We start from the raw sequence: 69,784 nt of genomic DNA, 5'->3' as shown, positions 1-69,784 counted from the left end.
AGCTTGGGTCAGGGCAGGGGTGGTGGTCCAGAACTTGCAGACCATGCAGTTGGTTGTGTTCGTGCCCAGGCTGGGCTCCTTCTACAGCATCCTGTGGCTGAGTTCTGGGACCCCGTCCTGCCCCCACCCTCCTCAAACCAGAGAAAGGACATGATGCTACAGGTGTGTGCCCTAGTAAGTTGCCAGGTGACGCGTCTGGATCTCCGTGATGGAACGGCCAGAACCGGGCCCACTGGCCATGCTGAGTCAGTCTCCTGTCTTCTGCCCACCCCACTCCAGAGGGTGGGTGACCTACCCCACTCTGGAGCATGAGGCTGTGAAGCTGTCTCTTGGCTGGGCTGCCCCAAGCAGGGTGTGGAGTCCATTGACTCAGCTCCTGAGGCAGGAGGAGAGGTTATCCTGGTCACTCAGCTGCCTCATTAGTCAGGGCACATCTATGCAATTGCTTCTGAAAACAGCTAGTGAGGTATAAGGGGTCTCTGGCCTTAATGTCCAAGGCAGAGGGGTGAGCCATGATGGGAGGGAGGTCTCATCTCCTTGAACTTCTGGTCATAGGGTTTAGGAGATGGAGAAGACAGAAATGACATCTGCTTGGGTGACCAGAGGCCTTGCTTAGGGTGGGGGCTGTGGGTGGGCCCAGGGCTCTCCACAACCCTGCAGACTTGGTGAGTTAATCCCACTCCAGGGCCCTGTTTCCTGGACCCTGCACTGAGGTAGACCAGATGTCCAGAATGTGGCGAGATTTGGCAAGTGATGAAGACCTTCCCTGAGTTTCTTGGGAGAGTGCTTGTATCTGAGATGCTGCTTCTGAGGGCATCCCCTCTGGGGAAACTCTTCTGGACACTTGGAGGTGGGTCCTTATGGGCAAAAACACAAGAGAAAAAAATCTTGATACTTCATTGATTAGGTCAGAAGCTGTACAAGGGCTATTGCTGACTCATTCGATAAATCAACATGTGCAAGAAGTCACCAAAGGGAAAAGAAACTGGGGGTCCCTCCATTGACACCCAAGGATGTGAGGAAAGAAGGGTAAAAACCAGAGAAAAAGGTAACAACTAGCAAAGTTTTAAAAATATGGGATGAGGGAAGGGAACCAACACATGCTGTAAGTTTCAAAAGGCAAATTTCAAGAAAGTAACAAAAGATTCTTGCGTCTGCTGGCTTGTTTGCCCCTCCACCCCTACAGCCCAGAAGAGGCAGTTGGGGGGTTAAAGCTTTGAGAGGTCTCCTAAGTCCCTACGGTCCTGGGAGAGGGACACTGACCAGGCGTGCCCTGGTACTCCACGGGAAGGACACCTCCAGCTGCAGGCGACAGAGGCTTGACCTTCATTGGGACGACCAAGGCCGGCTGGCCTCCTTACAAGTGAGAAGACGGGGTGGGAACTTGCTCAAGGCTGAGGGTATGGGGGCGGGCTATGTCTCTGAGGACATCTTGGCCATTCCCTCAGGACTATGGGGCGGCTGCCATGGCTGGAAGAATGACAGGCCCTCTCCCTAACCCTGTGGCAGGAAGGAAGAGCCGCAGCAAGCCACTCTTCCTGCAGCCTGGCTGTTCACATAGGAAGGGGGCCCTGCTGCTTCCGCACCTCCGCGTTCAGATCGATGCTGCATCCACAGCATCCCGGGACCTGGGAATGCTCTCCTTTGGGAGACTCTGGGGAGGCAGAGTTGTTTCTGAGTGCCTTGTCTTAGCCTCTTCTTTCTGTCTGGACAGACTGGCAGCCATGGGAGCTGCCGGGGAAAGGGTGTGAGCAATGTGGGTGGGTTTTCGGTGACAGGGCAGGAGCCCCTGGGGCTCAGATCCTGGGGCAGAATCCCCCTGACAGTGGGGCATGCCTATCCCTTCAGTACAATGACCTGCACATTTAGCAGGGTCTCAGTGACCATGACACCCCCTTCACAAACCCTCCTTTGCCCTAAGGTTACATACATCAGGCCAAGGCCAATGCTTGGGCAACAGTTGCCAGGGGGGATCCACAGCCCTAGGTGGGGCCAAGGGTGTGGGCACTCACCTTCACCTATAGGACAGGGAGGGGCACCTAATAGGTGGCCCTGTCACTGCTGTGTGCACTTGCTTGCATGGATGTGCTTACACTCATTAGTTTGCAGGAATTTGCATGAATTTCTTTGCATGCCTTAGCTTGTCTTGCCAAGTCTCATGCATGTTTGAGGTAGTTTGACAGCTTTTCTCCTGAGGGCAGTCATGACTTGGATTTTGAGTTTCTTTCCTGCTGTGAACTCCTCCTTCATCTTTCCCACAGACTCCTACCATCATAAATTTCCAGCTAATGGTAAAGGGAAGGGCCAAGAGAAGAGTCAAGCGCCCTTGGAATTCTTGGAAGGCTCCCAGTGACCATGGGTCCTGACTGACCACCCACACCATGCTGGGGAAAGTGGTTGTCCTGTGGATGAGGTCTCAGGATGGACAGAACCAGAAAACATGGCATGCTAAGCTCCCACAAGAGGAAGATCCCCCTTGAAGTTATGGTGATGAGTTGGCTTTCACATCCAATGGTGCCCCCCACCGTCCCCCACCATAACTGATCTGCCACAATCAGCCTACACATGGCCAACTGCTTTTCTGCTGGTGATGCTGCTTCTGCTTGGAGCCACACCAGCTCTCCGTGGCTCTTGAGGTATGTGGCAGGAACTGAGGGCTGAAACTCGGGGTTGAGGACTCAGGAAGAGAAGTGGTGTTGGCCGCACAGAGACAGCCTGAAGGGACAGGGGTGTGGTACGGCTGCGATCAGGGGAGTCCATGGGAGAAGCCTGGACCTGCCTTGGAAGCAAAGCAACACTGGTGAGAGGCATGTGAATGGTTGGGCAAGACATGCCTCAGCAGCCTTATTCCCCATGTGCTGCATAGGACATCACCTTGGTGGGCTCCTGGGTGTGCGTGACGGGACATCACCTTGGCGGGCTCCCGGGTGTGCGTGACAGCACATCACCTTGGCGGGCTCCCGGGTGTGCGTGACAGCACATCACCTTGGCGGGCTCCCGGGTGTGCGTGACAGCACATCACCTTGGCGGGCTCCCGGGTGATGCGTGACGGGACATCACCTTGGCGGGCTCCCGGGTGTGCGTGACGGGACATCACCTTGGCGGGCTCCCAGGTGTGCATGATGGGACATCACCTTGGCGGGCTCCAGGGTTCTCCTGACAGGACAACACCTTGGTAGGCTCTGGGATGTGATCAATAGGATAACACCTTGGCAGTTTCTGGGGTGTGCTCGACAGGACCACAGTGGCAGGTTCATGAGTTATGTCTCAGCTGCTGCCGCCTCGGCAGCCTCCAGGAGCAGCACAGTGGGTGTCCCACTCATGGAGGTGGGGCTGAAACCATAGCTGAGCCCCAGAGTCTGTTTGACTTAGGAAGCAGGGCTGAGATCTCTTCCCGCAGCTGTGTGAGCCATGAATTTATCACCACGGCCGTCTTTGTGAACTCAGCAGCTCTAGGGCATCCAGATGGACAGCAGGTGCTCCAGCAGCTGGGAAGGGCTGTTCTTGGCAGCTGTGGGCTGTGTAGGTGCGTGCGTGCCAGTACTGGGTTGGGTCTGGCTGTGAGCTGCTGCTGTGTTCCTGGAGCCTGCCTTCAGCAGATCTGAGCTGGTGGCCTTGTGCAAACAATGACTGAGGGCCATCAGGGCAGGTTGCCACCATCCCCACTAACGAGGTGGGGCCAGCGGCAATGCCAACAGTAGCGCACTTTGTGAGCTATCACATCGGGTGACGGGTGACGCAGCACTGCACACTCCCGGATGAGCAGCTCCAGAGGAGGAATACTCAGTGGCTTCTCTCCAGTGGGAGTGCTCTGGTCACACCTACCTCCCACCCCAGATCAGAACTGCAGCTCAGAAACAGCTCTCAGGGCCTCTGCTCCGGCAGTGAGGGCACAGACCCTGCCCCAACAGGGCTGTGACACCCGCAGAGCAAAGCGGAAACCTTGCCCAATGCCCAGCGCACACCTCCTATCGAGGGGATGACTGACGGCCAGCACACACTGTGGAAAGAGACAGCAGGCATTCACACTAAAAACAACCTTTGCACCAAACTGTATTAAACCTACGCAGGCTACTCCCTTATGAAATAGCCCACAAAGACCACAGTAGACAACTGTTTCTCCTAAACTCATGGACTGGGAGAAATATGAGTAAAATGAAGATTCAGAGAAACCACCCCCACCTAAAAGACCAAGGGAATTCCCCAGAAGGAACAAATAATGAGACAGAGCTCTTGAGCCGAAGGACGCCAAGTTCAAAAAGGAAATAATGAAAATACTGAAGGAATTACGAAAAGCTATCAACAGAAAGGCAGACTGCTGCTAAAAGGAATCTACAAGGAGGAGCAAGAAAAATTAGAAAATTCCTTTGCTGAGCTGAATCCTGTGCTCAAGGCAATGAGTAGCAGGATGAATCTTGTAGAAGAAAGAATAAGTGACCTGGATGATAGACTAGTGAAAGACATCCAATATAAAGAGCACACAGAAAGACAAAAACAAAAAAACCCTATAAAAGCACTAAGAGGAAAGGCCACCCAAACATAGCAACCCAAACAAGATGAAAAGGCTGAGAAATGCTCAGCAGGCAAAGGAACATGATAAACGCCCACCAAACCAAACAAAAGAGGAGGAGATAGGGAGTCTACCTGAAAAAGAATTCAGAATAATGATAGTAAAAATGATCCAAAATCTTGAAAACAAAATGGAGTTACAGATAAATAGTCTGGAGACAAGGATTGAGAAGATGCAAGAAAAGTTTAACAAGGACCTAGAAGAAATAAAAAAGAGTCAATCAATAATGAATAATGCAATAACTGAGATCAAAAGCACTCTGGAGGGAACCAACAGTAGAATAACTGAGGCAGAAGATAGGATAAGTGAGGTGGAAGATAGAATGGTAGAAATAAATGAAGCAGAGAGGAAAAAAGAAAAAAGAATTAAAAGAAATGAGGACAACCTCAGAGACCTCTGGGACAATGTCAAATGCCCCAACATTCGAATCATAGGAGTCCCAGAAGAAGAAGACAAAAAGAAAGGCCATGAGAAAATACTTGAGGAGATAATAGTTGAAAACTTCTGTAAAATGGGGAAGGAAATAGCCACCAAGTCCAAGAAACCTAGAGAGTCCCAAACAGGATAAACCAAAGGTGAAACACCCCAAGACATATATTAATCAAATTAATGAATATCAAACACAAAGAACAAATATTAAAAGCAGCAAGGGAAAAACAATAAATAACTTACAAGGGGATGCCAATAATAATAGCTGATCTTTCAATAGAAACTCTTCAGGCGAGAAGAGAATGGCAGGACATACTCAAAGTGCTGAAAGAGAAAAACCTACAACCCAGATTTCTGTACCCGGCGAGGATCTCATTCAAATATGAAGGAGAAATCAAAAGCTTTACAGACAAGCAAAAGCTGAGAGAATTCAGCACCACCAAACCAGCTCTTCAACAAATGCTAAAGGATCTTCTCTAGACAGGAAACACAGAAAAGGTTTATAAACTCAAACCAAAACAACAAAGTAAATGGCAATGGGATCATACTTATCAATAATTACCTTAAATGTAAGTGGGTTGAATTCCCCAACCAAAAGACAAAGATTGGCTGAATGGATACAAAAACAAGACCCTTATATATGCTGTCTACAAGAGAACCACCTCAAACCTAGGGACACATACAGACTGAAGGTGAAGGGCTGGAAAAAGATATTTCACACAAATGGAGACCAAAAGAAAGCAGGAGTAGCAATACTCATATCAGATAAAATAGACTTTGAAACAAAGGCTGTGAAAAGAGACAAAGAAGGACACTACATAATGATCAAAGGATCAATCCAAGAAGAAGATGTAGCGATTATAAATATATATGCACCCAACACAGGAGCACCGCAACATGTAAGGCAAATGCTAACAAGTATGAAAGGGAAATTGACAGTAACACAATAATAGTGGCAGACTTTTATACCTAACTCACATACCTATGGATACCTATGGATAGGTCAACTAAACAGAAAATTAGCAAGGAAACACAAATTTGAAAAGATACAGTAGACCAGTTAGACCTAATTGATATCTATAGGACATTTCACCCTAAAACAATGAATTTCACCTTTTCTCAAGTGCACATGGAACCTTCTCCAGGATAGATCACATCCTGGGCCATAAATCTAGCCTTGGTAAATTCAAAAAATTGAAATCATCTCAAGCATCTTTTCTGATCACAATGTGGTAAGATTAGATGTCAACTACAGGGAAAAAACCCACTAAAAATACAAACATATGGAGGCTAAATAACACACTTCTGAATAACCAACAAATCAGAGAAGAAATAAAAAAAGAAATCAAAATATGCATAGAAATGAATGAAAATGAAAACACAACAACCCCAAACCTATGGGATTCAGTAAAAGCAGTGCTAAGGGGAAGGTTCATAGCAATACAAGCCTACCTCAAGAAACAGGAGAGAAATCAAATAAATAACCTAACTCTACACCTAAAGCAACTAGAAAAAGAAGAAATGAAGCACCCCAGGGTTAGTAGAAGGAAAGAAATCATAAAAATTAGGGCAGAAATAAATGCAAAATATACAAATGAAACCTCAGCCAAAATCAACAAAGCTAAAAGCTGGTTCTTTGAGAAGATAAGTAAAATAGACAAACAATTAGCCAGACTCATCAAGGAAAAAAGGGAGAAGAATCAAATCAACAAAATTAGAAATGAAAATGGAGAAATCACAACAGACAACACAGAAATACAAAGGATCATAAGAGACTACTATCAGCAACTATATGCCAATAAAATGGACAACTTGGAAGAAATGGACAAATTCTTAGAAAAGTATAACTTTCCAAAACTGAACCAGGAAGAAATAGAAAATCTTAACAGACCCATCACAAGCACAGAAATTGAAACTGTAATCAGAAATCTTCCAACAAACAAAAACCCAACACCACATGGCTTCACAGCTGAATCCTACCAAAAATTTAGAGAAGAGCTAACACCTATCCTACTCAAATTCTTCCAGAAAATTGCAGAGGAAGGTAAACTTCCAAACTCATTCTATGAGGCCACCATCACCCTAATATCAAAGCCAGACAAAGATGCCACAAAAAAGAAAACTACAGGCCAATATCACTGATGAACATAGATGCAAAAGTCCTGAACAAAATTCTAGCAAACAGAATCCAACAACATATTAAAAATATCCATGTTCAAGTGGGCTTTATCCCAGGGATGAAAGGATTCTTCAGTATTCACAAATCCATCAATGTGATACACCACATTAACAAATTGAAAGATAAAAACCATATGGTTATCTCAATAGATGCAGAGAAGGCCCTTGACAAAATTCAACATCCACTTATGATGAAAACTCTCCAGAAAGCAGGCATAGTAGGAACATACCTCAACATAATAAAAGCCATATATGATAAACCCATAGCAAACATTATCCTCAATGGTGAAAAATTGAAAGCATTTCCTCTAAAATCAGGAACAAGACAAGGATGCCCACTCTCACCACTACTATTCAACATAGATTTTGGAAGTCCTAGCCACAGCAATCAGAGAAGAAAAAGAAATAAAAGGAATCCAGATTGGAAAAGAAGTAAAACTCTCACTGTTTGCAGATGACATGATCCTCTACATAGAAAACCCTAAAGACTCCACAGAAAATTACTAGAGCTAATCAATGAATATAGTAAAGTTTCAGGATATAAAATTAACACACAGAAATCCCTTACATTCTTATACACTAACAATGAGAAAACAGAAAGAGAAATTAAGGAAACAATTCCATTCACCATTGCAATGAAAAGAATAAAATACTTAGGAATAAATCTACCTAAAAAAACAAAAGACCTATATATAGAAAACTGTAAAACACTAGTGAAAGAAATCAAAGAGGACACAAACAGATGGAGAAATATACCACGTTCATGGGTCAGAAGAATCAATATAGTGAAAATGAGTATAATACCCAAAGCAATCTATAGATTCAATGCAATCCCTATCAAGCTACCAACAGTATTTTTCAGATTAACTAGAACAAATAATTTCACAATTTGTATGGAAATACAAAAAACACCTCAAATAGCCAAAGCAATCTTGAGAAAGAAGAATGGAACTGGAGGAATCAACCTGCCTGACTTCAGGCTCTACTACAAAGCCACAGTCTTCAAGACAGTATGGTACTGGCACAAAGACAGAAATAAAGATCAATGGAAAAAAATATAAAGTCCAGAGATAAATCCATGCACCTATGGACAACTTATCTTTGACAAAGGAGGCAAGAATATACAGTGTAGAAAAGAAAATCTCTTTAACAAGTGGTACTCGGAAAACTGGTCAACCACTTGTAAAATGAAACTAGAACACTTTCTAACACCATACACAAAAATAAACTCAAAATGGATTAGAGATCTAAATGTAAGACCAGAAACTATAAAATTCCTAGAGGAAAGTATAGGCAAAACACTCTCTGACATAAATTGCAGCAGGATCCTCTATCACCCACATCCCAGAGTAATGGAAGTGAAAGCAAAAAAGAACAAATGGGACCTAATTAAACTTAAAAGCTTTTGCACAATGAAGGAAACTATAAGCAAGGTGAAAAGACAGCCTTCAGAATGGGAGAAAATAATAGCAAATGAAGCAACTGACAAAGAATTAATCTCAAAAATATACAAGCAACTCCTATAGCTCAATTCCAGAAAAATAAGTGACACACTCAAAAAATGGGCCAAAGAACTAAACAGACATTTCTCCAAAGAAGACATACAGATGGCTAACAAACACACGAAAAGATGCTCAACATCACTCATTATCAGGGAAATGCAAATCAAAACCACAATGAGGTACCATTACACTCCAGTCAGGATGGCTGCTATCCAAAAGTCTACAAGCAGTAAATGCTGGAGAGGGTGTGGAGAAAAGGGAACCCTCTTACACTATTGGTGGGAATGCAAACTAGTATAGCCGCTATGGAAAACAGTGTGGAGATTCCTTAAAAAACTGGAAATAGAACTGCCATACGACTCAGCAATCCCACTGCTGGGCATAACCACTGAGGAAACTAGAATTGAAAGAGACACGTGTACCCCAATGTTCATCGCAGCACTGTTTACAATAGCCAGGATATGGAAGCAACCTAGATGTCTATCGGCAGATGAATGGATAAGAAAGCTGTGGAATATATACACAATGGAATATTACTCAGCTATTAAAAAGAATGCATTTGCATCAGTTCTAATGAGGTGGATGAAGCTGGAGCCTATTATACAGAGTGAAGGAAGTCAGAAAGAAAAACACAAATAGGGTATATTAATGCATATATATATGGAATTTACAAAGATGGTAACAATGACCCTATATGAAAGTCAGTAAAGAGACACAGATGTAAAGAACAGACTTTTGGACTCTGTGGGAGAAGGTGAGGGTGGGATGATTTGAGAGAATAGCATTGAAACGTGTATATTATCATGTGTGAAAAAGATTGCCAGTCCAGGTTTGATGTATGAGACAGGGTGCTCAGGGCTGGTGCACTGGGATGACCCTGAGGGATGGGATGGGGAGGGAGGTGGGAGGGAGGGTCAGGATGGGGAACACATGTACACCCATGGCTGATTCATGTGAATGTATGGCAAAACCCACCACAATATTGTAAAGTAATTAGCCTCCAATTAAAATAAATTAAAAAGAAAACAATAAGAGACCTGTGGGATAATATAAACTGTGCAAACCTATGCATAATAGGGAATCCACAAGGAGAAGAAAGAGGAAAAAAGATTGAAATGTATTTGAAGAAAGTATGGTTGAAAATTTCTCAAACCTAAAGAAGGAAACAGCTATCCAGATACAACGGGGCACAGAGGGTTCCAAACAATATGAACTTGAACAGACCAACACCAAGACATATTATAATAAAAAGGGCAAAAGTTAAAGATTCAGAGAGGATTCTAAGGCAGCAAGAGGAAAAGAAAGAACCTCTGTAATGCCATCAGCCTATTTGTCTACCAAAACTCCATAGGACAGAAGGCAAGATATATTCAAAGTCCTGAAAGGAAAAAATCGACAGCCTAGGATACTTTACCCAGCAAGATTATCATTCAGAAAGGAGAGATAAAGAATCTCTCATACAAGCAAAGACTTAAAGAATACAGCAATACTAAACCTATCTTTAAAGAAATATTAAAGGTCTTCTCTAAATAGAAAATAAGAAAGAAGCTATAAGAATGAGAAAATCACAACTGGGAAGTAAATCACTTAAATAAACCAGTATACATATTTAAAAAATAAAATAAGATTGTGAAAAGTAGTAATAACCACAATCATCAGAAAAAGGATAAAAATGAAGATGTAAAAAAGGATATGAAAGTCATCAAATATGGAAAAGGAGAGTAAGAAAATATAAATACTTTTTAGGATGTGATTGAGCCTAAATAACTATCAGTTTAAAGCAAATAGATATAGGAAGGGTTAACATACTTGACATAGGAAGGGCTTTCCTGATGGCTCAGAAGGTAAAGCATCTGCCTACAATGTGGGAGACCTGGGTTTGATCCCTGGGTCTGAAAGACCCCTCTGGAGAAGGAAATGGCAACCCACTCCAGTACTCTCGCCTGGAAAATTCTGTGGTCAGAGGAGCCTGGAAGGCTACAGTCCATGGGGTCTCAAAAAGCTGGATACGACTGAGCGACTTCACTTCACTCACTAACTTATACTTAATGTGGCAACCACAAATCAAAAAAATACAATAGATTAACAAAATCCCAAAAGATAATATAACAATAGCATAAAATAAAAGGAAAATTTCAAAGCACAAGAGGAAAAGAAAAAAGAAAAAAAAAAGAACAAAGAAAATATATAAAATTGATTAGAAAATGAGGTTTAAAATGGTAATAAATACATATCTTTCATAATTATCTTAAATATCAATGGTCTAAATGCTCCAACCAGAAATATTAGAATGCATACTAGATAAAAAAACAAGAGCTGACAATGTGCTGCCTGAGAGACTGACCTTAGGACAAAGGACATACATAGATTCAAATTGAGGGAATGGAAAATATATTCCACTCAAATGTAAATGACCAGAAAGCAGAAATCACAGTATTCATATCATACAAAATAGACTTTAAAGCTTAGACCATAAAGAAAGATAAAAAGGACACTATATACTGATAAAATAATCAATACAAGAGGATTTTACACTCATCAACACATATGCACCTAATACAGGAACACCCAAATACATAAAACAAATACTAACAGACATAAAGGAGAAATTGATGGGAATAAAATAATAGGAGACTTTAACACTCCACTGACACCAATGGACAGATCTTCCAAAGAATCAATAAGGCAACAGAGATACTAAACGATACAAAATAGAACAGTAAGACTTGACTGATATGTTCATGATATTGCATCCAAAAAACCAGAATATACATTCTTTTCAAGCACACAAGGAACATTCTCTAGAAGACAAACTAGGGGACAGACAAGCCTCAACATATTTATGAGTGCAGAAATTTCCCTGAGCACCTTTTCTGACCATACAGCATGGAACTAGCAATCAACCACAGAAAAGGAAATGAGAAAAAACAACTACATGCAGACTAAACCAATGAGTCAACGAGGAAATCAAAGAGGAAATTTAAAATACCTTGAGCCAAAAGACAATGAAAACACATACAAAGTCTATGGGATACAGCAAAAGCAGTTTTTAGAGGGAAGTTCTTTTTTTTTTCTCTCTCTCTTTTTTCTTTTTTTTCCATTTATTTTTATTAGTTGGAGGCTAATTACTTCACAACATTGCAGTGGTTTTTGTCATACATTGAAATGAATTAGCCATGGATTTACATGTATTCCCCATCCCAGTCCCCCCTCCCACCTCCCTCTCCACCCGATCCCTCTGGGTCTTCCCAGTGCACCAGGCCCCGAGCACTTGTCTCATGCATCCAACCTGGGCTGGTGATCTGTTTCACCCTAGATAATATACATGTTTCGATGCTGTTCTCTTGAAACATCCCACCCTCGCCTTCTCCCAGAGTCCACAAGTCTGTTCTATACATCTGAGTCTCTTTTTCTGTTTTGCATATAGGGTTATCGTTACCATCTTTCTAAATTCCATATATATGTGTTAGTATACTGTAATGGTCTTTACCTTTCTGGCTTACTTTGCTCTGTATAATGGGCTCCAGTTTCATCCATCTCATTAGAACTGATTCAAATGAATTCTTTTTAATGGCTGAGTAATATTCCATGGTGTATATGTACCACAGCTTCCTCATCCATTCATCTGCTGATGGGCATCTAGGTTGCTTCCATGTCCTGGCTATTATAAACAGTGCTGTGATGAACATTGGGGTGCACATGTCTTTCAGATCTGGTTTCCTCGGTGTGTATGCCCAGGAGTGGGATTGCTGGGTCATATGGCAGTTCTATTTCCAGCTTTTTAAGAAATCTCCACACTGTTTTCCATAGTGGCTGTACTAATTTGCATTCCCACCAACAGTGTAAGAGGGTTCCCTTTTCTCCCACACCCTCTCCAGCATTTACTGCTTGTAGACTTTTGGATAGCAGCCATCCTGACTGGAGTGTAATGGTACCTCATTGTGGTTTTGATTTGCATTTCTCTGATAATGAGTGATGTTGAGCATCTTTTCATGTGTTTGTTAGCCATCTGTATGTCTTTCTTGGAGAAATGTCTGTTTAGTTATTTGGCCCATTTTTTGATTGGGTCATTTATTTTTCTGGAGTTGAGCTGCAGGAGTTGCTTGTATATTTTTGAGATTAATCCTTTGTCTGTTGCTTCGTTTGCTATTATTTTCTCCCAATCTGAGGGCTGTCTTTTCACCTTGCTTATAGTTTCCTTTGTTGTGCAAAAGCTTTTAAGTTTCATTAGGTCCCATTTGTTTATTTTTGCTTTTATTTCTGAAATTCTGGGATGTGGGTCATAGAGGATCCTGCTGTGATTTATGTCGGAGAGTGTTTTGCCTATGTTCTCCTCTAGGAGTTTGATAGTTTCTGGTCTTACATTTAGATCTTTAATCCATTTGGAGTTTATTTTTGTGTATGGTGTTAGAAAGTGTTCTAGTTTCATTCTTTTACAGGTGGTTGACCAGTTTTCCCAGCACCACTTGTTAAAGAGGTTATCTTTTTTCCATTGTATATCCTTGCCTCCTTTGTCGAAGATAAGGTGACCATAGGTTCGTGGATTTATCTCTGGGCTTTCTATTCTGTTCCATTGATCTATATTTCTGTCTTTGTGCCAGTACCATACTGTCTTGATGACTGTGGCTTTGTAGTAGAGTCTGAAGTCAGGCAGATTGATTCCTCCAGTTCCATTCTTCTTTCTCAGGATTACTTTGGCTATTCGAGGTTTTTTGTATTTCCATACAAATTGTGAAATTATTTGTTCTAGTTCTGTGAAAAATACCGTTGGTAGTTTGATAGGGATTGCATTGAATCTATAGATTGCTTTGGGTAGTATAGCCATTTTGACAATATTGATTCTTCCAATCCATGAACACGGTATATTTCTCCATCTGTTTGTGTCCTCTTTGATTTCTTTCATCAGTGTTTTATAGTTTTCTATGTATAGGTCTTTTGTTTCTTTAGGTAGATATACTCCTAAGTATTTTATTCTTTTTGTTGCAATGGTGAATGGTATTGCTTCCTTAATTTCTCTTTCTGTTTTCTCATTGTTAGTGTATAGGAATGCAAGAGATTTCTGTGTGTTAATTTTATATCCTGCAACTTTACTGTATTCATTGATTAGCTCTAGTAATTTTCTGGTAGAGTCTTTAGGGTTTTCTATGTAGAGGATCATGTCATCTGAGAACAGAGAGTTTCACTTCTTCTTTTCCTATCTGGATTCCTTTTACTTCTTTTTCTTCCCTGATTGCTGTGGCCAAAACTTCCAGAACTATGTTGAATAGTAGCAGTGAGAGTGGGCACCCTTGTCTTGTTCCTGATTTCAGGGGAAATGCTTTCAATTTTTCACCATTGAGGGTGATGCTTGCTGTGGGTTTGTCATATATAGCTTTTATTGTGTTTAGGTATGTTCCTTCTATTCCTGCTTTCTGGAGAGTTTTAATCATAAATGGATGTTGAATTTTGTCAAAGGCTTTTTCTGCATCTATTGAGATAATCATATGGTTTTTATCTTTCAATTTGTTAATGTGGTGTATTACATTGATTGATTTGTGGATATTAAAGAATCCTTGCATTCCTGGGATAAAGCCCACTTGGTCATGGTGTATGATTTTTTTAATATGTTGTTGGATTCTGTTTGCTAGAATTTTGTTAAGGATTTTTGCATCTATGTTCATCAGTGATATTGGCCTGTAGTTTTCTTTTTTTGTGGCATCTTTGTCTGGTTTTGGAATTAGGGTGATGGTGGCCTCATAGAATGAGTTTGGAAGTTTACCTTCTTCTGCAATTTTCTGGAAGAGTTTGAGTAAGATAGGTGTTAGCTCTTCTCTAAATTTTTGGTAGAATTCAGCTGTGAAGCCATCTGGTCCTGGGCTTTTGTTTGTTGGAAGATTTCTGATTACAGTTTTGATTTCCATGTGCTTGTGATGGGTCTGTTAAGATTTTCTATTTCTTCCTGGTTCAGTTTTGGAAAGTTATACTTCTCTAAAAACTTGTCCATTTCTTCCAAGTTGTCCATTTTATTGGCCTAGAGATGCTGGTAGTAGTCTCTTATGATCCTTTGTATTTCAGTGTTGTCTGTTGTAATCTCTCCATTTTCATTTCTAATTTTGTTAATTTGGTTCCTCTCCCTTTGTTTCTTAATGAGTCTTGCTAATGGTTTGTCAATTTTGTTTATTTTTTCAAAAAACCAGCTTTTAGCTTTGTTGATTTTTGCTATGATCTCTTTAGTTTCTTTTGCATTTATTTCTGCCCTAATTTTTAAGATTTCTTTCCTTCTACTAACCCTGGGGTTCTTCATTTCTTCCTTTTCTATAGAGGGAAGTTCATAGTGATATAGGCCTTCATAGAAAAACAAGAAAAATCTCAAATAAGATCTAACAGCAGCAGAAGCATTAATAAGAAGTGGTAAGAACAAACAGAACTATATAAAAATGCTCAGTGACATGGATAACCAAGATGGTGTGGTCACTCACCTAGAGCCAGATATCCTGGAATGTGAAGTCAAGTGGGCCTTAGGAAGAATTATGAGGAACAAATCTAGTAGAGGTGACAGAATTCTAGCCCAGCTTTTTAAGATTTTAAAAAATGATTCTGTTAAGGTGCTGTGTTCAATATGTCAGCCAATTTGGGAAACTCAGCAGTGATCACAGGACTGGAAATGGTGTTTCCATTCCAATACCTAAGGAGGGCAATGCCAAAGAATGTTCAAACTACTGTACAATTGCACTCATTTCACATGCTAGCAAGGTAATGCTCAAAATCCTTCAAGCTAGACTTCAACAGTATGTGAACTGAGAACTTCCAGATGTACAAGCTGGATTTAGAAAAGGCAGAGGAACCAGAGATTAAATCACCAACATTTGATCAGTTATGGAGGAAGCAAGAGAGTTCCAGAAAAACATCTACTTCTGCTTCATTGATGATGCTACAACTTTTGACTATGTGGATCACAGCAAACATGGAAAATTCTTAAAGAGATAGGAGAACCAGACCACCTTACCTGTCTCCTGAGAAATCTTTATGCATGTCAAGAAGCCACAGTTAGAACATGACATGGAAAAACAGACTGATTCCAAATTGGGAAAGGAGTACAACAGGGCTGTATATTGTCACCTGCTTATTTAAATTCTATGCAGAGTACATCATGTGAAATGCTGGACTGGATGAATCACAAGCTGGAATCAATATTTCTGGCCAAATATCAACCTCAGATACGCAGATGATACCACATTAATGGCAGAAAGTGAGGCAGAACTAGAGTCTCTTCATGATGGTGAAAAAGGAGAATGAAAAAGCTGCTTGAAATCCAACATTCAAAAAACTAAGATCATGGCATTTGGTAGGATCACTTCATGGCAAATAGAAGGGAAAAAGTGGAAACAGTGACAGATTTTATTTTCCTGGGCTCCAAAATCACTGCAGACAGTGACTGCAGCCATGAAATTAAAAGACACTTGCTCCTTGGAAGGAAAGCTATGACAGACTTAGCATATTAAAAAGCAGACACCACTTTGCCAAAAGTTCCATGTAGTCAAAGCTATGAATTTTCCTGTAGTCATGTACAGATGTGAGAGTTGGATTACAAAAAAGGCTGAGTGTTGAAGAACTGATGCTTTTGAACTATGGAGCTGGACAAGACTCTTGAGAGTCCCTTGGACTGCAAGGAAATCAAACCTGTCTTCATAAAGGAGATCAACCCAGATTATTCATTAGAAGGACTGATGCTGAAGCTCCCCTACTTTGTGCCCCTAATGCCGAGAGTTGGCGTATTCAGAAAGACTCAGATGCTGGGAAAGACAGAAGGCGAAAAGCAAAAGGGGCATAAGAGGGTGAGATGGTTAGAGAGCGTCACTGACTCAATGGACTTGAATTTGACTTGGGTTTGGGAGATAGTGAAGGACAGGGGAGCTTGGTGGGCTACAGTCCACAGGGTCACAAAGAGCTGGACACAACTTAGCAACTGAAGAATATTATACATATTGAATATGAAACATATGTGTATATATGCACATATATTCAATAGGAATAATATAGACTATTGAAGATGATATATTTTCTTATAACCCTCTCTCTCTCTCTCTCTCTCTATATATATATATATATATATATATATGCTTCTGCTAAGTTACTTCAGTCATGTCCGACTCTGTGACCCCATGGACTGCAGCACGCCAGGCTTCCCTGTCCATCACCGTCTCCTGGAGTTTGCTGAAACTCATGTCCATTGAGTCGGTGATGCCATCCAACCATCTCATCCTCTGTCGTCCCTTCTCCTCCTGCCTTCAATCTTTCCCAGCATCCAGGTCTTTTCCAATGAGTCAGTTCTTCACATCAGGAGGACAAAGTATTAGAGCTTCAGCATCAGTCCTTCAGATTTCCCTGAGGATGGGCTGGTTGGATCTCCTTGCAGTCTGAGGGATTCCGAGAGTCTTCTCAACACCGTAGCTGAAGAGCATCGATTCTTCACCAGGACCAAGGATGTGTCTGAATTCTGCTCTGTTGTCCTCAGCTGGTGGGCAAAGGGGCTACTCATCCGAGACACTGCATCTGCGTCCCGGGATGGGCAGAGAGTGAACCGCACTCGGGAAGCCCTGCCCTTGGACCCCAGGGCATCTCACGGTGAAGACCAGGGTCACGTGGATGCCCCTGGGGGCAGAGGGGTCCGGGCGGCACTGGGAAGGACAAAGGGAGGATGGGTGTCGGGTGGACATGAGGATGGTCAGCCCCAGAGACGAAGGACAGGAGCTGTGTGTGGAGGGGTCCCGTGTGGGCTGTGCTGGGCAGAAGGGGGCTTGGGGCTCGGGTGTGGAGTGTCGGGTTGACCTAGTTGGGTGAGGAGGCCCCAGGGCTGGAGGGCAGAGTGGGGAGCAGCAGGGCAGGGGGTCAGGGAGGGAAAAGTGAGGGGGTGGGGTGGGGAGGGTAAAGGTGCAGGGTTGGGGGTGAGGGGGCTGTAGGGACGGGCCTGGAGAGGGGAGTGGGCGGATGAGGGTCCACGCTGCAGAGTGCGATCCCGGAGGCGGGGCCGTGGGTGTGGCGGCGTTCAGTGCTTGGCCTGGGCCAGGCTGGAGGGAGAGGAGGCCGGGGCCTGTGACCAGCCAGGATTGAGGGTGTGCATGCTGGTGACTGACAGTGAGGGGAGCAGCGGCTCTCGGGGTCCAGGGAGGGCACTCCCAGTGGTCCGTGTTGGTCTCCAGGCGAATGGCGGTGTGACCAGGGAGGGGGCTGTCAGGGCTCTCCTGTGGGGGCTGAGGGCTTCTGGGGGCGGGGGAGCCTCCTGGTGGGCGGCGGCAGGGGGGGGTGGTGCCTACTGCCCCCTCCGTCCCAGGGCACTCACTGTCCCTGCACTCTGGGGTCCCCAGCATTTTGGGCCAGCAGCTCAGGGTCTCCTGTGTGCCTCCTGCCCTGACCGTTGCACTGCTTTCTGCATTTCAGTGAGACTCTGGGGGACCCTGTGGACTAGAGCTTTGCGCGTGGATCACAGGGACCTGGAGCGGGTGTGGGGGGCCTTTGCATGACCCTCAGGCCCTCCCCACTGTGCAGGGTCAGGAGCACTGAGAGCTTTGGGGCCAGGGAGCCCCTGCCTGCGGAGCCCTTCCTGGCTGAGCGCGGGGTCTCAGAGCCCTGAGCCTCCAGTCCTTGAGCTGGTTCCCCATCCTCCCCAGGCTGCTGCAGGCAGAGCCCCGGGGTGTCCTTCTGCACCCCTGTGTCCTGTCACCGAGTCCTAGATGCTCCTTCCCTCCCCACTGTAGCTGAAAGTGCCGCCTCCTCCAGGAAGTCACCCTGACCGACTCCAGACCAGACTGAGCAGGGAGACCTGGCCCCCCTATCATGCTCTGCATCTTTGCTCATGTACTGCAGCGAGGCCTGTGCCTGACTGCGGCCCCCGCCCAGGCCCCGTGCAGGGACCCAGGATGGTGAGTGAGGGAAGGAGTGGCGGGCACCCTGCCTCTGGGCAGGGCAGGCCGGCTCTCTGCTAGAAGTCTCTGCAGACCTCCAGGCCTGTGTGGGGGGTGGGGCAAGGCAGGAAGCCAGGCAGGAAGGGGCCTTGCAGTCAGTCTCAGTGAGCAGCTGTCACCGGAGCTGGCCTGGGGCTTCAGGGCTTTCCTGTCTGGGGGCGGCGGGGGCGGGGGCGTTGCCGCACAGAGAAGAGGCTGCCGGGCGCCCGGGTGCGTCAAGCCGCTGCCCCACGGAGACCAGCGCTGGCTCTGAGGTCTGGCGCGCGGCCCGCACCCAGGAAAGGAGCTCGGTGAGTGCCGCCCTGAACCTCTGCCCCGAGCGGGGTCCAGACCCTCTTGCAGACAGGCTCGGGGTGACAGGCAGGCAAGTGCAGGCTGTGGACCCACCTGAATGTAGAGCCCACGGGGGCCTCGGGCTTCTGGGGGTCTGCTGTGGGCCGGGCCACCACGGCTGCCTGGGGTGGCCGAGACACCAGAGCTGGGGCTGAGGCGTGAGCACCGGGAGGGGCCATGGTGTGGGGCTTCCGAGGAAGACCTGTGTGAATGACTGTCCCCCAGGAGGAGACGGCTCTGGGGCTCCCGCGTGGCTGGGAGGAGGGCCTGGGGCCTCTTTGGTGGTGGTCTTCCCGGGACCACCTCCTGAAAAGGGGCCTGAGTGCTGCCACAATCCTGCCCCCCGTGGAGGCCTCCAGGTCCACTCCCCATGAGCCAGGACTGCGGCCAGCCCCAGGCAGCAGGCAGGGCTTGGGGTCTGTGGTCCTGGTGGATACATGCGGACAGTGCAGCTCTGAGCCTCCTGGGTGTCGGTGCGGGGTCTGCAGGGGCTGGACATGTCCCTGGGCAGCTCGGGGCACTGGGGTCAGCTCTGGCTGGTGACTCCGGAGACACGCAGGAGGGTGGGGACACAGTCGGGACGCATGACTCGCCCAGCTCCAGGACCTGGAGACCAGGCACCGCTGGGCGCTGCTGGCTCACCCCAGGTCTGAGGGTGGTGCAGGGCGGGCTGCACTCTGCTCTCTGACCTCAGGCCCGGGGTCGGGTCCCTAGGGGGCCGGTTGGGCTGCATCGCCTCTTTCAGTGTCACTCTGCTGAGCTCTGCAGTGACCCAGGACTGCCCTGAATCCCCATTGCCCTCCCCGGCCCAGGGCTGCTGTCATGAGGTTGGGCGGCCGGTCAGGACAGGACCCAGGAGTGTGGGCCTTTGAGTCTGAGCCTGGCCCACTGCCCGCCCGCGGCCGGTGCTATGAGTGGCTGAGACCATGGGCGTCTCAGCAGAGGCCCAGCCTGCCTCAGGCCTGCAGAAGCTCCTCCAGGTTCAGGGGGCGGGAAGCTGCTGGGGGTCTCATTGTCTGGGTCTCAGCAGCCCAGCTCCTGGCCCAGGACCCTTCATCAGGCTATTGCTGCCCAGAGAAAGCAGGCTGAGGGCGTGCAGGGTGCAGTCCGATGGTCAGGAGGGCAGGGCCGTACCCCAAACACAGCCTACAGCATCCCTGGTTGCGGGCCCTCGCATTCAGGGGTTTCTGTCCCGGAGAGTGTCACTGTGGTACAACCGTAACTGTCATAACACCACCATGACACAGCCAGCATCAGAAACCCTGCTGCTGGCCTTCAGCGCCCCCGTGGTCTTGTCTGGTGGGCGTGGAGCCCTCGGGAGCTGTCAGCTGGTCCAGATCTGGACGGGCCCCGTGGCAGGGAGGGTCTGAGGGCCCAGTCCAGAGCCCACGCTGTGGCCATGGAGGGCCCTCACCAGGTGCAAGGCTGTGGGCATCCTGGACCGAGCAGCTCTCAGCCCAGGTCTGATGTCCTGTCGGCCGCACTCCGAGCCCCTCAGGCTCCGGGCCCCCTTGGAGTTGGGCGCCATCCTGGCGCAGGGGTCCGCCCCCAGCTAGGGTCACCCTGCCGGCTAAGAGCTCCTGAGGGCAGGGGTGCAGTGGGCTCGTGTGGGGCTCTGGCTGTGGCTGGGCCACTGAGTGGTTGTCCCCTCCACGGGAGACCCCAGGCGCTGTCTCCCTCCATCCTGCTCCTCGGGGAGCAGGCGGCTAGTGGGAGGAAGGAATCCACTGCTAAACTCCCCTGCCCAGCCTAGCTGACCCAGCCACCCCATCCGTCCAGGTGCAGCGTGGGAGCTGGACAGGGCAGGGCTGTGCCCTGGAGTCGCGGAGGGGCCCGCAGCCATGGGGGTGACCCCCACTGCAGTCTCAGGGCGAGGCCCCCTCTGCTAAATTCTCTGTGACTGCCCCACCCCGAGGGTGCCCTGAGCACAGGCGAGGATGCGGAGGCAGTGAGGGTGGAGGGGAGGGGGCCAGGGCCCATCCCTGGAGGGATGTACACAGCGGCCCACCTGCCTGCCTTGTGCCTGGCCTCCTCACTCTCTGGCTGGGCAGGCCTGGCCCGAGCTTCTGGTGCCCACCGTGGATGGTGCCAATGGAGCCCCCTGGGGAGGGCGGATGCGAGAATGAGGGGCCTCCTTGTGCACGTCCCTGGAGCCCAGCCTAGGGGTCCCCATCCCCGGAACCCAGCCTAGGGCTCCTTGCTCAGGGTCCTGCGCGTGGGATGGCCGCCTGCTGACCAGCACCCTCGGGCACTGGACCCTGGCTCTGTGTGGGCTCAGGCGCTGGCCCCCGACCAGGGCCTGTGGGTGCCAGGCTGACCCTCCTGGGTTACTCGGGCTTGGCCCCAGCTCTGCCCCTAGGCCACGAAGGTCCCTGCAGGTCCCCACAGCTCGTGTGACTTCAGTCCTGGGGTTCTCCCAGCTTGCAGGGGCCCATCTCATCAGGCCCGAATGCCACAGGTTAGCGGCCTTGAGGGCTCCAGTCTCTAGGAGCAAGCTGCCAATCCTGGGGTCAGAGTGTGAGGCCCCGAGGGTGTGGGGGTGGCCACCACTTGGTCCTGTTGCCGTCTGGGCAGTCGCCATGGTTGCCATCCACGAAGGCCGGGTCAGAGGGAGGTCCTTCCTCAGGACAAAGAGGGGCCAGGTGTCTGGACACACTAGAGGTCACTGGGGGTTCAGAGGAGGCAGGAGCTGCTCTGAGACCAGGCGTGTGCCCAGTTGCAGACATAGGCATTGGAGACTGCAGTGTGTAGTCCACGGGAGGGGCTGGGAGGGCAGAGGTGTAGCACAGGATGTCTGGGTAGGCTCCAGATGGACCCCAGGAGGGAGCTGGGTCAACAGACACTTGTCAGGGTGGCCATGGAGGAACAGACTCTGCTGCCCCAGGTCCAGGGGCTGGGTGGAGAGACCCCATGACTCGCCCAGCTCCAGGACCTGGAGACCAGGCACCGCTGGGCGCCGCTGGCTCACCCCAGGTCTGAGGGCGGTGCGGGGCGGGTTGCACTCTGCTCTCTGACCTCAGGCCCGGGGTAAGGTCCCTAGGGGGCCGATTTGGCTACATCGCCTCTTTCAGTGTCGCTCTGTTCAGCTCCGCGGTGACCCAGGACTGCCCTGAATCCCTGTTATTCCCCCAGCCCGGAGCTGCTGTGACGAGGTTGGGCGGCCGGTCAGGACAGGACCCGGGAGTGTGGGCCTTTGACTCTGAGCTTGGCCCACTGCCCGCCCGTGGCCGGTGCTATGAGTGGCTGAGACCATGGTCGTCCCAGCAGAAGCCCAGCCTGCCTCAGGCCTGCAGAAGCTCCTCCAGGGTCAGGGGGCGGGAAGCTGCTGGGGGTCTCATTGTCCGGGTCTCAGCAGCCCAGCTCCTGGCCCAGGACCCTTCGTCAGGCTGTTGCTGCCCAGAGAAAGCAGGCTGAGGGTGTGCAGGGTGCAGTCAGATTGTCAGCAGGGCAGGGTTGGACCCAGACCTGGAGGACAGGCTCCCTGGTTGTGGGACCTCGGGGCCGAGGTTTTTGTCTTGGAGAGTGTCACTGTGCTACCATAATAACTACAATAACTACCACCATAATACCACCGTGACACAGCCGGCATCAGAAACCCCGCTGCTGGCCTTCAGCGCCCCTGTGGTCTTGTCTGGTGGGCGTGGAGCCCTCGCGAGCTGTCAGCTGGTCCAGGTCTGGACGGGCCCCGTGGTGGGGAGAGTCTGAGAGTCGGTCCCCAGCCTGCCTCAGGCCTGCAGAAGCTCCTCCAGGGTCAGGGGGCGGGAAGCTGCTGGGGGTCTCATTGGGTCTCAGCAGCCCAGCTCCTGGCCCAGGACCCTTCGTCAGGCTGTTGCTGCCCTGAGAAAGCAGGCTGAGGGCGTGCAGGGTGCAGTCCGATGGTCAGGAGGGCAGGGTTGGACCCAGACCTGGAGGAGAGGCTCCCTGGTCGTGGGACCTTGGGGCAGGGCTTTTTGTCTTGGAGAGTGTCACTGTGCTGCCACAATAACTATAATAACTACTACTACAGTAACCATAATAACCACCACCATACCACCGTGACACAGCCGGCATCAGAAACCCCGCTGCTGGCCTTCAGCGCCCCCGTGGTCTTGTCTGGTGGGCGTGGAGCCCTCGCGAGCTGTCAGCTGGTCCAAGTCTGGACGGGCCCTGTGGTGGGGAGGGTCTGAGAGTTGGTCCCCAGGCTGTCTTAGGCCTGCAGAAGCTCCTCCAGGGTCAGGGGGCGGGAAGCTGCTGGGGGTCTCATTGTCCGGGTCTCAGCAGCCCAGCTCCTGGCCCAGGACCCTTCATCAGGCTGTTGCTGCCCTGAGAAAGCAGGCTGAGGGCGTGCAGGGTGCAGTCAGATGGTCAGGAGGGCAGGGTTGGACCCAGACCTGGAGGACAGGCTCCCTGGTTGTGGGACCTCGGGGCCAAGGTTTTTGTCTTGGACAGTGTCACTGTGCTACCATAATAATTATAATAACTACTACTACAGTAACCATAACTACTACTACAGTACCACCATGACACAGCCAGCATCAGAAACCCCGCTGCTGGCCTTCAGCGCCCCCGTGGTCTTGTCTGGTGGGCGTGGAGCCCTCGCGAGCTGTCAGCTGGTCCCGGTCTGCATGGGCCCCATGGTGGGGAGGGTCTGAGAGTCGGTCCCCAGCCTGTCTTAGGCCTGCAGAAGCTCCTCCAGGGTCAGGGGGCGGGAAGCTGCTGGGGGTCTCATTGGGTCTCTACAGCCCAGCTCCTGGCCCAGGACCCTTCGTCAGGCTATTGCTGCCCAGAGAAAGCAGGCTGAGGGCGTGCAGGGTGCAGTCCGATGGTCAGGAGGGCACGCTTGGACCCAGACCTGGAGGAGAGGCTCCCTGGTTGTGGGACCTTGGGGCTGAGGTTTTTGTCTTGGACAGTGTCACTGTGGTACAACTAAATAACCACCACCATAACCACCACCATAACACCACCCACCATGACACAGCCGGCATCAGAAACGCCGCTGCTGGCCTTCAGCGCCCCCGTGGTCTGGTCTGGTGGGCGTGGAGCCCTCGCGAGCTGTCAGCTGGTCCAGGTCTGTACGGGCCCAGCAGCAGGGTGGCCTGTGATGCCTGCTTCCCCAACCCACCCTGCGGCCATGGAGGACCTTCCTACAGGTGAAAGGCTGTGTTCATCCTGGACTGAGTGGCTCTCTGAGCCCAGGTTTGATGTCCTGCTGGGCCACACTCCAAGCCCCTTCAGGCCAGTGGTGGCGGGTCAGGGAACCTCAGAAGCTGAGCGGAGGCCAGAGCAGGGCGGCCGTGGTCAGCATCCTCACAGGAACCTGGTAGATAGGGACGCCAGTCCATCTTGAGCTCCCCAGGCTGACCTGTGGGGTGGCGGGGGGCTAAGTTGCAGGGCTGGGAGGGAGACTTAGGTATAATGGCTCCCACGGGCACTTTCCGCAGAGGCTGGTCACTGGCCTGGCTTCTGGCGCAGTGCCCGCCCCTGCCATGATCTCTGGACACTACACAAGGAGCCTGCACACCCCTGCTACATGTGAGAGGCAGCTCGAGCCCCTTCAGGCCAGGCCCGGATCCAGACTCCCCTACCTCGGGCCTGGCAGCAGGCTGGGAGCTGCTCCCTCTGCATGAACCCCTCCCAGCCTGCTCCCTGGCGAGATCCTATGCAGTTGAGTACAGGCCCAGCTCCAGCACCCACTACTGTCAGCTTCCCTGAGCTCCCAGCAGGGTTGGAGGCGTCTAGGGTCCTGCCCCTCGGCAACTTGACCTGACGGTTTCCCAGTGTGGGCTCTGTCCTTCCTGGCCCCGTTTGCTGGCGTGCTGAGTGCCAGGTGGTCAGGGCCCGCTTGCTGGGCGCTGGATGTGTGGCTGCGGGGTCCATGCAGTCGTTTCAGAGTCTGGACACAGGCCCGCGGGCCGTGTCTGCCCAGCGCGGCCCAGGAGGCTGAAGGTCTGGTCTCTGAAGCTCAGGCCGAGAGGCCCGGCCGTGTAGGGCTGAGTGGCCATACGGTTGGCAGGTTTTTGCTGCCCCATGTCTCACTGTGGTAGTCACTATAGTAACACCACAGTAGAGCCCTTGGCAAAAAGCCCTGTTTGCTCTGTGGGCCGTCCGTGTGGGGACCCTGGATGTGGGGCGTTCAGAGGGCTGAACAGTCGGGGTGGCTGGGTGGCCTGGGCTGGCTGTGGGTGGAGTGGTGCCGGGCTCATGGCTTGTGGGGGGGCATGCTCCAGAGGCGTCCTGCTGGAGCACGTGGGAGGCATCTCCCGCCAGGTGGACGACGACCACACCAGCTCTGTCCTGAGGCTCCAAGCGGGGCACGGCCAAGTGACAGCCTCCTGGGTTGACAGGTTGTATCCAAATTTCCTGCAAGCTGTGTCTCGGTCACCTTGAGGCTGGTTGTGCTCTGGGACCGGCAGGCGCCTCCCGCCAGGAAACCCAGGAGCAGGGCAGGGTCATTCCTGCTGCTGCCCATCCTGGGAGTCCGGGCCCAGTTGTGCTGGCCCAGTCCCAAGGGCAGCGCTGAGTTTCTCCATCCTCGTGGCTCCACCAGGACTGGGAGCAGGTGCAGAGAGCCGCGTCCCCCACCCTGCACCCGCCCCCACCCCGCCCCAGGGGGCCCAGAGGAGCAGGTGCAGAGAGCTGCGTCCCCCACCCCGCACCCGCCCCCACCCCACCCCTGGGGGCCCAGAGGAGCAGGTGCAGAGAGCCTCGTCCCCCACCCTGCACCCGCACCCACCCCGCCCCCACCCCACCCCTGGGGGCCCAGAGGAGCAGGTGCAGAGAGCTGCGTCCCCCACCCTGCACCCGCCCCCACCCCGCCCCCACCCCGCCCCTGGGGGCCCAGAGTCCCAGGACGTGGTGTTTGCTTGGGGCGGGGCTCTCCTCCCCAGGCGGATCATGCCCTGTGAGCCCTCACGGCTCCAGGCCTTGGAGCACGGTTGAGACCCACCCTCTTTGAGGCCCTCTGCGGCCCCTGGGTACCTACTCCATGCCGATTTGGGGTGATGGATTGTGATCAGGCCTGGAATCTCTGGCTTGTCCAGCAGAGTCCCTGCTGGAATATGGACAGCGCTCTTGATCTGGTCTCCCCCTAGCACCCTGGGGCATCCATCAAGAGGGGCTTCTCCACCTGCAGGGGTGTGTGTGGCCAGGGCTGGAGGGCTGGCCCTTTGCCGGGACCCCTGCCCTTCTAGCAAGTCTTGGTCCTGGGGAGGGGTCAGGGGCTCCCTGGGATGGCTGCCTCATTGGGACCTCGGCCGCCTTTGCTCAATGCTCTCAGTAGGTGGCCTGGAGCCCCAGGCCCTTCTCTGTCCCCTGGCTGTGGGCCGAGCCCAGGGCCCATGCCCATGCATCCCTTCTGGTTCACTGTCCTCAGTACATGGGGGAGGCACCCTGTTTGGGAGCCCAGTGCCCCTGGGGATGCACTGCCCAGCTCGACACCTGCGTGTGGGTCGGGCTTTATGTCAGGGCCTGAGTCACTGTGGGTGTAGTCGTAACCTTCTTCACAGTATGCTCACAGTGACACACACACCCTCAAAATCCTCTGTCCCCAGTGGCTGTGTGTCTGGGGCCGCGGTCGCGGGCTCCACCTCTATCTGAGTTGGGGACACTGTGTTTCCAGTGGGTTTTTGCTTTGAACCCCGAAGTGAGCAGGGTGCAGGGTGAGTCTGACTCAAAGTTCCATGGGTGAAGAGGCCTGCTCTGGGCCTGGGGTCTGCTGAGATCCGCCCATGGGTGAAGAGGCACCCCACTCTGGGCCTGGGGTCTGCTGAGATCTGCCAATGGGTGACACGGGCAGTCTGCATGGCTCGGGGGTTGGCACCCCCTCTCTGGGCCTGGGGTCTGCTGAGATCCGCCCATGGGTGAAGAGGCACCCCACTCTGGGCCTGGGGTCTGCTGAGATCTGCCAATGGGTGACACGGGCAGTCTGCATGGCTTGGGGGTTGGCACCCCCTCTCTGGGCCTGGGGTCTGCTGAGATCTGCCCATGGGTCCCACGGGCAGTCCACCCACCTTGGGGGTTCTGGTTGTGTCCTTGATGCCCTCTGGGCCCCTCTCAGAGTTTCCCTGTCCCGGGCCTGACCAGTGAGGGCTACCACCCCTGGCCCTCAGCTCACATCTGCTGGAAGTTGCTGATGGTGGCTGGGCTCACCCCTGGCACATGTGTCAGCCACCTGGCACCTGGGGACGTCTGCCTGGTTGTGAGAACAGCTCCTGTCTATGGCTGTGGGGAGTGCTCCCCCCTCCCAGCACCGGGTGTGGATGGCCCGCCCCGGGCATGATGCAGGTGTTTCTGTGGTTGTTTGGGAAGTCTCTGGTGATCAACCTTCCCTACCCTGTTCCCTGGCTCCAGTGCACGTCCTTCTAAGGACCTTCATGGAGCCTGCCAGGGGCACCTGCTGGCCAAGGAGACTGGACGTCCAGGTGAGTCAGGGCCTGGCCTGCCGCCTTCCAGCCCCAGCTGGGCTTGGCCCGAGGGCCAGCCTGTGAGGGGCTGGTGGCCCTGGGCCCCGTGCTCACTGTCCAGGTTAGCTGTTCACACGGTTGCTGTCCAGGGGCCTTTCCCACGGATGCAGTGGAAACAGCTTCATTCAGTCACGGCAACAGCAGGGAAGGGCTGAGTGCGCCCCTGCACAGAGGTGGCAGCTGTGTCACAGGGGAAGGGGAGCGGGGTGCCCGGGAAGGGCTGAGTGCGCCCCTGCATAGAGGTGGCGGCTGTGTCACAGGAGAAGGGGAGCGGGGTGCCCGGGAAGGGCTGAGTGCGCCCCTGCACAGAGGTGGCAGCTGTGTCACAGGGGAAGGGGAGCGGGGTGCCCGGGAAGGGCTGAGTGCGCCCCTGCACAGAGGTGGCGGCTGTGTCACAGGGGAAGGGGAGCGGGGTGCCCGGGAAGGGCTGAGTGCGCCCCTGCACAGAGGTGGCGGCTGTGTCACAGGGGAAGGGGAGCGGGGTGCCCGGGAAGGGCTGAGTGCGCCCCTGCACAGAGGTGGCGGCTGTGTCACAGGAGAAGGGGAGCGGGGTGCCCGGGAAGGGCTGAGTGCGCCCCTGCACAGAGGTGGCGGCTGTCACAGGAGAAGGGGAGCGGGGTGCCCGGGAAGGGCTGAGTGCGCCCCTGCATAGAGGTGGCGGCTGTGTCACAGGAGAAGGGGAGCGGGGTGCCCGGGAAGGGCTGAGTGCGCCCCTGCACAGAGGTGGCAGCTGTGTCACAGGGGAAGGGGAGCGGGGTGCCCGGGAAGGGCTGAGTGCGCCCCTGCACAGAGGTGGCGGCTGTGTCACAGGGGAAGGGGAGCGGGGTGCCCGGGAAGGGCTGAGTGCGCCCCTGCACAGAGGTGGCGGCTGTGTCACAGGGGAAGGGGAGCGGGGTGCCCGGGAAGGGCTGAGTGCGCCCCTGCACAGAGGTGGCGGCTGTGTCACAGGAGAAGGGGAGCGGGGTGCCCGGGAAGGGCTGAGTGCGCCCCTGCACAGAGGTGGCGGCTGTCACAGGAGAAGGGGAGCGGGGTGCCCGGGAAGGGCTGAGTGCGCCCCTGCACAGAGGTGGCGGCTGTCACAGGAGAAGGGGAGAGGGGTGCCCGGGACTCTGGCTTAAGAGGGACCAGGTAGCGTAGCCACGTGTGTGTGACGAGGCCGCTGTGTCCACCGGCCACAAGGGAGCAGGGACTGGGTCAGGACTCTGTCCTCACTGGGCTCCGTGTCTCGAGGCGGGCAGCTGAGGGGCTTGGGGGGCCGAGGGCTGGTGAGGCTGACCCTCTAGCACTTCTGGTCAAAACTGTCACTAGTGTTGCAGAAACCAGTGCTCGAGAAGTCAAGCACCACACTCGGAGAGTTGGAGAGCTCAGGTTTATCATGCCGGCATGCCCAGAGGAGTTAACACTCCAAGCTCTGAGCCCTGAACAAAGGGGTTACAGGGTTTTTATAGACAGACTGTAGTGGGCAACACTAGCTGCTAATACACTGGTTTAAACTAAGGGGTTTCTGCACGTGGGAACAGCAGTCAAGATGGGGAGGGGGATGCCTGACCTTTACAGGACAGGCATGATTAAGCAGGTTTGCAGGGGCTGGGCAGTTGCAAAGAGCAGGACAAGGGTGAGTGAGATAAGCTCCAGTTCCTAGTATTGTAAGTCCCCACTTTCTGAGACTGCGTGACCTACATGATCCAGACATTGCAAGGAGCAAGCTTGAGTTACAGAGGCAGAAGGAGCAGGAGGTGATGTAAAATTTTAACGTTTCCTCTTCTCCAGGACAGCCAACAGCTCCACCGGGTGTGCAGAGCAACGGAAACATGGTGGAGGCATCTAACACCAGGGTCTCTGGCGCTGTCGTGCGGGCCATGCCTACCTACATCCTCGGGGCTGGAGAGGCCCTGTTAGGAGCCAGGCCCCCCCCAGCATCTGTGCTTACGGAGCGGCCGCCAGGATGGGGAGGAGCAGGGCCTCTGCCTTCCCACGGGGCGGCCTGGGAGCTCCGTGCGGGAAAGCGGCTGGGCACCCATGGGCAGGGCCGTGGTGAGCCAGGGCACCAGCGGACGAGAGGCAGCCCTGCACACTGAGGCCCCGGTAACCGGAGGAGATGGGCCGGCCTGGGAGGCGGCATGCTGGGCGTGTGTTAGGCATGCTGTGAGACTGCCAGGGAGCCGGGGCCTCATGTCTGTGATGGAGGGCGGTGGGGGACCCAGGCGATATAGAGGTTTTGCAACTACAGGAAGGTAGTTTGAACGTCAAAAGGGTATTGCTAATTAAAGAAAGCCAGATAACCCAAGTTCAGCAATTTAGTGCTTTTCTGTGTGTGGGAAGATGCAAGAGTCTGGGCTCCCTGAAAGCTTCCATTTCATAAGCACCTCAGCTGTCTGGGCCGGTGTCCTGCATTTTCACATCCTGAGTTTCCTCAGGGCTCACCTTGGGGAGTGGCTGCAACCTAAGGGCTGCTGGACGGCAGGTATCGTTCACCTCCCTGGGCACCCTCAGGGCTCAGAAATCCACCTTTGGAGGGCTGGCATCTCAGATAACTGTGGCATCCTTGTTTACTGATATGGCAGGAAGTACTCCATTTCTCAAAGGTGAGAAGAAAAAGGGAGATTTTATCCAAGCCAAACTGAGGATTCTAGTCCCAGAAGGGAAGTGGAGTCTCAGAAGTCACTCTGCCTACCAAGAGTTGAAGGCACAGTCATGCACATTTTTGAGACAAAGGATCGTCCATTGGAAAGATGCGAGGTTATTTTACAGAAAAGTCACCAAGGGTGCCCAGCCAGGTAAGTCGTACAAAGTGGGTAGAGGTTTGCCAAGACGCCTCCAGAGCTGGGAAAGAGTGCTGATCTTTAGGAAGTTACGTGGCTGGTGCTGGAAGAGAGGAAAACATGCCCTTTCCCTTGGGGCAGGCCCTCCGACACCTGAGGATCACCGGCTCAGCTGACCACAGAACCACAGGTACAAGGAAGGCCCAGCACGGGAAGGGAGCACACTACCCTGAGGGCCTGTCCTGCCTTAAATATAAAAGCCATCTCATCAGTTTCCAGGGTCACTTCAGGTGTGGACAGGAGAGGGTGCCCCCCTGGCGTCCACATGGGCTTGCAGTGGCTTAATAGAATGAGTCTTTGCTTCCCATGGGCGAGATCACTGGGTGAGCCGTACAGAGTTCTGAGTGTCTGGTCTGAGTCTGTGCAGTGACCTGGACAGAATTTGGCTTCCTAGAATTTCATCTGGACTTCCCTGGTGGCTCACTGGTAAAGAAGTCTCCTGCCAATGCAGGAGATGTTGATTCGTTCTTGGGTCAGGAAGCTCCCCTAGAGAAGGAAATGGCAACAGACTCCATTATTCTTGCCTGGGAAATTACATGGCCAGAGGAACCTGGCGGGCTATACAGTCCATGAGGTTGTAAAAAGTTGGATACAACTTAGCATCTAAACCACAACAAACAAGAAAAGAGTTTCAGTGATGATGTCTGGCTGTTTGCTGACACGTCATCCAGCCTGAGCTTCTCCTTTTGGGGGCATCAGGGCAGGAACCCACACACAGCCATGGGTCATCAGGGCAGGATTCCTACACGTGGGCATGACCAGTTTTGCAGACGTCTGAAAGCTTGCCCCAAATCCAGTGGGGCCCAGATTCGCCTGTGCAGGTGAGTGCAAACTCGGTAACCTCAGCGCTTTCTTGAGGATTAACCTTCTAATTAGATTCCTACCTCTTCCTCAGTCAGTTTTGTTCCTGGAAAAGCAGCATTCTGGGTGACGGCGCTGACTTTGTCGGCCAACTCGGCTAACCCTTGTGCTCTGACCTGCTCGGGCCTCCCAGCCCACACTGTGTCCAGGGCAGAGGACACAGAGCCTGCTGGGGGAGCGGGTGGTGCAGGGCAGGGAGCGCCCCTGGACTGGGACAGAGACAGGGAGCAATGCTGCAAACACGGCTGGATGGCCGGGCTGCCTGCGAGCACAGCCCGCTGGAGGGTGTGTCGTGCCCTGCCCGAGGGGCAGAGCCACTGGAGCGAATGCCACGGCTAGGCTTTGGCTCCACAGACGCGGCCACTCTGGGGGCGGGCGCACGCGTTCCGGAGCTGTGGGTGGGGGCAGGTGTCTCAGCTGCCGCAGAGGGAGGGAGGGGGCTCGGGCTGCAGGAACAGAGTGGCAGTAGCTGTTGAAGAGCCTGGCGGACTGAGTGCTTGCTGTGGTCTGGGCACCATGCGCAGTGCCCACGTGTCACTTTCTGGGTCCTCACCATGAATCCCCAGGGGACCCGTGACAACCGTGACGACTAATTACTCCACAGGCTGGCCACGGGCAGCAAAGGACCCAGCACAGCGTCGCCTGCCAGCTGCTGGTGGCGCCAGATCTCCATGCAAGAACGGAGGCTGTGATGAGAAGATGGCGCTGGGGTGGGTGGGCAGGGTTGGTTGGGGGCTGGGGAAGGGCTCTGCCTCTGGGGAGGATGGTGCAGAGGCAGGGAGTCCAGGGCAGGTCCGCGGTGAGCTCAGGCAGAGTGGACGACGCGCACTCTGCTGGGTCTGGACGGAGGACTCGCCAGCCCTGTGTTCTGAGGCTGATAGTGTGCCTTTGAGGACGAGAGGAGCCTGGCCACTGCCCCGGGGTTCCTCTGGGCACCAGCGCGGGGCCCCAGGCAGAGGGCAGTCTCCCCTCGTCTCCTGCAGGTCCCTCTGGAGCCCCAGGGGGCCAGCAGGGCCCCTGGAGCCGAGCGCCCCCGGCGTCTGCCCTCGTGGGGCTGCAGCTGTCTGGGCAGCTGTGGCTGCTCGCTGAGGCCCCCAGCAGTGTCCATGCCTATCCGCTCAGCCTGGGCTGGGTGAGGCAGCCTGTCCTGGGGGCTCCGTGCAGGTGGGTTTTCCTTCTGAGGCTGCTAGCAGCCCCCGGGCCACAGGGACTGCAGTGCTGCCCCCTGTAGGGGTGCCAGCTGGCGTCTATGAGCAAGGACAGCTGAGAGCAGGAGGCAGGAGGGCGTGGCTCTGGGGAGTGGTGGGAGGCCTCAGTTCAGTCAGTTCACTCTCTCAGTCATGTCCCACCCTGCGACCCCATGGGCTGTCGCACGCCAGGCCTCCCTGTCCATCACCGTCTCCCAGAGCTTGCTCAAACTCATGTCCATCGAGTCGGTGATGCCATCCAACCATCTCAATCCTCTGTCGTCCTTTTCTCCTCCTGCCTTCAATCTTTCCCAGGATCAGGGTCTTTTCCAAGGAGTCAGTTCTTCACATCAAGAGGTCGAAGTATTGGAGCTTCAGCTTCAGCATCAGTCCTCCAATGAATATTCAGGACTGATTTCTTTTAGGATGGACTGGTTGGATCTCCTTGCAGTCCAAGAGACTCTCCAGAGTCTTCTCCAACATGGAGGTACTGAGGCGGGGCCGATCAGGAAGGCGTGGCTCTTGTGGGTGGTGGGAGACCTAGGGAGCATCTCCTCCTCATTGGGCCCCACCTTCCGCCGATGAGCCCCTCCCTGCCGGTCCAGGGTTCCTGGGGCTCACTCACCAGTCACTGTCATCAGTCCCACTCTTTGGTACTTGCTGCTTGGTCCAGGTTTCTTTGGTTCTTCCCCAGAGACAGGGGAAGATATCCTCTATTTTAGACGCTACATCTGCTTTCAGTTTCAGAATCGACTAAAACCAAATAAGTGTTTTCCACTGGGCTGCGTCAGGTCAAGAACCATGACAATACTGCCTCTGCATCCTCTCCGTCCTCCCAAAGCCCTGGATGAACCCGAAGCCTCTGACTTTGCTCAGCGGGACTTTGCAGTGGCTAATCCACAGCAGCCCACTTTCTCCAGCTTCTTCTCTCACTTGGGGGGAGAACCGGCTGGACGGAGAAGAACCTTGTCTCTCAAGGGCTTGGGTGGAAGAGTGGCCTTTCACCATGGGGTGCTGCCTCTGGTTCACTTGCTTCCTCAGTACGGGAGGGAGCAGGTGGGCCAAGGGAGGGTTTGTCAAGGTTCTGAGCAGGTGCCCCGGTGTTGAAAGCACCTAAACCCAGGCATCTGCCAGCCCTGATCAGGAGAGGCGGGGGACAGTCCTGCCCCTGGACAGGGTAGGGGCACCTCTTCTGCCTGCACTGGGCTCTGCAAGCAGGGGTCGGTGGGAGGTGGGAGGACCCTGGGGTGGTTGGGAGGGTCTTCACACATGAGTGCTGGCGGTGCATCTCCCAAGCAGAACCGGTGGTCCCTGGGCTCCCACTTCCTGGAGCCATTGTGGGGCCAGGAGAGTGTTTCCAGAACCTTCCATCGCTGAGTTTTAGAACCCAGTTTGAGTTTGAGGATTTTGAAGCCTTTATTGAAGAACTGTGGAAAAAGGGAGAGCCCACCTAGATTCTAGCGCTGAGTCTGCAGAGCCTGGGGGCCTTGGGCACCAGGCTGGCCTCCGGGGGTTTGTCCTCACCGGGTGCTGACACACCCAGCACTTGAGCACACTCACTCTTGCACACACGCGCGTGACGTTCACCTCAGAAACAGCCAGAGGTCACCCAAGGGTGAGAAGTGTCTGTCTGGGTCTCTGCTCTGTCCTGAGGCTGGACGTGGAAGGCACCCACCCTGCCCGGCTGCCAGAGGACATGGGGCTGCCACATGCGGCAGACCAGCCCATTCGCCCCCCACCCCGTGTGAACAGTCCTCGACTGGGAGTAGTCCTCGACCACCCTGAATCCAGTTTGGGTTTGGCAAAAGAGAAGGCAGCTAGGAGATGAGGAAAACCTCAGTGTTCAAGAGCACTGACTTGGAGAAAACCCACACAAAGTTGCCCCCAAGGGGGTTGTCAACGCCCGGACCAGCAACTTTGGGTCAAGACCTAGTAGCTGTCTCAGCTCTCTCCTGACCAGTCTCAGGCTCAGTTTGGGCTCTTAGGAATAAAAAATATTAGAGAACACCTATGTTTAGTTTTCAAGATTTATTTCAGAGTGCTGGTTAGCAGCCTATCGGAGAGACCTGGTGTGAGAAGGCTGACCCTCCTGATACCTGCCCCCACCCCTGTCTGCTGCAGACTTCAGCTTTGCTGTCTATCACTGATTCCTTCTCAGAAGTTCCTCCTACCTCCCCTGCAGTTGTGCAGGGATCAGGAGGCTGGTTTACACAGGTTGTACGGTCTCTTCCTTAATTTTGCTGGTCTGGATAGTTTTTACATTTGTGGCCACACCAAAGAGCAATGCAGCTGTCAAGGCATACAGGCGAGCGAACACCAGTCTCTCATAGACTATAATTGTTTTTTCATACGGTACTGACCGAAATCGACTTGGAGGGGGCCCGCTGTCTGCGCTCCCTCCGTCACCCTTGGTTTTGCAAAGCGGAGGAGCCCAGCCCACGTGGCAGTGGCAGTTGTCTTCACTGTTGCAAACCCCTCTGGAGCTGCATTTCTCAGGGAGACATGTATACTCTATTTTACTCACAGAACTGTTGCAGAAGGTATTTAAACAGTACTTTCCGGCACCACAGAGGGCACCCTCTCTCACTCGGCCAACATCAACGGTTCCTGTCCCACGGTGTAGGTCCAGCCCAAAACACAAGGACCCTGACATATGAGTTTGATGAAATCCAACGTGTTCCTGCAGCCGGGGGAGAGAAGTGACGTTGGTGCACTGCAGCCTCCCACAGAGCTCATCCTCCTTCGCACAAGCTCTAAAGAAGCGAGAGGTGGGAACTCTTCTTCTACAGTGTCCAAATCGGTTGGCTGCTCTGTTTAGAATATAGCAATCATCCGGAGCGTTGAAAGCCCCTCTACCAAAGATTTCTTTGCAATGCACATTGCGGTCAGTGCAGCTTCCATTAAAGCAGTAGCCCTCTTCACCACATGGGGTTCCATTTTGCATAAAAACATCTTTAGGGCAGGTCTTGCTTACCCCACGACAGTACTCAGGAAGGTCACATATGCTCTGGATGGGTCTGCAGAGCGTCCCGGGGCTGGAGAATGTGCAGTTTGTGCAGCATGTTTCTGCATCACAGTTACTTCTAGCAGTCCAGGAACAAAGGCTGTCACAGCATGGGTTGTTATAGCACTGCTTGAAGGAGCCACAGTCGCATTGCTCCCCATTTTCCACTTCTCCGTTTCCACAACGTTCGTGTGTCATTGATTTATTGTAATATAGCAGCTGCTGCTCATACATACAAGTGCTTGTATCAGTCGAAAATATATTTGTTAAATGCATGTAGGAGCAGTTACTGAAAGCGTCTGTCAGTGACTGGTAGCCATTCATAATGCAGGTGGTCCTTCTCTGGCAAACACAGTTATACGTTGTCATAATACAGACCAATACTTCTGCCGATTAGAAAGCACACATAGAGAGCCACTTGTAGGATAGATTTCCCCGATGTAGCCATGGGAATCAAATTATTTCTGTAGCAGAAACTATACAGGGATGGAACAACGGCACCATCTGGTGGTTCAATGGTATTAAAGACTATGCCAGCATGTGATCTAAAAATAGGACTTAGGGTTCTGTGATAGAAGTTGAAGTATGGACTATTTGATCTGAGAGACTCAGTGCTGACTGGGTCCATAACATTAAAAATGTGTAGGACGCTAATATAAAACCTTATCTCAAGACCACGATAAACTGCATCAATGATATTGCCCACATCCACCATGTACTGAAGAGTTGTTGACACATTGTTTACGGTTCGGTAAAATGCATTAGTAGACTGCACTGCTCCTTTAATATGTGCTACATGGAACAAATACAGCTTACTAGAATATCGGGGGACTGCAGTGATGTTTGCTGGAGAGAGCAGAGGGTCCCTTTCCTCCTCATACCCCGGTCTGTGCATCAGTCCCATTGCGCTGGCGTCTGCCACCATCTGAGAAACAGCGTGCTCAAACTTTCGAGAATGCTTGAGGGGGCTGATTTCATAGGTAAGGTCATCCAACTTCATATAGCCCTGGAGACCCCCGTAGCACGTGTTCATGGTGACCATGGAGAAAGGGATCTCCTCCAGGTAGCCAAAGTAGTAACAGTCTTCAGGGACGAAGGGGTGGTCCGTCTGCAGGACTCCTTGGTCATCCTGAGTCATCATCAGGTACCCAGGCCAAAAGAGCCTCTTGCGCCGCAAGCGGATGACGTGCCTCTGTCCCCCGAAACGCAGGCTGTAGGAGAGCCAGCCCAGCACCTGGGCCCCCTTGCCCTGGTGCGGCTCCCTCCTGGGAATCACCACCTCCGTGGAGATGTAGCGCCATGAGGGGCGGTCCGGAGAGCACTGGACAGCGGCCAGCTCTGCCCAGAGCCCGAGCAGCCAGAGGGCTGCCCTCAGGGTGACCCGGCCCTCGGCCAGCATGGGGCGCTGCTCAGGGATGTCGGCCAGTGAGGACAGAGAAGGGGAGGCCCCGCAGAGGAGCCAGGTCTGAGCCGCGTGCTGAGGCCACTGCCCCCCGAGGAGACACTGACGCAGAACAAAGGGTGCCTGGGCTGCCAGCGCCCAGCCCTGGCGGGTCATCTGCAGAGACTGAGTCACAGTCAGCGGGCGAGGCCCTGGGTGAGCCTGGTCATCAGGCCAGCGGGGGCTGAGCAGGGGCGGGAGGAGGGCCGTGTCCACGAGGGCGACATGGGAGGGGCAGGGCAGGGGAGCGGAGGCCTGTCTCCACTCCACACGTCCAGCCCTTCTTCCGGCGGTCTGCACGCCCGACGTACACCTGCACCGCGGCTCACGACCCCCACTCTGCCCGCGGGGGCTGCCAGGCCCCCTCCTGCACAGTCCTCTCTTCTCCCGGTGAGCACCACTTCCTTCTACTTTGGCGATTGGAACCAGACACTGCTCACTCACATTCATAGGTGCTGAAAAAGCTCATAATTGCATGTGTCTCATTCTGGTTGGCAGGTAGGTCACTTGCAAACCGTGTGTTCCTCTAGGTTTTCGCTTGGAAGCTTCGTTTAGGCCCCCTGAGGAGCAGGCTCCCCACTCTCCTCTGGGACGCTCTCTGCGATTCTTGCTGACCCCGGCTGGTGAGACCAGAAGCCAGGCCTGACTGCGAGTCCCCGGGTTCCCTTCTTGTCCTTCTGTGCGGCTCTTTCCTGGAAGGGGATGGTTTTCGCCTGTGCCTCTGTGGACCCAGGGGGCCTGCTGGTACCCAAGGGGAGCGAGGCAATGTTTCAGGCATTTTTACACAACTTTGTAGCCATCCACAGAGGACAGACACTCCCTCACAGGGCAGAATCAAAAGCAAGATTTCCCTTTTGTCCGTAATATGAGAACTCTGTATCAACAGAGGGTGTAATCGTTGGGCCGTTTCGCTTTTTGCCTTCTTGTCTTGGGAGACAAGAAGTCTGACTCAGGTCGGATCTGGTTCCTTCCCTTTCACGTCTGTGTTCTGTTGCCTTGACTGCATGCTGCTCGCTGCAGGGAGGTGGTCCATGGTGTACGGAGCGGCTGTCCCCTGAACCCTGCCCCCTTGTCCCAGTGTCAGCTCACAGGAAAGCCCTGGCCAAGCCCCGCTGGGCACGGCTGCAGGGGATGAGAACCGGAGCCCTCCATGCAGAACGCGGCGGGAAGCAGGGAGTGCCTGCAGCAGCCTGTGGCCTGTAGCACTCTACCTCCTCACCTCCCGGTCCCCGCACCGTGAGAGGAACTAGAGTCAGACCCAGGCCAGACGGCTCCGGAGGACCCACGTCGGCCTCTGCTCTGTCCGCTGGCTCTGCCCGTGAGGCTGCGACTGGGACCCGACTCCCGGGCCTGGGCGGATCGGCCTGCCGTGAGGCGAGCCGCGCGGAAGGAGCTTGGGCCCCGGGATGTCTCTGGGCCCTGCTGCTCCGCAGCCCCGCCCGTTTCCTCTCGGCTCTGTGTTCAGTGTCCGTGCCTGCTGTCATCCTGGGGCAGTCACAGACTCCTTCACGTCCTGCTCACCGTTTGCAGAAACGGTCAAAGGGAGAACTACTGCAGGCGGGAAAGGTGTTTGCTTTCACCCGCCGGGTCCTGCAGAGGACGGCGCACTGCGTCTGCCTTCAGGCCTGCGCACCAGCGGCGGTTGCGGCGGAGGCGCGTGCCAGGCAGGCTGTCATCTCTCACTGCCCACGGGAAGGTCCGGCTCTGACTTCCGGGCCTGGTGTTTTGGTTGCAGGGACACAGGATGTGGGTTGTGTGAGCTCTGGCAGCCTGTGTGCTCCTGGGAAGTTCTGTGATGATACCTGGGCAAAGGTGCTTTGGCAGCCCTGCGGTATCCAAGTCCCGGAGACGTGCAATTGGAGACGAATTGGCAATGGGCAAGAGGCTGCCGATGCCGTGGAGCCTGGCTCCTGCTGTCCACAGTTTCTCCATCTTCCCAAATCTGGATGGTCCGCCACGTTCAGGATAAGACCCAGATCCTACTGTCCACAGTTTCTTAATCTTTCCCATCTGGGGGGTCCTCTGTGCTGAGGATCAGCCCCAGAGACAACATGAGAAGACAGCAGTCTCAGGACGTTCACTCAGCTTTGATGTGATGTACCCGGTCACTGTTTCCACCCTTCTGTACCTACGCCCTGACTTCTTCAGAGGGTGGGAGGACACCTGCTGACCAATACTCTCCACCAGGCATACAGGCAGCTTTCGCATTGGGTGTGAAAAGGATCGGGATCCATTCTGGCTGCATTTAGCAGCCCAGTTGGCTCCATGGGTCTCGAGAGGTCGTGTCAGCCTCCTGCGTGTGGGCTGGGGAGGAGACAGGCATAACCTTAGAAGGAGGCAAACATCACATGCCCACAGGTGGCAGGAGAGTCAGCAGAGCCCAGGGACCCCTGGGATTTCTGAAGGGGCCCACAGCAGGGCAGCCCCTATGCCAGACCTGCAGTTACCATACACAGGGTCCCCTTCCCTCTGCAGTGTGGGCCCCACAGTAAGCGTGGGGACCTCAGGGCTTGGTGTGGAGAGCACGTGGAGCACAGGCATGTGCCTACCTGGGGCATAACCAGCTACTGCGTTCCCTGCACATGTGGTTTACAGAAGCTGTCATTATGCAGAAGTTGGGGTTGCTGGGGTGAGGTCGGGTTGGGCGGACTAGTCCTGCAGATCCTTTCTTTGGTTGCAGGCAATCCTGTACAAGGCAGTTGGTTCCCCTCCCCAGAGGGGGTGATCGAGAGGGTGCTCGTGACCTCCAAGGACCGAAATGCCGGCCCAGAGGGCTTGTCCCGGTCACCTGCCCCCTGAGCAGAGACACTGTGAGTGAGGCATCATCAGGGGCAGATGCAGTGTGGGCAGTGCACAGGTGCCAGGGTGGCCTCGTGGGGATCCTGGCCTGGCCCATCGAGGCAGGGCTGTGGGCTGCCCGCAAAGCAGCCTGCCTGCTGCCTGATGGACAAGGGGAGTCTCTAATGGGACATTTCCAAGAGGCGGACATTGTGCAGGACTGCTGTGGCCACCACTTCTACCGGCCGGGGTTGGCCATGCGGCTCTGCCACCCACTGAACTTTCCGCCATCCCCTTTTCCCTGGACATGGCCAGAGCCGGAGCGGAGGAGGACGGGGGTCCATTGGGGCGTGTCTCACACACCCACCGGGAGCTGGCCCCTCCAGCTCCCACAGGACAGCACACATGGGAACAGAGACACTTGCATGTTGCCCCAGACTGCATTTCAGGAGGCAGAGGGGGCTTCATCATCCCTCCATCGTCCCACCACCCAGGCTGCTATTGAGGAGACAGAATGACCTGTGAGCAGCGTCGAGGGGCCCTTGGGGTGGGGAGGGACTCTCGGCCCACCCTGGTGTGTGTGAGACAGAGCTTCTGTGCTGGGGCGGGGATCTGGAGCCCCGTGCTTGTAGCAAGACCTGTGCTCTCTGTGGGACCACTCCCCTTCTGTGAAGGTCACAGTGCAGTGGACTTTCAGGAGAGTGAGTGTCCGTCCCCACAGGTATGGACGGGACACGTCTGAGAGCATCAGGGCCGGAGAAAACCCAGACCCTCCCTAAGAGCTGTCCTCAGCCCCAGGGCCACTGCTCAGCCACACTGTTAGAACGGCTAAAACCCACCAGTCTTGCGATGCCCACTGCCGACCAGTGAGGAAGACAATGGAGAAGCTCGCCAGTGTTGGTGGAGAGAAGGTTGACCAGTCACCTCAGCAGGCGGTATGGCAGTTTCGAAGAAAGGTAGCATGGTTTTACCCTTTTCACACTATTTGTGAGGTTCTCGTGGCAAGAACCCTGGAATGGGCTGCCATTTTCCATAAAGAAGCTGATCAGCAAAGAATCGATGCTTTTGAACTGAGCTGCTGGAGAAGACTCTTGAGAGCCCCTTGAACAGCAGGGAGACCAAACCAGTCAATCCTAAAGGAGATCAACCCTGGATATTCATTGGAAGGGATGATGCTGAAGCTCCGCTACTTTAGCCACCTGATGTGAAGAGCTGACTCATTGGAAAAGACCCAGGTCCTGAGAAAGATTGAGGCCACAAGGAGAAGGGGCGGCAGAGAATGCGGTGGTTAGATAGCACCACCAACTCATTGGACATGAGTTTGAGCAAACTCCAAGAGGTAGTGGAGGACAAGTGGCCTGGCGTGCTGCAGTTCACGGAGCTGACTTAGCGACTGAGCAACATCAGCAGCTCTATCCTGAGATCGGCAAGCATGCTTCTCGGTGTCTTCCTGAGTGACCTGAGGCGCGTCCACACGGTGCACACGAACGGCTGGAGGAGCTTCACCCATGACTGCTGAGGCTGGAGGCACGCACGGCGTCCCTTCCCAGAGAAAGGGCGGGCCGCCTGTGGGCCACACACGCAGGGCAAGAGTAGGGGAAAGAGCGACCGAACCCTGAAGGGTCATCTAGGAATCTGTTCTTCTCAGTGGATGGAAACTTCAGGTGTCATGAAACTAACCGTTTGACACCAAACAGTTGAGCAGCCACCTCCTCCCTCCGGGCCCTGAAGGCCCCCATCAGCCCTCTCGGGGGCTGCCTGCTCCTCACTGATCATGTCACTGACTCAAGAAGCCTTGCTCTCCTTCCATGTGGAAAAGCTGCTCCATCTGTGAACTCAGGTGTCTGTGCACTAGGTGACGCGCGCGGCAAGGTACCCGCCTGTCAGTGCAGCAGACGGAGGAGGGGAGGCTCCGTGAAGCACAGGCCGAATCAAGGTTGTTGGGAGAAGTAAGATCCCTGGGTCGGGAAGATGCCCTGCCTGGGAAGTGGCAACCCACTCCAGTGTTCTTGCCTGAAAAATCCCACGGACAGAGAAGCCTGGCGGGCTACAGCCCAAGGGGTCTCAAAGAGTCAGGTACAACTGTACGTGCGAGGAGTCTCATTTCTTCCTGTGGTTTATGTTTTGTCTCATGTTCTGTAGTTTTCAGGGCACATGTCTCTCCTTGCCTTGGTTAAATTTATTGCCAGGCATTTAATTCTTTTCAATGCAATTTTAAATGGAATAGTTGCTTAATTTCCTTTCTGGAAAGTCCATGGCTGGTGTTAAAGAACCTTACATGCATTTGGTGAAGTGAGAGAAAGCAGTCTTAAAGGCCTACATCTGGTATGAGTTCATTTATAGGCCATTCTGGAAAGGGAAAACTATAGTCAGGACAGGGCTTCCCAGGCGGTGCAGTGGTAAAGAATCTGTTTGCTAAGGTAGGAGACACAAGAGACGTGGGAAACACGGGTTCAGTCCCTGGGTGGAAAAGATCCTCTGAGGGAGGAAATGGCAACCCACTCCAATATTCTTGCCTGGAAAATCCCACGGACAGAGAAGCCTGGTGGGCTCCAGTCCAGGGGGTCTGAACGAGTCAGACCCAAAGGAGCACCCGTACACACACACACACACACACACAGGATAAACCTGTCAGCAGATCCAGGAATTCAAGGGAGGGCACTGGACAGATGACGCGTAGGTGATTGTTAGGGGTGGTGAAGCTATGCTGTATGACCTGGGATGGTGGACCCACAATATCATGCCCCTGTCAAAAGTCACGGAGCTTGATGGCATGAAGGATGAACCTAACGTGCACAGGTACAACATCATTTAGGAGGTCCTGATTCTCAGGATGAAATATAGACTGTAAACTATGTCTACTGACATTGCACAGCTTCCAACAGCATACTGAAGGTGGTGGGATCTGTGGGAACTCTCCCAACATGTGGGGTCTGTCAGGCTGAGGGTGGAGGAGTGTTCACCGGGCTGAGCCTTGACAGTGACCCCGTGTGTCTACGCAGACAGTGCTGACCACTCAGAACACTGCGTGTGCATGCTGGGACCCGAGCACTAGGTACCAGATGGCACGTGATGGGAACCAGGCTTCTCGCTGTTGCGCGGGCAGTTCCAGATGCCAGGGAGGAAGGCTAGAGAGGTCCGTGAAGCTTTGGGGTGGGGGTGGATGCACCACTGTGTTTGAAAGTTCAGTCTAGTACCGGCAGAGAAGACTAGATTCAGGAATACTGCTAGACACCAGCGTGTGCCTGGTGCGGGACACTCTCACACACGCCCTAGCTCTGCTCGCCAAGCAGCCACAGTCAGCACAGTTGCATGGGAACACCTATCCCTAAACTCCTGGTTTCTGGTAACTTCTCACAAGCGAGGAAAGCAGAATTGCTTAGAGAAATGGCTAAATCCAGGGCTGGGATAGGGAGTGTGCAAGACAATCCTGGGGCAGCCTATGTGTAATCCCACAGCCTATGGAGTCTTCCAAGACACAAAACCACACAGGAATTTGAAAGGGCTGCAGGCACCAACCCTAAAGTTTAGCCAACTCCAGGCTAAAAGTGGAACAATTTGAACAAAATTAAACATTATGTTTATTTTAATTCCAAGTACAGAATAAACATCCATAAGTACAGGTTTCAATACATGATTAAAGAGAATAAAGCTTGTGGGGGAGAAGAGATTGAAATCCCATGGAGAAGAATTGCGTGTTCCTTCCATGTTCCTGATTTTCCCACCTTTTCAGCCCCATCTGTTGAGGGTGGGGCCGGGCTGCACTTGGAAAACTTCTGGGTGCCCTTAAATTTGCCAACAAGTTTTTAGACCAACAAGTTTTAGACCAAAAGCATGATCCATGGGGGAAAATGTATAAATTGGAGAGCATCACAATGAAAAACACTTGTTTTCTGAACTTACTGTTAATGGAATCTAATGGCTAGCCACAGGCTGGAAAGATACCTTTATAAATAGCATATTTGGGAAGAACTTAGTGCTATGAATGCATGTGGACACTCATAACTGAACAACAGAAGGTAAGCAACCCAGTGAAAAATGGGTGAATTCTGAACTTCCCCGCAAAGATGGACAGCTGACACATGAGCACTTGGAAAGCCCTTCCACATCCCAAGCCATCAGGGACTGCATGTTTCAATGACCATGAGGTACCACTGCACAGTTAGAATGGCTGGAACCCACAACACAGCATACCAGGTCCTGGCAATGACATAGAGCAAAAGGGGTGTTCACTCCTGGGTGGGGCGGCAAAAGGCTCAACCACCTGCAGACGTCTTAATACTGAACACACTCCTCTGATAGGGAACACACTCCTCCGAGACACAGTCCTCAGAGAGTGAACACACTGTTTCTTCGACAGTGAACACAATCTTCTGACAGTGAACACACTCCTGAAACAGTGAGCACATGTTTGTACCCACCTTTCTCAGGACCCCAACCCAATCGGCCCTGTCATCATCAGCCCCAGCACAGCCGCCCTGCCCCTCAGGGTTTCTGACACCCTCAGGATGTGTGTGTTCACGCTGTGTGTCTCAGACAGTAATAAACAGCCGTGCCCTCAGACCTCAGACTGCTCAGCTCCACGCAGGCGGTGCTGGCGGACGTGTCTGCAGCCAGCGTGACTCTGCCCTGGAACTTCTGTGCATTCTTTGTCCACCATCCTCGGGGTCAGTCCGTCCACCCACTCAAGCCCGTGCTGAGGGGCCTGTCACACCCAGTGCATGTCGTGGGCGCTGAAGGGGGATCCGGAAGCCGTGCAGGACACCTTCACTGATGCCCCGGGCTTCCTCAGCTCAGCCCCGACCGCACCAGCTGCACCTGGGAGTGCACACCCGTGGACCGGGGACAGAGGGGCATGAACCCCCTGACTGGACCCTGTCCCTTCCTCCACCCCAGACCGGGATGACCCTGACCTGGAGCCAAGGCCCCAGGAGGAGGACTCTCCAGCTCCCGTCCCTGGTGAGGGCTGTGCTCCCAGGACTGCTGCGCAGAGTCGGTGTTGTTGTGGGTGATGTTCTCAGGGCTCAGAATATCCCAATTTAACCTAGGACACCTCAGGTCATCTGCATGTTCTAGAGGCTGAAAACTTCACACTCACTTCACGGGCAATATTAGGAAGGAGTAGTCCTATGACCCATGACCACGCTCAGTGGGAATTTGTGTGTCCGTGTCCTCATCCTTGTTTGAGGACGTGTGTCCCTGCCATGGCCCTGACCCCTGTGCACTCAGAGCGCTTGCAGTGAGGGACCAGCCCCCCAGGACACAGTCCTCACCGTGAGCCAGCCTTTAATGTCACAGAGACATCTTCACCTTTAATCAGTGTGTTCCCCCAACTCTGCCACCACTGGTATTCACACACTCACCTGTCACACAGACATGCACACTCACACACACTTTCACACTCACACACACACACACAAACCCAATCACACACATTCACACACTCAGATGCACACATACACACACTCATACTTACATACACACTCACATGTGCACATGCATACACATATTCATATAAATACACACACAAACATGCACACACATCCACACTCACACATGCACTCAAACACATTCACACACTCATATACACACTCATACACACACAGACGTGCACATGCTCACGTCTGACATACACACTCACATGCTCATATACACACACACATAAGCACACACATTCACACACCACACACACACACATATACACACATACTTCTTGTGGCCTCATTGACCTCTGTATTCTCATCAGGACCCAATATAAAACGTCACCAGTCCTTGTCCTGCTAGGTATTGTTTTCCGTGAAAAGAGAAGACTCCATCTCCGAGTCTCCCCAGGCCCCTCCCCACATGCTCCTGGGCAGCAGCCCTGCACTGGGTCCTGGGCACTCCCTGCCTGCGCTCACCGGGCAGTCCTAGCAGTATTTCTAGTCTTGTATGAAATGGCTGTGCTCTACCTTCAGAGTATTCTTGTAGAGACTGCATGGTCCTTTAATCATCTCTAGAAATAGCCTCTATCAATGCACACACTCTGAAGAGAGACCCAAGGAAGAAACTTATGAGAACACCTGGACGTCACCTCCCTGAGTCTGCAGCTGCACTGATGCAGCTGACACTCACAGTGAGTCCAGAGGCTCTCGAGGACTTGGGGTCCCTTCATCTCCCGGAGCCCCCTGGGGGCTAACATTGTGTCACAGGATAGCTGCACACACAGGCATGGGGCTCAATGCCCAGTCCACCTACCGTTCCACTCCTGGGTTCCCCTGTTCTTGCAGCACCTGGACCCTGCAGGGGCCCCACAAGAAGGTGCCAGACTAGCCCCCTTGTCAGAAACCAGTGCAGTCGCCCCCTGGCAACTCACAGCACAAACGCCTGAGGGTCTCTAGTGCCCACACCTGTGTGAGAGGAGACACCTAAAGTCAGAGGAGGATGAGGCAGTGCCCTTGTCAGATGACTCAGGAGATGCTGCCCTGAGGGAATGCTCACCAGGGAACAGGGGGCGTTGAGCATGCTCAGGCACCTCAGTCGTGTCTGACCCTTTGAGACCCCACGGACTGTAGCCCACCAGACTCCTCTGTCCATGGGATTCTCCAGGCAGGAACACTGGAGTGGGTTGCCACAACAGCACCCTGCAGAGAAGCTAGGTCAGCAGTGTGCATGTCCCCTGGCAGGACATCTCGTCACCAGGACGGCCTCGGGGTGCATCCATCCTCAGACTCCATCCTGCTTCTCACCATCCATCCTGACCACCTGCCCAAGGACCTCAGGACCTGGCATCAGTGGGGAGACAGACCCACTGCTGAGTCAGATACATCTCCTCCAGCAGGACCCTGTGACAAACCCGCTTCTTCCCCCTGTTCTGAGTCTCTGATGGAAACTTCATAAATATTCCTGAGCATGTCAGATACCCAAGAGCAGGAGAGGGTATCTCCTCTCCTCCTTGGTCAGGGTATCTCCTGACCAAGTTGATCAGGCAGGAGAGAGAGGGTGTCTGAGGCCAGCAGTGAGGTGCTCCAAGCCTGGTCTCTAGCCATGGGTACCAGAGCCTCAGCACCCTGCCTCCTGGATGTTGTTTGGCTGTGGTCTCTGCACACTAGCTCCCCTCCTCAAAGAGGCTGCACATCATAGCTCTGCCAGGTCCCTGGGGGTCACATGTGGGTAGGGGCTTCCTGCATTGTTGAGGTTGAACACCCACGACTCAAGGGAGGTGAGTCTGGGCTGTGAGCATCTCCAGGGTCTCCAGTGTTGGCCCATCCCCGCTTACCTCCTCCCGGCCTGCAGTGCACCGGTCCAGTCCCTTCTCCTAGCTGTGAGATCTGCCCCCTCTGTAGGTCTGCAGTAGACAAGAACTTCTGTTCATCTCCTAGGAGAAGCTGGGGGAAGAGCTCTTCTATGGAGGGTCTGCCTGATGCACCTTCTGGGTAGGTGTTAGCATTTCCCAATGTTGGTCTTCCCTTCGTCCATCAGGTGTCCTGAGGGATAAATATGAACACTCACCTTGAGGACCTGGATGTTTGTGGAGTTATATCCCACAAACCATGGAGTGTGGCCCCCAGGATCTCTCATCCTCACAGTGGTTATTGCTGGTCCTGTAGGAACTGGTAGGAATTACCCTGAAGGTGTGCCTCCTGAAGCTTCACATCCGTGGGCCGGTCTCACCTGGACTGTGGATTGCCCACCTCTCTGGTTTTGTGCTGGGAGATTCCCTTGAAACGTTAGGACTCTGTTAGGTCCAGGGAAAGTTTTGATGTTGAGAATTTCCTTGCTTTAAGGATGGACATGACAGGTTTCATACACACTACCTCTTGATGCAGAAACCAGCAGGTACCAGCTGAGGGTGACCTTGAATTGTGAGTAGAAGGAGAAATCGAATGTCACTAAGAGTGAGAGGAGCCTGGACAGACTTGACTAACATGAAAGACAGGCGTGAAGGACACAGCAGGGCACTCACACTTAGGCTCAGATTCCAAAGCTCTGCCAAGAGGCTGGAATTCAGAAAGCACCACGGTGAGGAGATTGTCACGTCCCTGGTGACCCAGTGCTAGTCTTCTGACAAAACATCTCATGGGGATTCCTGGTTCCAGAGGAAATTTCAGAGGAGCCATTCCCCTCCTCCCTGCCCCTTTCCACGTCTGCATGTGACCGTGGAATGCAGTCATCACGTCCGTACATGTGGGTCACCTGGGGGAGGGGCTGACAGGTGGGTGTGCTTGTGGACGGGGGTTCACTCTCTCTGGGTACATGAACTGCTGACTTCACCAAGCCTGGAACACCCACATCTGGGCTCCTTGTTTCATTAGCTTGTGATCTTTCTCATTGTTTGGGCTTCCCCGATAGATCAGTTTAATCTTCCCTGATAGCATGCTCCTTGGGAGAAAAGCTATGACCACCCTAGACAGCATATTCAAAAGTAGAGTCTTTATTTTCCTATGGTTTTTCCAGTAGTCATGTATGGATGTCAGAGTTGGGCCATAAAGAAATCTGAGTGCCAAAGTATTGATGCTTTTGAACTGTGCTGTTGGAGAAGACCCTTGAGAGTCCCTTGGACTGTAAGGAGATCTAACCAGTCAATCCTAAAGGAAATCAGTCCTGAATATTCATTGGAAGGACTGAAAAGAAGCTGAAGCTCCAGTAGTTTGGTCATCTGATGTGAACAACTGACTCATTGGAAAGGACCCTTATGCTGGGAAAGATTGAGGGCAGGAGGAGAAGAGGATGACAGAGGATACCTGGAGAAGGGAAATGCTAACCCCTCCAGTATTCTGCTGTGGAGAATTTCATGGACTGTGTTTTCCACGGGGTCACAAAAGGTCGGACGTGTCTGAGCGACTTTCATGTTCACACTGTTTACTCAAGTTGTCTTTGATTGCTGCTTAATGAGCCTCACACAATTATCAAAAGGTTGCTCTAGTGGTAAAGAACCCACCTGAAAATACAGCAGATGTGAGAGAGATGGGTTTGATCCCTGGGTCGGGAAGATGTCCTGGAGGAGGGCATGCAAACCCACTTTTGCCTGGAAATTCTCATGGACAGAGGCGCCTAATGGGCTACAGTCCATTGGGTGGTAAAGAGTCGGACATGACAGAAGTGACTAGCATGCACGCATTAGGACAAAAGTGATTTAAAAATCAGTAAGTTCCATGAGCTAAAAGGTAGCATTTGTTCCATGAGACAGTGAGGAGACATGGCTGAACACCAAGAGGGTGCTCACAATGGCTTCTTTATTCATCAGGGAATATTCTGTATATTCCTTAGATGTATTGTGCTCTCTCAATGAAAGATGAGTCCAACAGATGTACAGAACAGACTTTTGGACTCTGTGGGAGAATGCGAGGGTGGGATGTTTCAAGAGAACAGCATCGAAACATGTATATTATCTAGGGTGAAATAGATCACCAGCCCAGGTTGGATGCATGAGACAAGTGCTCGGACCTGGTGCACTGGGAAGACCCAGAGGATCGGGTAGAGAGGGAGGTGGGAGGGGGGATGGGGATGGGGAATACATGTAAATCCATGGCTGATTCATGTCAATGTATGACAAAAAACACTACAATATTGTAAAGTAATTTAGCCTCCAACTAATAAAAATAAATGGAAAAAAAATAAGAAAGACGAGTCCACGTATAAACTTCTGGTGGATCACACCTTAAAAATAAAACTGAGGATATCAAGTAGGGATTGTTTTTACTAGTAAAAGCTTTCCTTTAGTACGTGGCCTCTATCTAACATAGAACTTCCCAAATGACAGAATCTACTGCACCTACTAGAGCCTATCAGTTAGTGAAGGGAAGAATGCCCCGTTGGTGCTCAAAGAGCTGACACCTCACTAATAGCACTAATCATAGTTTCTCCATCGAAATTCAGTGGGACCCCACACCCCAGGTTGATATAGAAGATGAGTTTGATGACATCACAGACATAGATGCAGGAATACAGGTGACACGAACTTTTCACCTTCCTGCATCTCTGCGTGGTGTCAGCAGACTCAACTTCTATCTCAGGCTGGCGTGGAGGTCCCGCTGCGTCTCCATGGAGAGAACTGTGGCTGGTGCTGTGAGTGAAGTGTCAGTTCAGTTCGCACCACCAAGGTGGTGGTGTTGGGGGGGGGGGTTTCTTCCTGGCTCTGGGTTTACACACCTCTGTTGTCTGAGCCCAGCATGCACTTACACGGCTGACCGCTGGCTAGCTCTTTCCCTGGCCCTGCTGTGCTGAGCCACACTGCTGAGTCACGCAGAGCCTCTCCTGTGGACTCAGCCAGCTTACACCAAATGTCCAGAGAACAGACATAAGTGACAAGAGGAAGCAACCCTAAGAGACTGTGCCTTTCGTGCAGTGAGGATGTGGTCTCCTCTCCCAACACACCATTCTGCCTCAGAGGCTGAGTAGGCACCTACAGAGTCATGAACGCAGAGACGTTCCCCAGGAAAACTGCTACAAGGAGAGGAAGCCCCAGGTCCTGACAGCAGACCAGCTGTCAACCACCATCTGCTCCTGCACCTGCACAACACCACTGTGTGTCCCCAGCACCCGCTCGTGGTCATGGAGGCCCCCGGAGGGTGACTTGGGTCTGGGCTCACACTGACTTCCCCTCACTGTGTCTCTTGCAGAGTGACACACGGCCGTGTCCTCAGTGGTCACAGGGCTCAGCTGCAGGGAGAACTGGTTCTTGGATGTGTCCCTGCAGATGGAGGTGTGGTTCTTGATGGAGGGGCTGTAGTGAGTGTCACCATTATAATATATGCACCGCATCCATGCTAGCCTCTTTGCTGGGGCCTGGTGGATCCAGTTCCCACCATAACCACTGGTGATGAAGTAACCAGAGATGGCGCAGGTGAAGGAGAGGGTCAGTGAGGGCTTCAGCAGTTCTGGGCCCGACTCCTGCAGCTGCACTGGGACAGGTCACCTGGGAACAAGGAGAGTCAGTCCCTGTCAGTGACCTGCAGTCACAACCATCCCCACAGACCAGTGCCTGAACCTGAGACCCTCACCTTGGGGAGCTGTCACCAGGCAGAGGAGAAGACCCCACAGGCTCATCTTCTGCACCACAGCTCTGCCTTCCATGAGACCTCAGCCTTGTGTGAGCAGAGAGGGTTGAGCTCCCACCGCCCAGGGATGGATTTTCCCCTGGAGCTTGAAGAGAAATTTGCATTGAGGAGCTCTATCCCTGTGAGTCCAGAGAGGCTGTGGTCACACTCACCCTGGTCATCCCAGGATCCCCATGGGCACTCTATGAATTTACATGGTTGGAAAGCAAGGGTGGGAAAACACTGGGTCTACCAGATGGCTTGGAACCAGATCCAAGGGCAGGTCCCCCTGTCTGAGCCCAGAGTCTCCATCCCGACGGCCCCCTGCCCCTCCCCATCTCAGCTCAGCTCCTCGTCCTCTCAGGCCGTGGGTCTTCCTCAGGGCCGAGCCCAGCACAGCTCCTGCTTCCTTACTCTGCACCAGTGCCGGCCACTGTGATGGGAGTGGGCACAGAGGGTGGTGGGCTCCATGCTCACCCCACGGACAAATCCTGCTGAGGAGCTCTGTATCTCCCCTTATGAATGATCCGGACAGAAGCTCAGAATGGGGTGTGGGCTTCAGGTAGGTAACAGTTTTGAAATGAACGTCAGAGTCAAGTGTTTTACTGAGTTCCTTAGAAAGGAGAAAAATGAAGGAGAAAAAGATTTAGCTGCTGACTATTACGTCTGTGTGTTTGTGTGTGTGTGTTTGCATAAAGCTATCCTTACTTCAAGGAAAAATTAAAATATATATACACACACAGTTGTCAGAGAGTGACATAAACCACAGCAATGAAATCTCAGGACACGTGAGAGGGTCTGTGGCTTAGCTCCTGGGCAGGAGCAGTAAAGAGCAGGTTCTGAAGAGAATCCCCTCCAGGCCGTCCAGCCCCCAACGCCTCTTCCGCCCCTGCGCCTGGGCTCCGCTTTCTACCGAGTCCCGAGCGCCCCCTGGTGGTCCTGGGCGCCCATGCAGGGAGGTTTTTGTCTGGGCTCGCTCTGACTTCCCCTCACTGTGTATCTTGCACAGTAATACACGGCCGTGTCCTCAGGTGTCACGCTGCTCAGTGAGAGGGAGACTTGGCTCTTGGAGGTGTCCCTGGTGATGCTGAGCCGGGATTTCAGGGCTGGGTTATAGCTTCCACTATAACCTATTGCACCAACCCACTCCAGCGCCTTCCCTGGAGCCTGGCGGACCCAGCCTACACTATTGCTGCTTAGTGAGAATCCAGAGACAGCGCAGGTGAGGGAGAGGGTCTGTGAGGGCTTCACCAGGCTGGGTCCCGACTCCCGCAGCTGCACCTGGGACAGGACCCCTGTGGACAGAGAGAAGCACGGTGACTCACGGGCTCAGATGCAGCTTCCCCACGTGCCCATGTCTGATCCAGAGACACTCACCGCTGGGAGCTGACAGCAGGAAGAGGAAGGTCCACAGTGGGCTCATCTTCGAGCAGATGAGAGTCACCGCTCCCGGAAATCTCTTCAAGCCTGAGGAGGAGCCTGAATTTAAGTGACCTGGTGCTTTGTTTCCACCCTGTGACTGAGTGGATCTTTGCATGTGGGAGGGGCCTCTGCATAAAAAGCAGAAGGTAGTGAAGGGAGGTCCCTGTCTCTGGGGCTCCCCCTGTGAAAGGGGGTGCTGACTGTGCCCTCAGAGAACTCAGCCGCCCCTGGGGCCCCCCTCCCCTTACCTGGGGTCTTCTGTGTCCAGAAATGAAAGGATGTGGAAGCTGGTCAGGAAAAAAGATGTGGTCAAATATCAAGCATAGGTCTTGGGAAGAGAGTGATTGCATGGAGGTTCATCTCTTGTCAAATACACACTGCAGATCAAGGTCTGCATAGTTGTCAGAACTCTCATTTATCGTTCTTTTCTGCACTGGCTTATGTTCATGAACAGGATATTAAAACATTGGAGTGAAAATGTTTGTGATAATTGCATTTAATTCAAAGAAAACTCAGTACAATTTAAATTTTATCAAAACTCAAAAATGGTTTATTATTTCCCTTAGCTGGTGAGACCATTTCTTCATCTGAACAGTTTAAAATCAAGAGCTGCTCTGGAGGTGGTGTTGTTCATATGTACTAACCCTGCAGTTAATTTTGTGGACAAAGTAGACGTTTCTGCTGAGACGCTCATCTTCCCAGGATGGCTGACTTGCCCAGTGGGCTGTCCCACATTTTCTTGTGCACAACTGAGTGTCTGCAGGAGCCTGTGAACCTCAGGACCCCCAGCCTGAGTGTGGACACTGAGGACCCCAAGGCTACTGCAGACGAGGTCAGACAGCGCCCGGGAGCTCCTAGTGCTCCAACATGCTGGGCAGGTGCCCTGGTCACTCTGCACAGACTCCCTCCTCCTCCAAGTGCTTAATTCTTCCTCTCTGTGTCCCTGCCGTGAGATGGGAGCTCAGGGAACATAGTCCCCACCACAGTGGTGAGAGGACACGCATGGTTCGTGGAGGTAAACCTTCACAGTGAACGGCGTGCAGTGTGAGGGCAGCATGATCAGAGGAAAGCCCCTCCTCAGGAAGCAGGTTCCCTTGAAAACCCCACTGAGAGCAGCTTTCCCGAGCCCAGGGTCTCCGTGTCCTGGACTGAGCCTGAGGTCCTCTGAGTCAGCAGTGCTGGAGAGCAGAGCACAGCTCCCCCGTCTCCCTGTGGCCCTGAGGCTGTGGCCTCGCACCTGCATCCCGGCTGTGAGCATGGAGACTGGGGATGACGGCCGTCACCGCGCGTCTGGACTTTACACTGGGGTTTCCGGGGGTGGTGAGTGCTGCCATCAGTGGTGTTATCTCTCCTGGAGCCAGAAACTACCACCGTCTCTCCACATCTCTGACTAACACCCTGTATATGCAACCCATTCCTCTCTGGCCCTGAGATATCACCCATGTGGGTCTGGAGCAGGTCAGCTCTCCCTAAACCCAAAGTTCTCACCTGTACACTGACTGGGTTACAACCTGTTGAATATGAAACACCCTTTCTAGTCAGGGTTTTGCTATTGCTGTTTTGCACCAGGACAACTTCTGTGCCTGATCCTGTTTCCTGCCACCTGATCTTGCTTTTGGGAGTGGGTTCACCTAACTGGGTCTGTGACCTTTGTGGGGGTCAGGCCTCCAAGAGGTTTGAGATTTGTCTGATACATGGCAAGGGGGAGACTCTTGAGGATGATTACAGGATGGTGGGCCTCTGGTCTCCAGGTCACTGAGCTTCTGATGTGTCCTCATTCCTTGGCTCAACACCTTCTTCCAGCTTCAGAGTCAGTCTTCAGGTGTCTTGTGTTGCATCACCCTAACAGGCATTCCTATCTCAAGCTTCAATTTCTAAGAATCCTGTAACTGCATTGGGCCTTCCTGAATAATCCAGTAAACTTTTCCATCTCAAGAGCCTGAAGGACTCTAGACTGCATTCCCAAACCCATTGCAGTCTGTCAACTATGGGCTTGTTATGTTTAAGGCATTAGAAGGAGAGTGCCGAAATAATGGAGAAGACTCTCGAGAGTCCCTTGGACTTCAAGGAGAGCAAATCAGTCAATCCTAAAGGAAATCAACACCTAATATTCTTTGGAGACCCTTATTCTGGGAAAGACTGAAGGCAGGAATAGAAGGGGTCAGGATGGAATGGGGTGCCTGACAGATGATGGGATGGTGGGATGGCATCACCAGCTCAATAGACACGAGTTTGAGCAATCTCCGGAGTTGGTGATAGACAGACAGTCTGGTGTGGTGCAGTCACTGGGGTTGCAAAGAGTCGGACATGACTGAATGACTTAACTGACCTGAACTGAGAGAACATTCCATTAAAAATGGAAGAATACTCAAAAAGTGCACTCAAATCATTGTCCAGTGTAGACGACATCTTGGGTAAATCAAACTTCAGTGAATTTAAGAAAACTGAAGGTTTATTGAACAACTTTTTCTACCACAATGATATGAGATTAGATCAGTTACAGAGAAAAAACAATAAACAAACACAGGGAGGCTAAAAAATATGCCACTAAATAATCAATGAAAGGGAAAATAAAGGACAGAAATGGTACCGACCTAAAAGAAGCAGAAGATATTAAGAAGAGGTGACAAGAATACACAGAAGAACTAAGCAAAAATTATCTTAATGAGATGGATAACCTCGATAGTGTGATCACTCACCTAGAACCAGATATCCTAGATGGCAAAGTCAAGTGGGCCTTAGGAAGCATCACTACAAACAAAGCTAGTGGAGGTGATGCAATTCCCACTAAACTATTTCAAATTCTAAAAGATGATGCTGTTAATGTGCTGCACTCCATATGTCAGCCAATTTGGAAAATTCAGCAGTGACCACAGGACTGGGAAACATAAATTTTCATTCCAATCCCAAAGAAAGGCAATGCCAAAGAATGTTTGAACTACCACACAATTGCACTCATTTCACATGTGAGCAAGGTAATACTCAAAATCCTTCAAACTAGTCTTCAAGAGTATGTGAACAGAGAACTTCAGATATACGAGCTGGGTTAAGGGAAGACAGAGGAACCAGAGATCAAATTGCCAACATGTATTGGATCATAGAAAAAGCAAGGGAATTCCAAGTAAACATCTACTTCTGCTTCACTGACTATGTTAACTCTTTGACAGTGTGGATCACAAGAAACTGTGGAAAATTCTTTAAGAGATGGGAATACCAGACAATTTACCTGCCTACTGTGAAATCTGTATGCAGGTCAAGAAGCAACCGTTAGAATTTTACATGGAACAACAGACTGGTCCAAAATTGGGAAAAGAGTATGTGAAGGTGTCACTCTGCCTTTTTAACTCATACAGAATACATCATGCAAAATGCCAGGCTGGATGAAGCATAAGCTGGAATCAAAACTACCAGAAAAAATGTCAATAAGTTCAGATATACAGGTGACATTTCCCCCTATGGCAGAAAGTGAAAAGGAACTAAAGAGCCTCTTGATGAAGGTGAAAGAGGTGAGTGAAAAAATTGGCTTAAAAACTCAACATTCAAAAAACTAAATTTGCGACATTGAGTCCAGTGATCCTTCATGGCAGATGGGTTAGGAAACAAAGGAAACAGTGACAGAATTTATTTTCTTGGGCTCTAAAATCACTGCAGGTGGTGACTGCAACCATGAAATTAAAAGATACTTGCTCCTAAAAAAAAAAAAAAACTATGACAGCATATTAAAAGCAGAGACATTACTTTGCTGACAAAGGTCTGTCTAGTCAAAGCTATGGTTTTTCCAGTAGTCATGTATGGATGTGAGAGCTGGACCATAAAGAAGGCTGAGCACCAAAGAATTGATGCTTTTGAATGTGGTGCTGGAGAAGACTCCTGAGAGTCCCTTGGACAGCAAGGAGATCAAACCAGTCAATCCTAAAGGAAATCAACCCTGAATATTCATTAGATAGACTGATGTTGAGCTGAAACTCCAATATTTTGGTCTCCTGATGTGAAGACTGACTCATTAGAGAAGACTTTGATGCTGGGAAAGATAGGAGGCAGGAGGACAAAGGGACAACAGAGGACACAATGATTGATTGTCATCTATGACTCAATGTATATGAGCTTGAGCAAGCTCCTGGAGATGGTGAAGGACAGGGAAGGGAAGTCTGTCGAGCTACAGTCCATGGAGCTGCAAAGAGTCAGATACAACTGAGTGACTGAAAGACAATATAACCAAGACTTCTCTTAAGAACTCAGAAAGGAAATCAAAATATACCTAGAAACAAATAATAATGAAAACCTGATGACCCCTAATCTGTTGGTTTTGAGACAGATGACGTTAAATCTTTTAGACTACTTTGGGTATTAGAGTCATTTTTAAAATGTTGATTCTTTCAGTCCAAGAATGGTATATCTCTCCATCGATTTGTGTCACCTTTGATTTCTTTCATCACTGTTGTATAGCTTTCTGAGTACAGGTCTTTTATCTTCTTAGGCATTTTATTCCTAGGTATTTCATTCTATTTGTGGTCATAAGTGGAATTGCATCCTTAATTTCTCGTTAGTGCATGAAAATGCCAGAGATTTCTGTGCATTAACTTTGCACCCTGCCATTTTACCATTTCATTAATTAGCTGCAGTAGTTTTTGGTGGCATCTTTAGGATTTTCTGTGTATAGTCATATCATCTGCAAACAGTGACAGTTTTATTTCTTTTAAAATTTTGATCCCTTTCATTTCTTTTTCTTTAATAATTGCCATACCAATACTTCCAAAACTGTGTTAAATAATAGTGGCATAATTGGACATCCTTCTCTTGTTGAACAATAGTGGCAAAAGTGGGCATTGCCCTGTCTTGATCCTGATCTTACAGGAAATGCTTTCATTCTTGTCATCATTTAGAATGATGTTTGCTGGGGCTTGTTGTATATGGCCTTTACTATGTTGAGGTAGACTCCCTCTCTGCCTTCTTTCTTGGAGATTTTATCATAAATGGGTATTGAATTTTGTCAAAAGCTTTCTGTGCATCTACTGAGATGATTATACTACTTTTCTTTCTTCAATTTGTTGATGCAGCGTTATCACCCAGATTGATTTACAGATGTTGAAAAATCCTTGCCTGCCTGGAATATATCCCACTTGATCATGATGTCTGACCGTTTTCAAGTGCTGTTGAATTGTGTTTGCCAGTATTTTGTTGAGGATTTTTGTGTCTGTAATTTTTTGTGTGTGTGCGTGTGTGATGGTTTATCGGGTTCTGTTATCAGGATGGCATCCTGACAGATTTAAAGCGATATCCTTGTGGTCTTGATTTGCATTTGCCTAAATGTTACTGATATTGATTGTTTACCTGTATACCTTTGACCATTTGTCTTCTTTAAGCAAAAGCAAAAGTGTTAGTTGCTCAGTCGTGTCCAATTCTTAACAACCCTGTGGACTGTAGCCCGCCAGGCTCCTCTGTCCATGGGGGTTCCCCAGGCAAGAGCACCGCAGTGGTTGCCATGTTCTCCTCCAGGGGATCTTCCCGACCCAGGGACTGACCCTAGGTCTCCGGCATTATAGGCAGGTTCTTCGCTGCCCAAGTCACCAGGGAAGCGTAAGAATACTGGAGCACAGAGGCTGTGCCTTCTCCAAGGGATCTTCCCGACCCAGGAGTGGAGCGGGGCTCACCTGCACTGCAGGTGGATTCTTTAGCAGCAAGGCTACCAGATCTTCAAGAATGTGTCTATTCAAATTCTCAACCCAAATTATTTGCAACCAGTTAATTATTGAAATTACTACTACTCCTACTCACTATTATTATTACATTATGATAAGCTATGAGCTCTTTATACCTTTATGATATTAATTCTTTATTAGAAAAATGGTTTGGAAAAATTTCGTGCTTTGGTGGTTTGGAAAAATTACACAGTTTCTACTTTTACTCTATCTTTTGCATTTGTTTTCACTATAGATTTTTAGTCTCACTTCTTTATTTCTTCTTCTGTGGCCTATACTTTTCTCCTCAACTTCATAAAAATCATCATAAGGACAAACAGGATGAAACTTCCCCTGTGTTTCTCTAATAGTTTCATAGATCTGGGTGTTACTTTTATGTCTTTAATCATATTTGAGCTGACTTTTTTGTACAATGCTTTTTTAAGGCTTGGATGTAGTTATTTCCCGGGTGGCTCAGACGGTAAAGTGTCTGCCTACAATATGGGAGGCCTGGGTTTCTCCCTGGGTCTGGAAGATCCCCTGGAGAAGGAAACAGCAACCCACTCCAGTACTCTTGCCTGGAAAATCCCATGGACGGAGGAGCCTGGGAGGCTACAATCCATGGGATCGCAAATAGTCAGACAAGACTGAGCGACCAAACTTCCTCTTTCAATCCACTTTTCTCTACACCATTTGTTGAAGAGACTATCATGCTACTCAAAAGGGTATTAGAAGTCTTGGGCAGTGCAATTTACATATGTTATAGACATAAAAAGCATCCAAGCCAGAGAGGAATAAACCCAATTCCATTCTTTGCAAACAATATGATCTTTAAAAGGAAATTCAAAGCCTCCATATAAGAAGCTATAAAGATCAGCAAATTACAGAATACTAACACTAATTATTTGTGTCCCCATACACTCAGAACAATGTATTTTGAAATGGTGATTAGAAGACAACCTCAGTTTCTGTAGACAACAGATAGAATTTATGGGGGCATCTTAGGGAAGCTGGGGTGACAGCGGAGGGTGGGCAGGGTCAGGACTCTGTCACCTGGCTCCTGTTAATCACAGGGACTCTCCAGTGGAGGCTTGAGAGACATGTCTTAGCTCACAGCCCAGGGCCGCTTTCAGAAACCACCCGGACGTGGCCAGCAGGGCTGGGACGCTCTCCATGTCTGGGCATGTGCTCCTTTCTGCCTCTTGCGGAAACAGGGGTCCAGTCCTCAGGTGGACTCCCTCCTTACTCAAGAGACTGAGGGACTAACACAGAAAGGCAGTCCCTGGACACCAGTGTTCACGAGAGTGTATGAGGACCAAGAGGACATCATGTCGTAAGGAGGACAGACACCCTGGGGGCGGATCATAAACCTGTGTGGCCATTCCCCTGTGCTGGATGGAGGGAGGGGCCATTAGGATATGGTATGTCTGTGTCTGAGGTCCCAGGGCTGTGGGCTGTTTCTTACAGCGAAAACAGGTTTGTGGGGGTCAAATGAAGAAGTCCCATCTGCAAACAGAGAATGTTCTTACTTCCGCGCCTGAAGAGAGTATGTGTACATCAGAGCAGAAAGATCACAGCAGGAAACATCCCTGAGGACAGCTGGGAGATGGGAGAGGAAGGAAATCCTTGACTCCAAGGGAAACACCTGCCCAGTCCCTCTGCACTTGTCGCTGGTCTAGGCTTCTAAGTAGGCAGGCCCTGAGTGCCCCCTGCAGCCCCTCCTGTCCCCCTGCAGGAGGTCTGTGTCTGGGCAGACACTGATGCCCTCACTGTGTCTCTTGCACAGTAATAAACCCCGTGTCCTCAGTGGTCATGGAGCTCAGCTGCAGGGAGGACGGGCTCTTGCACGTGTCTCTGGAGATGGAGGTGTGGCTCTTGAGGGATGGGCTGTATTCCATGCTACCATCATACCATATGTTCCCTGTCGACTCTAGCCCCTTCCCTGGAGGCTGGCAGATCCAGTTCCAAGCATAACCACTGGTTGAGATGGATAATCCGTAGACAGCACAGGCGAGGGTGAGGGTCTGCCGGGGAGTCACCATTTCAGAGCCCCGCATCTCCAGTTTTACCTGGGACAGGACACCTGTAGACAAGGAGAATCAGACCCTGTCAGTCACCTGCAGCCACAGCCATCCCCCAGACCAGTGTCTGCACCTGAGACCCTCACCTTGGGGAGCTGTCACCAGGCAGAGGAGAAGGCTCCACAGCCTCGTCTTCTAGACCACAGCTCTGCCTTCTCTGAGACCTCAGCCCTGTGTGAGGAGGGAGCCGTGAGCTCCCACAGCCCAGGGGTGGAATTTACTCTAGAGATGGGAGGAAATTTTGCATGTGAGGGAGCCCTGTCCTTATAAGAGAAGAAAGGCTGATTTAGGTCCCACTCGTCCAACTGGGCATTTGAACTCTCTCAGCCTGTCACTCCCAGCTAGAACACTTGATCTCTGCGGAACATTGGGATCAGGTCATGGGATGGTACCAACTTTTGGATCATTAGAATAAATTACACAAGATGTGTGAACAACAGCAACACAAGAAGAGTAGGTTACTGAATTTTAAATCTTGAATCATTCAAGAAGTTGTTTTAAATAATTTTAATTCTCTCCAGAGACATTTTAAAATTGAAATAAATAGAGTAAATGTATCTGTTGTTTTTGTTCAGTTGCTGTCATGTCCAAAGTTTTGCAACCCATAGACTGCAGCAAGCCAAGTTTGCGTGTCCTTCACTATCTCCTGGAGCTTTCTCAAAATCGTATTCTTTGAGTCAGTGATCCCATCCAACCATCTCATCCTCTGTCGTCCCCTTCTCTGCCTGCCTTCAATATTTCCCAGCATCAGAGTCTTTTCCAGTGAGTCACCTCTTCACATCAGGTGGCCACAGTATTGGAGCTTCAGCTTCAGCATCAGTCCTGAATGTTCAGGGTTGATTTCTTTAGGATTGACTGGTTTGATCTCCTTGCAGTCCAAGGGACTCTCAAGGGCCTTCTCCAGTACAGCTTCCTTCTTTATGGTCCAACTCTCACATCCATAAATGACTACTGGAAAAACCATAGCTTTGACTATACCTGCCATTGTCAGCCAAGTAATATCTCTGTTCTTTAATATGTTGTCTAGTTCTGTCATAGCTTTTCTTCCAAGGAGCAAGCCTCTTTTAATTTCATGGCTGCAGTCACCATCTGCAGTGATTTTGGAGCCCAAGAAAATAAAATCTGTCACTGTTTCCACTGTTTCCCCATTTATTTGCCATGAAGTGATGGAACTGGATGTCATGATCTTAGTTTTCTTAATGTTGAGTTTTAAGCCAGTTTTTTCACTCTCCTCTTTCACCTTCATTAACAGGCTCTTTACTTCCTCTTTGCTTTCTGCCATAAGGGTGGTATCATCTGCACATCTGAGGTTATTGATGTTTCTCCTGGCAATCTTGATTCCAGCTTATGCTTCATCCAGCCTAGGCATTTCCCTTGATATACACTTCATATAAATTAATTAAGCAGAGTAACAATATACAGCCTTGATGTATACTCTTTCCCAAATTTGAACCAGTCCATTGGTCCATGTAAGATTATAAATATTGCTTCTTGATCTGCATACAGGTTTCTCAGGAGACAGGTAAGGTGATCTGGTATTCCCATCTCTTTAAGAATTTTCCACAGTTTGTTGTGATCCACACCGTCAAAGGCTTTGACATACATTTAATGAATCCTTAAATGTATGCTATTTTAAAATGTGTGTTCAAATACATATGTGTGTGTCTGTTGCAGTCTGTACTTTCTGTGTCTTATCAAGTTTCAATTAGGCTTATCCTACATCACATAGCTTCTGTTTCACTGATCCATATCTATCCCTCGATCAATGTCACTTTGTTTTGTGTGTTTTTAATAAACCTTTCAGGTGGTGCAGTGGCAAAGAATCTGCTGCCAATGTAGAAGACACAGGAGACTCAGGTTCGAACCCCTGGGCCAGGAAGATCCCCCTGAATGATAAATGGCAACCCACTCCAGTATTCTTGCCTGAAAAATTCCTTGGACAGAAGAGGCTGGCTGGCGACAGTTCGTGGGGTCCCAAAGAGCCAGACACGACTGAGAGACTGAACACGTAGTTTCACTGAGTTCTCATGGCTGTGTTCCATGTGATCATTTTCATTAGTTTTCTGTGATTATGGTTTTCATTCTGGAGGACATGGGACTGCAGTTCTTGCTTCTTCTGTCTGCCCTCTGATGGATGAAGATAAGAGGTTTATGCAAGTTTCCTGACTCACTGGGAAAGATTCTGATGCTGGGAAAGATAAGACTGGAGGAGAAACAGAATAAGAGAGGATGAGATGATTGGGTGGCATCACTGACTCAATGGACCTGAGTTTGAGCAAATTCTGGGAGATGGTGAAGGACAGGGAAGCCCAATGTGCTGCAGTCCATGTGATTGCAGAGAGTTAGAGACGACTTAGTGACTGAACAATAACAGTAATAATTAACTTCTTTCAACTTCTGTCAAAACATCAATCATATCTGAATATAACAAATGCAATATCAGGTGTGGATTTCTGAAGTTTTCTGTAAAGAGTTTTACACAGAAACTTCATCTTCATCTCAGCCATCACTGCAGGTCACAGGCACATAGCTGGTCAAAGGATTTAGACCTCCCCATCCTGTGTTACTGCTGGAGACAGAAATCAGGTTAGAGCCCTGCTGGAGACCAGAGTCCCTGTGAATGTGAGTGTGGGATGGATTATGTCTCACTAATGTGAGCCTCATGGCCGTGCTTTCCCTCCTCTGCTCTCTGTTGTCTATATTCATGACCAGGGTTGAGTGTGAATGACGACTGGCCATTGCAACAAGAGATCGAGGGCAGTGGAGCCCATCCCAGGACAGCGCCGAGATGCTCTGTCTCTTCTCTGTTCGGGGACGTGCACAGAGGCTGCGCTCACCTCCAGAGAGCCCTGGACTGGTGCTTAGATCCCATGACTCCTAAATATGAGAGACCTACACCCGTCCAGGTGAGAGAAGAAGGAAAACTGGGAGACAGGAGCTGTAAGAAACCTGGATTACCTGTGAGTGGAAAAGGGCAAGGTGTATGTTCACTGTGGTGACATCTGGAGGGTATGAGCATATTATAAAACACTTAAACAGGGATAATTGTGCACCCAGTTTTACCTCTCTAACATGTCACATAACATGTTTTGTATCTACTCCTAATTAAACCAGGCATATCCACATAATGTCCCTCATGACTCTTCTGAACCCCTTCAATTTTTCCAGAAAAGGTGAAAGCACAATCTATTTCACCAGACCCTTAGAAATTCTTCACTAAAGCTTAAAGATAGAGTTAACTGTAACTAGCTTGTTTACTGTTGGCCCTTTCTTTCAAGACCTCCACTTGCAACCCTGTGCCCTAGACCACTGAATCCAGTAGGACAGGAAGAAGTTTACGGTGATATGTGGAAGAACTGAAAGTTACTCCTGTGGGTACCCCCATCTTATCCCCCAAACTTGGAATACCATCTGTCATTTTGTTCATCAATATCTTATAGTTTTATGAGTACAGGCCTTCTGTCTCCTTAGATATGTTTATTCCTGTGCATTTTATTACTTTTTGCAACTGTAAATGGGATTGTTCCCTTAATTCCCCTTTCTGATCTTTCATTATTAGTGTATAGGAATGCAAGGAATTTCTGAGCATTAATTTTATATCTTACAACTTTACTAAATTTATCATTGAGCTCCAAGTTGTCTTCTGATAACTTCTTTATGATTTTTTTAATTATCATGTTATCAGCAAACAATTATGGTTTTTCTCCTTTTTCAAATTGACTTCCCTTTTATTTCTTTTTCTTCTGATGGCCATGGCTATGACTTCCAAAATTATGTTAAATAACAGTAGTGAGTGCACATCTTTGTCTTTTTCTTGATCTTAGAAAATACTTTCAGTGTTTCACCATAAAGAATGATGTTTGCTGAGGATTTATCATATATGGCCTTTATTATATTGAGATAGGTTCCCTCTGTGCCCACTCTCTGTAGAGTTTTTATCATAAGTGGGTGTTGAATTTTGTCAAAAGCTTTTTCTGCATCCATTATGATGACCATATGGTTTTTATTCCTTAAATTGTTAGTATAGTGTACCATAGTGTTTAATTTGCACATACTGAAGAATCTTGGCATCCCAGGGATAAATTCCAATTGATCACAATGTCAACACATCCTTTTAATGTGTTGCTGGATTCTGTTTGCTAGAATTTTCTTGAGGATTTTTTGCATCATTGTTCATCAGTGATATGAGTCATAATTTTCTATTTTGTAATATCTTTGCCTTCCTGTGATATCAGGGTGATGAGATCCTCCTAGAAAGACTTTGCGAGAATTTCTCACTCTGAATTCCTCTTTTGAAAACAGTTCGAGAAGAACAGGTGTCAGTTCTTCTCTAAATGTTTGATAGCATCACCCATGAAGCTGTCTAGTTCTGGACTTTTTGTTGTTGATGTTGGAAGATGTTAATCACAAGTTCAAGTCCATTACTTGTGATTGGTCTGTCCATATTTCCTATTTCTTCCTAGTTCAGTTTTTGAAGATTATCCCTTTCTATAAATTTCTTCCAGGTTGTCCATGATTAGCTGAGCACATGGGCATGTGTGGCTAAGGAATAAGAGGTGAAATCTCTCTTCATGGCTGTGTGAACTGGGCAATTACACCTCCATTGATGGCTTGATAAATTCAGCACCTGTGAAATGCCCCAGGGACAAGTGCTCTTGGAGATGGAGTGGGTCTGAGTTTAGAAGCTGTGGGCTTAGTGGGCACAGACACTGGAGGTTGAGTCAGATCAGAGTCTGAGCTCCCTCCATAGCTCTCACAACAGGTCCAGGTACATGATTACTACAGTCCGCGGACCTGAGCTCAGAAGACCTGTGCTGGTGGTCTGGTGAAAACCACGCATAGGAGTCACCAGGTCCAGTTGCCTCCATGTTGTTTTTGTTGTTGAGTCACTAAGTTGTGTCAAACTCTTGTAACCCCGTGGACCATAACCCACCAGGCTTCTCTGTCAATGGGATTTCCCAAGCAACAGTACTGGAGTAGGTTGCCATTTCCTTCTTCTGGACCCAGGCATTGAACCCAGGATTTTTGCTTGGCAGGCAGTTTCCTTCCCATTGAGCCACGTGAGAAGCCCTAATTGCTAGCATACTCAGAGTTAGGTCAGCACTGAGAGCAGAACCAACAGCAGGTGAAGGGCCCTTTCTTAAGTCACTTTAGTTCATAGCAGTCTATATCCCATTGAGGCACATTTTGGGTGGATTATCCTGGGCCCTGACCCTCAGTGCCTGTTTTACTATTTTGTTTCTACATATGCACACCATGCATGTGAAGTAGATGTTGGTTTACCTGCATGTTACAGATGTGAAGCTAACCTGCAGCCTGGACGTATAGGTGATGTGCTGAAGAGCACACATCAGGGCACAGTGAGCCCTTTTGTCCAGGTCTGAGCTTCTCACACTGGACCTGGCTGCCCTGCAGGGGATCCTGGACAGAGGGGGACATACCTACTGAAGCTGAAGACCTCTTCCTGGAAGGAGACCTCCGAGGCCCCCCTGAATTATGAGGGAGACCCCTGGAGCTCTGGACCTGGACCTTTGTCAGCACTGACATCTTTGCTACTGCCATGGTAACTGTAGCTTTGTATTATACTCTGAATTCAGGGAATTTGATTCTTCAGCTATTTCTCAAGATCTCTCTGCCCCTTTGGGGTCTTTCATGTTTCAAAAAAGACAAATTTTTGTTCTAGTTTTGTGAAAAACACCATTGGCAAACTGACAGGCATTGCATTGTATCTGTGGGTTGCTTTGGGTGGTAAGTCATTTTCAACATATTTCAGTTCAGTTCACTTCAGTCATTCAGACATGTCCAACTCTATGAGATCTTATGGGTTGCATCACGGCAGGCTTTCCTGTCCATTACCAACTCTTGGACCTTGCTCAAGTCGGTGATGCCATCCAACCATCAGTTTCAGCATCAATCCTTCCAGTGAAAAGTCAGGACTCATTTCCACTGGAGAAGGGAATGGCAAACCACTTCAGTATTCTTGCCTTGAGAACCCCATGAACAGTATGAGAAGGCAAAATGATAGGATACTGAAAGAGGAACTCCCCAGGTCAGTAGGTGCCCAATATGCTACTGGAGATCAGTGGAGAAATAACTCCAGAAAGAATGAAGAGATGGAGCCAAAGCAAAAACAATGCCCAGTTGTGGATGTGACTGGTGATAGAAGCAAGGTCTGATGCTGTAAAGAGCAATATTGCATAGGAACCTGGAATGTTAGGTCCATGAATCAAGGCAAATTGGAAGTGGTCAAACAGGAGATGGCAAGAGTGAATGTTGACATTCTAGGAATCAGCGAACTAAAATGGACTGGAATGGGTGAATTTAACTCAGATGACCATTATATCTACTACTGTGGGCAGGAATCCTCTTAGAAGAAATGGAGTAGCCATCATGGTCAACAAGAGAGTCCGAAATGCAGTACTTGGATGCAATCTCAAAAACGACAGAATGATCTCTGTTTGTTTCCAAGGCAAACCACTCAATATCATGGTAATCCAAGCCTATGCCCCAACCAGTAACGCTGAAGAAGCTGAAGTTGAATGGTTCTGTGAAGACCTACAAGACCTTTTAGAACTAACACCCAAAAAGATGTCCTTTTCATTATAGGGAACTGGAATGCAAAAGTAGGAAGTCAAGAAACACCTGGAGTAACAGGCAAATTTGGTCTTGGAGTACAGAATGAAGCAGGGCAAAGGCTAACAGAGTTTTGCCAAGAGAACGCACTGGTCACAGCAAACACCCTCTTCCAACAACACAAGAGAAGACTCTACACATGGACATCACCAGATGGTCAACACCCAACAGATTGATTATATTCTTTGCAGCCAAAGATGGAGAAGCTCTATACAGTCAGCGAAAAACAAGACCAGGAGCTGACTGTGGGTCAGATGATGAACTTCTTATTGGCAAATTCAGACTTAAACTGAAGAAAGTAGGGAAAACCACTAGACCATTCAGGTATGACCTAAATCAAATCCCTTATGACTATACAGTGGAAGTGAGAAATAGATTTAAGGGACTAAATCTGATAGACAGAGAGCCTGATGAACTATGGACGGAGGTTCATGACATTGTACAGGAGACAGGGATCAAGACCATCCCCATGGAAAAGAAATGCAAAAAGGCAAAATGGTTGTCTGAGGAGGCCTTACAAACAGCTGTGAAAAGAAGAGAAGTGAAAAGCAAAGGAGAAAAGGAAAGATATTTGCCGGGGTCCAGCCTCGGCAGGATCCAGGGGGTACCCTCAGGATGAACGGCATCGGCGAGAGAGAGAGACGACACGTGAGACCAGCCTTGATAGGGCCAAATCGGTGTTTTACTTTTTGACAACCCGTTTTATTCCCTTTCACAGAACGTTTTCAAGGTACAAGATGCTTACTCATGATTACACAGGGTTAGCATTACATCATTTTGATTTTTTAGGAAGAGCAGGATTTTTTTTTGCTTTCTAATTCTATAGTAATTTTTAGCACATGATCTTCTGGCCTTGAGGCTATTAACATTTCACGCCAGTCAGGTGATTGTAAGCCTATTTTCCATTTTTTATGGTGACTCTAACTGAAAGGTAACAGGGTCATAGGGAAATAGTACAGAGTAGAATTATATTCTTGTTAATACAAAAATTAATCTTTCTGCAAAAGTTGTCAGTTGCGTTTATCTAAGAAGTTTACCCCATACAGACTCTGCGGCTTCAGTGAGGCAGCTTTTGCCTAGCACTCCTGACTGACAATTAACAACCATCTCATTGTTACCACACTAGGGCTAAGTTCTTATTTCTCTAGATCTTTAACTATATTAACAATGGTTTTTATAACACAACCTTAGCACATTAAAGGCAAAAATACAGCAAGCAAAACACAGCAAACAAATCACAACCCAATAACCACCTATAGGATAATTTTCTTATGTTTTCTAATAGGACTCCTTTACCCCTTAAAAGAGCTCTCTATCTATTAGGGCTTTTATATAATCAGGTTCTTTATGCTATTTTATGATTAGGATATTATAAGCAATCATGCATATTAGTACCAAGCGCATAAGTGCATTTGGCTAACAAACTACCAACAAAGGAGTTTAAATTAAAACACTCCTTTCACCCTAAATAATCTCATAAAATACCACCACCTGGGAAACTTATTGATTAAAGTTCTAAATTGATTCTTATTTGGGAAGAGATCGGGGAAGGCCTTCCTGCCCGTGAGATACTCCCATTTGAATGCAGAGTTCCAAAGAATAGCCAGAAGAGATAAGAAAGCCTTCCTCAGAGATCAATGCAAAGAAATAGAGGAAAACAACAGAATGGGAAAGACTAGAGATCTCTTCAAGAAAATTAGAGATATCAAGGGAACATTTCAGGCAAAGATGGGTTTGATAAAGGACCGAAATGGTATGGACCTAACAGAAGCAGAAGATATCAAGAAGATGTGGCAAGAATACACAGAAGAACTGTACAAAAAAGATCTTCACAATCCAGATAATCACAATGGTGTGATCACTCATCTAGAGCCAGATATCCTGGAATGTGAAGTCAAGTGGGCCTTAGAAAGCATCACTACAATCAAAGCTAGTGAATGTGATGGAATTCCAGTTGAGCTATTTCAAATCCTGAAAGATGACTGTTAAAGTGCTGCACTCAATATGCCAGCAAATTTGGAAAACTCAGCAGTGGTCACAGGACTGGAAAAGGTCAATTTTCATTCCAATCCCTAAGAAAGTCAATCCCAAAGAATGCTCAAGCTACCGCACAATTGCTCTCATCTCACACGCTAGTACAGTAATGCTCAAATTTCTCAAAGCCAGGCTTCAGCAATATGTGAACTGAAAACTTCCAGATGTTCAAGCTGGTTTTAGAAAAGGCAGAGGAACCAGGAGATCAAATTGCCAATATCTGTTGGATCATCAAAAAAGCAAGAGAGTTCCAGAAAAACATCTATTTCTGCTTTATTGACTATGCCAAAGCCTTTGACTGTGTGGATCACAATAAACTGTGGAAAATTCTTAAAGAGATGGGAATACCAGACCACCTGACCTGCCTCTTGAGAAACCTGTATGCAGGTCAGGAAGCAACAGTTAGAACTGGACATGGAACAGCAGACGGGTTAAAAATAGGAAGAGTACATCAAGGCTGTATATTGTCACCCTGCTTATTTAACTTATATGCAGAGTACATCATGAGAAACACTGGGTTAGAAGAAGCACAAGCTGGAATCAAGATTGCTGGGAGAAATATCAATAACCTCAGATATGCAGATGGCACCACCCTTATGGCAAAAAGTGAAGAGGAACTAAAAAGTCTCTTGATGAAAGTGAAAGAGGAGAATGAAAAAGTTGGCTTAAAGCTTAACATTCAAAAAACTAAGATCATGGCATCTGGTCCCATCACCTCATAGGAAATAGATGGGGAGACAGTGGAAATAGTGTCAGACTTCATTTTTTGGGCTCCAAAATCACTGCGGATGGTGACTGCAGCCATGAAATTAAAAGATGCTTACTCCTTGGAAGGAAAGTTATGACCAACCTAGACAGCATATTAAAAAGCAGAGACATTACTTTGTCAACAAAGGTCCATCTGGTCAAGGCTATGGTTTTTCCAGTGGTCATGTATGGATGTGAGAGTTGGACTGTGAAGAAAGCTGAGCACTGAAAAATTGATGCTTTTGAACAGTGGTGTTGGAGAAGACTCTTGAGAGTCCCTTGGACTGCAAGGAGATCCAACCAGTCCATCCTAAAGGAGATCAGTCCTGGGTGTTCATTGGAAGGACTGATGCTGAAGCTGAAACTCCAGTACTTTGGCCACCTTATGCGAAGAGTTGACTCATTGGAAAAGACCCTGATGCTGGGAGGGATTGGGGGCAGGAGGAGAAGGGGGTCAACAGAGGATGAGATGACTGGATGGCATCACCGACTCGATGGGCATGAGTTTGAGTAAATTCCGGGAGTTGGTGATGGACAGGGAGGCCTGGCGTGCTGTGATTCATGGGGTCACAAAGAGTCGGACATGACTGAGCGACTGAACTGAACTGAACTGAACTTTGGCCGTGAAGTGATGGGACCGGATGCCATGATCTTCGTTTTCTGAATATTAAGTTTTAAGCCATC

At 50.4% G+C, this 69,784-nt stretch overlaps 2 long non-coding RNA genes and 1 gene segment (V, D, J or C); 1 reads left to right on the top strand and 2 right to left on the bottom strand.

The window, feature by feature from the left end:
* The first annotated feature begins 17,965 nt into the window (after positions 1-17,965).
* On the top strand, positions 17,966-44,829 carry LOC139034206 (uncharacterized). The gene is made up of 2 exons (XR_011486633.1): positions 17,966-18,910; positions 39,390-44,829. It is a non-coding gene; the product is annotated as an uncharacterized lncRNA (long non-coding RNA).
* A 5,078-nt stretch (positions 44,830-49,907) lies between these two features.
* LOC139034207 (uncharacterized) lies at positions 49,908-51,402 on the bottom strand. The gene is made up of 2 exons (XR_011486634.1): positions 50,470-51,402; positions 49,908-50,384 (listed from the first exon to the last, which is right to left on the bottom strand). It is a non-coding gene; the product is annotated as an uncharacterized lncRNA (long non-coding RNA).
* Positions 51,403-51,414: 12 nt separating this feature from the next.
* LOC110122069 (immunoglobulin heavy variable 4-59-like) lies at positions 51,415-51,928 on the bottom strand. The segment is given in 2 exon segments: positions 51,415-51,800; positions 51,883-51,928. Coding segments are annotated over 2 exon segments (432 nt in total).
* Between the last annotated feature and the right edge of the window lie 17,856 nt (positions 51,929-69,784).

The sequence above is a fragment of the Odocoileus virginianus genome, unplaced genomic scaffold (genome assembly GCF_023699985.2).
Source record: "Odocoileus virginianus isolate 20LAN1187 ecotype Illinois unplaced genomic scaffold, Ovbor_1.2 Unplaced_Contig_44, whole genome shotgun sequence".
Taxonomy (NCBI): Eukaryota; Metazoa; Chordata; class Mammalia; order Artiodactyla; family Cervidae; genus Odocoileus; species Odocoileus virginianus.
The sequence above is the reverse complement of the archived record's forward strand: the minus strand, read 5'-3'. Positions and strand labels throughout refer to the sequence as shown.